General features: G+C 44.1%; 2 protein-coding genes and 1 long non-coding RNA gene across 7 annotated transcripts; 2 read left to right on the forward strand and 1 right to left on the reverse strand.

Annotated features, from left to right (window-relative positions):
* The first annotated feature begins 10,285 nt into the window (after positions 1-10,285).
* On the forward strand, positions 10,286-25,896 carry LOC135288961 (uncharacterized). 3 transcript variants are annotated; one of them, XM_064402302.1, is made up of 2 exons: positions 10,286-21,526; positions 22,766-25,896. In XM_064402302.1, the coding sequence occupies exon 1, from the start codon at positions 18,697-18,699 to the stop codon at positions 19,744-19,746; it is 1,050 nt and encodes a 349-aa protein (XP_064258372.1). In that variant the 5' UTR covers positions 10,286-18,696; the 3' UTR covers positions 19,747-21,526; positions 22,766-25,896. The 3 variants fall into 3 exon arrangements, with proteins under 3 accessions (XP_064258372.1, XP_064258374.1, XP_064258373.1); XM_064402304.1 differs by having other exon boundaries at positions 24,293-25,896; XM_064402303.1 differs by having other exon boundaries at positions 10,286-19,851; positions 21,366-25,896.
* On the reverse strand, positions 25,734-47,444 carry LOC135288960 (arrestin domain-containing protein 3-like). 2 transcript variants are annotated; one of them, XM_064402301.1, is made up of 8 exons: positions 46,877-47,443; positions 42,397-42,478; positions 37,783-37,930; positions 36,441-36,543; positions 35,723-35,979; positions 35,147-35,309; positions 34,174-34,328; positions 25,734-28,619 (listed from the first exon to the last, which is right to left on the reverse strand). In XM_064402301.1, the coding sequence occupies exons 1-8, from the start codon at positions 47,154-47,156 to the stop codon at positions 28,593-28,595; spliced, it is 1,215 nt and encodes a 404-aa protein (XP_064258371.1). In that variant the 5' UTR covers positions 47,157-47,443; the 3' UTR covers positions 25,734-28,592. The 2 variants fall into 2 exon arrangements, with proteins under 2 accessions (XP_064258371.1, XP_064258370.1); XM_064402300.1 differs by lacking the exon at positions 25,734-28,619 and adding an exon at positions 32,025-32,590 and having other exon boundaries at positions 46,877-47,444.
* On the forward strand, positions 44,670-52,099 carry LOC135288962 (uncharacterized). 2 transcript variants are annotated; one of them, XR_010351768.1, is made up of 4 exons: positions 44,670-44,958; positions 45,360-45,466; positions 45,833-45,996; positions 51,204-52,099. It is a non-coding gene; the product is annotated as an uncharacterized LOC135288962 (long non-coding RNA). The 2 variants fall into 2 exon arrangements; XR_010351767.1 differs by lacking the exon at positions 44,670-44,958 and having other exon boundaries at positions 45,326-45,466.
* The last annotated feature ends 19,397 nt before the right edge of the window (positions 52,100-71,496 follow it).

Genomic DNA, 71,496 nt, shown 5'->3' on the forward strand with positions numbered 1-71,496 from the left:
GAGACTGGTCTCATTTTTAACACTGCTCACAGTCCCCGCTTGGAAAATCCCACGCACGTGGTTCTCTCCAAGTGGCTTTCCCACCACTGGCACGGACCATACGCAACTGGGAAGACTCTGAACATGCAGCACCTTCTGAGTGGTGGTTTTGCTGCCGTTGCCGCTGCCTGTGCACAAACCGTGCTACATGCGGCTCCCTCCAAGTGGCAGTTTTCTCTGTCATCGGTGCCACCTCCGCGGAACTCGGTACCTTGCCACCAGGTCAGCCCTGCTGGGATCCACTGTTCAGTGTCCCTGAGTCACCACGGAAAGACGAGCCTGTGGCGTCAGAGCTTTACGGCCCTTTGCGCTACTGATTTGTTTACACAAATCTGCCTCCACTTGTGGTTTCTGCCACCAGTGATCCCGCCCACGGCTTTTTCCTACCCCTCTTTTGTTCTCACCTCACTAGCCATGGGTCTCCCGCCTCCCTCACCTGGGAGACCCCATACAGCCCCTTTGTCCACAGCCCCCCCCCGCCCAGGAAACACCTCATTGCTGGGCCAGAGCCAGACGCCCCTGAACTCAGCCCCCCCCCCAGTCGCCACTACCAGCGGCAGCACTCCCTCTTAGCTTGGGTTGCAAGCTCTGTGTTAAAATTTACCTTCTAGTCTCAGTAACTTGTGAATTGTGATTTTTAACAGGATTGTTACTAGAAAAATTCAAAGGTGTTTTTATAGAGGTGGTGTCTTCTTACATATTAGTAACATAGCAAAACTGCATAGTTCACTGAGAGTAATTAGATAAGTCATAAATTCAAGATTCATTAGCCCACATTCAAGACAAACGTTGAACTTTATCTGCAGTAGTTTTTTGAGACTTAACTATAATTAATATATAAACTCCACTGTCAGCTTTATTACGTGCTTGCTTTTTACTCCATAGTTCTAACAAGGTAATTGTATTGTAAATATTACAGTACAGTTGTTTACTTGCATGTTTTTTACTTTGGTGTTTAACTGTTATATGACAAATTACTGCCAGTTACTGCAGACCCTAAGTAATAGTACAATACTCAAGAAATTGATAATGCATTGTTTTAAATCAGCATTCTATTTTTCATGTACTACTAATTGTATGTATTATCTGATTTATTTTTACTTAATATAAGTTTATTGTTTTCTTACATATTGTTATGCTTTTATGATGCCTTCATGTTCATAACGAGAAACATACGTGTTACTAAAAAACAAAAAAGTAGGGGGGTGTAGCAGGCTCAAGGCCTGCAAGGCCTCCTTGGAGGTCAGAAGCCTGAGCTAGGAAATGCCAAGTCAGCATGACTGGACCTTAGCAGCCCTTCTCCTCCGCCTTTCGGACCCTGCTTATCTCTCTGTAAGCCTATAGGTCACTTTCCCCGACCCTTACTATTGGACAGTTTCCAAAACCCCTGTAGGTTATAAAAACCCCTGATTCTGCCTGGTTCGGCAGAAGAGCTGTCACTGGGAACCTTCGCGGAACACCCGAATAAAGAATCCTGTGGAACCTCATACAGCGCTTCTCCTCTCTCTCCCTGCGTCTGCTGCTGCGGCACCTAGCAAGCTAAAGGGCTGAAATCACTGAGAGATGATAATCACTAAGAGCTGAAAATCGCTATAGCTTGCTTAGGCTGCTTGAGCCTCCACTGAGTTATCTTGGCTCCGGCACCCTGCTGGGCATCAGCCCAGTTGGAAACTGCCATAATAGGGGGGAATATAGCCCCTCCAGAACTTTACACTAATATTTACACAGAAAATTTTTAAATCAAATCAAATCAAATTTGACCCTTTACTGTCATAAAACACCCTTGTAACTCCAAGAATTAGAGTCCCTGGGTTCTGTGAAAATGGATTTTTGTATTAATTTTAAATACACAAGAAGAAATCAGTCTAAAAGTTTTTAAATGTTTCTCCCTATCACCCTATGTATAAGAATCAAACCTGTGGAAGAGGCTAACAGCGGGCCTGTTAGCTAAAGGAGCAAGAAGAAGCTGAGAAGAAAGAAGAAGCTGCTAAGGAGCTCTCTCCAAGGCTGTAACCAAGGAGACCAAGAGAATTGAGGGACTGAAGAAAGATAAGAACTTCACAGCTGCATGAAGTATATTTAGAAAGTTAGTTAAGTCACTGTAACTCTTCACCAATGGTGTTATGTTGATTTATTGTATCCAATAGTTAGGGTAGAAGAAGCATAAACAATTAAAAAGTGTATAAAAGGTCAGCCATGTTCAATAATAAAGTGTTGCCATCTGAGACTGCTTGTGGTCTCTGCTTTGTGTCGTGACCGCCTCGACAACGACATTTGGTGATCCCTGACGTGGTACAAGACCCTTAACGAGATACTCGGGGTCCTAGCAATTGGCAACCGTGACCCACTGGGACGTAGTGGGGGAGGCGGCGTTGGTGTAGCTGAGAGTGGCCGGTGAAAGCCACAGGGAGGTCCGGACCTGATTTTCTCCTATCAAGACACCTGGAATTAGGTGAGCCACCAACTAGCAATAATGGGAAATAATTTATCTAAAGAGGAAGAAACTGTTTTGGCTACATGAAAAGTTTTGTTAAGAAATAAGGGAATCTTTACTTCAGACTATGCCCTTCAAAGTTTATTGCTGTGGGCTAAATCACAGGGTTTTGGCACTGACCCTGGTACAGCATTTAGTGTTAAGGCATGGAAAAAAGTCGGGGACAGACTGTGGAAAGTTATCCGAGCGGGAGATAAAAGTGTTGTCGATTTAGCTGTTACCTGGGGATCGCTCTTTGAGGCATTGAAACAATGGAAAACAGAGCAGAAACAAGCAGAGCGGGATGTGGATGAAGAATCGGGGTTGATAATAGAAACTGACGGGGGGGATGAGGCAGACAGGGCCTCTGATGGGGAACTTGCTGAAACTATCCTTGAAGAACGTGCAGGTGCTGTGGAAGTTGCCAGGCAGGCTACCAAAGCTTCCGGGAAAGCTGCCAGAGTTTCTAGGCCGGCTGCCAAAGCTTCCGGGAAAGCTGCCAGAGCTTCTGGGCTGGATGCCAAAGCTTCTGGGAAAGCTGCCAAAACTTCTGGGAAAGCTGCCAAAGCTTCTGGGAGAACTGCCAAAACTTCTGGGCAAACTGCCGTGGCGTCTCCTTATCAGACTCCTAAACCTCTGTATCTCACACCTGCGCAGCAGCTCGCGATGGTGCCTGTATACGATACACCGCTACGCCAGCTAGCTGAACTGTCTTTAGCAGAGAGAGAAACCCAGCCATCTGCCCCCCCGCTTCCCTCTGCTCTAGTCCAGCCATCTGCCCCCCCACTCCGCTTTCAACTGCATGAACAATCTGCAAGGTCGTATCCTCCGTTACCTAGCAGTGACAGCGAATCAAGTGACGAGTCACCCGCAGTAACACCTGAGTTGGGGCAAGGAGCTGTTGTCAGTTTACCTTTTAATAGCTCTAGCCCTACTGCCCCATGGACTTTGCCTCCATGTCAAGTAACTGTGCTTCCTCGACATCCTCAGGAGTTTTGGGAATTTGTTAGAAAAAAAGCAGTTGAAGAAAATAATTGGGACATAATAGAAAGATTAGGTCCTCCAAAAGTACCTCAGGAGAAGAGTGCTGATGCAACTGTTGCCTGTACTAACCCTATAGCTTTTCCAGTTTTTAAAGTAGCTCCTGGAACAAGGCAGGATAATAGTGATTATGTCTTTGCCTGGAGAGTTGTACAAGATCTCCAGTCGAAGGTAGCTCAATATAGTATTAATTCTTCTGAGGTAATGTAATTAATACGTGTAATCAATAGATACCTCTGTTGGTGTCCAATTGTTTATTTTGAAAGACCATGAAATACCATGTGGAATACTGTGTCAATGGAGTGATAATTGGGAAGATCAACTGCATATTTTGGAATGGATATTTTTGTCTTTCAGATCTCAGAAAACAGCCCCAGGACTTTATGAGCTTTTTGCAGATATTATCATCAAGGGCTACAGGCGTTGTCATGAAATTTTGGGACACGACCCTGTGACCATTGTGATACCTGTGCAACAGTGGTATTTTGAATGGTGCTTTCAAAATAATCATGAATTGCAGTCTGCCTTGTCTTCTTTTACAGGCCAAATAAAACACCATTTACCTTCTCATCCAATTTTAAAACTGACCAAGGAGATTCCTTTTGAAGGAAAACAAATTTGTTCTCCTGTTCCAGTGGAAGGTATAACGGTTTTTACAGATGGATCCGGGAAAACCGGAAAAGCAGCTGTAGCTTGGAAAAAGGATGACCACTGGGAATATGAGACAATGATTCAGCAGGGATCTCCTCAATTGGTTGAACTCTGTGCTGTTCTTTTGGCTTTCACTTTATTTCCTGATTCTCTAAATATAGTCACTGATTCTATCTATGTTGCCAATTTGGTTAAGCAGTTAGATCAAGCAGTGTTGTATAATATCCAAGAGAAACCATTGTTTACCATGTTAATGAAGTTATGGACAGTCATTGGTGCTCGAAAACATCCTTATTTTATCATGCATGTTCGCAGCCACACATCGTTACCAGGATTTTTTGTTGAAGGCAATGCCTATGTAGATTCTCTAGTAGCTGCTGCTGCAATCAAAACCATACCTAATGTGTTGCAGCAGGCAATTTTATCTCATCAATTTTTTCATCAAAGTGCTCGAGCTTTACAGCAGCAATTTAAATTGTCTCCTGGTGAAGCGAGATCAATTCTTTCTTCTTGTCCTGACTGTCACATGACTCATGTCACTCAATATTATGGTACCAACCCTAGGGGCCTTTCCGCTTTAGAGGAATGGCAGACGGATGTTACGAAAATGCCAGAATTTGGTCGCTTTAAGTATGTTCATGTTACGGTTGATACCTTTTCTCATGCAATGATTGCTTCAGCATTCACAGGAGAAAAAACTTGTGATGCTATTCGTCATTTTTATCATGCCTTTTCTGTTCTAGGTGTTCCGTGTCACATAAAAACAGATAATGGCCCAGCATATGTTTCGCAAAAAATGCAAGCATTCTTTCGTGCTTGGGGCATTGAACATTCAACAGGTATTCCACATGTCCCCACAGGCCAAGCAATTATTGAAAGAGCTCACGGTCTTCTTAAACGTCAGGTTCAAAAACAAAAAGGGGGAATGCAACAGGAGTCACCTCAAGTGAGATTAGATAAAGCTGTTTATGTGTTGAACTTCTTGCGTCCCCTACCTGGCTCACAGTTATCTCCAATTATTTACCATTTTTCTTCTTTGAATGCTAAGCAACCAGATCTCCGTAGAAATGTTAAGGTATGGGTCAAGGATTTAATTACTGGCATGTGGTCTGGCCCAGTGGAATTAATAACCTGGGGAAGAGGTTATGCTTGTGTTTTGACAGATAATGGTCCTCAATGGGTTCCTGCTCTCTGTGTCAAACCTTATCTGGAGCGAGGAGGCAGGGACAAGACGGATGGCTCCGCAGCTGAAGCAGAACGTGCGGATGACACTGGCTAAGGCTATATCTAGATATATAAATCAAGATATGTATTTCATTGCTCTTCATGTGCTTTCATAGTAATTAAAGGGTGTGGTTTTGGTTTAGGCTGACCGAGACAATGCAGGTTTTTGGAACCTTTGTTCTAGTATTCCTGCAGCTCCTTTTGAGCACTTTGGGGTGATTATAGTTCACGGCTTTATAGGATAAAGTAGTTACGAAATTTAAAAGCACCTATAGATGGATGAAAGACAGGAATGATTGTATTAAGAATGGGAATGTTGATTTTGTTGATGGTTGTGATTGTTGTTTTGTGTTTCCCCTGTCTGCTTGGATTTTTGCAAAGGGCCCTGCAAAAATCCATAGCAGCTGTGTTTAAAAACAAAAAGGGGGAATTGTGGAAGAGGCTAACAGCGGGCCTGTTAGCTAAAGGAGCAAGAAGAAGCTGAGAAGAAAGAAGAAGCTGCTAAGGAGCTCTCTCCAAGGCTGTAACCAAGGAGACCAAGAGAATTGAGGGACTGAAGAAAGATAAGAACTTCACAGCTGCATGAAGTATATTTAGAAAGTTAGTTAAGTCACTGTAACTCTTCACCAATGGTGTTATGTTGATTTATTGTATCCAATAGTTAGGGTAGAAGAAGCATAAACAATTAAAAAGTGTATAAAAGGTCAGCCATGTTCAATAATAAAGTGTTGCCATCTGAGACTGCTTGTGGTCTCTGCTTTGTGTCGTGACCGCCTCGACAACGACACAAACAATTTGGTACAATTATACTTCTGGCAGCCTTTCTAAATCCAGTAATGCTCCCCCTGCGGCTGCCATCAGGAATGTTTTTGGTTTGTAAAGATCAAGCCGGAGCCTTTTAGTGGCTGGAGTTTTTAGCTAACAGATTCTTTTTAAGATGGGTATGTATGTGATGATTTTGATAATAATTTTATTAATCATGATACTTTGCTCTTTTCAATGTGCACAGAGGTTAATTATTAAGGCCATTAAAGGAGTGGTTTTGGTTGAAAAGAGAAGGGGGAGATATGGGGATACACAAGACAGATGACGGACTTTGGACCTGGTTAGCATAAGAGATTTGATAACAGGATGCCTTGGCAAGAGCAAACAGAACTTTGAGGATTAAATCAAGATTGCAAGAAGATTCAATCAGACTGACTTACTGGAAAAAGAAAATTACATCAAGACTTCTGCAAGCAAGAGATGTTTAAAATGCATAAGTTTGTTTATGTGATTTTTAACCCAATCACTATAGTAGAACATTACTAGCCTCCCTAAAATAGTATATAAGCATTTGTATCCCACAATCAAATCAGATTCTTTGACCATCACATTCAGTCCCCGTCTTTCTGTCTTCACTGCCGATAGTGACTTTATTCTGAAAGAGGCATTTGTTGTCTAAATAGAACAGGAGGCGTATACATGGGAAAAAGTGTTTGTGACTGGACTTCATCTTTGGGTTTATCTGTTAGCAGAAGAAGGGGGAGTGTGTAGAAAATTAAATGACTCAAACTGCTGTTTGCAAATAGATGGCAATGGAAAGGTAAGGAAACAAATAACAAAGGGAACTGTGATGGCTAACAGTTGACCTCAAAGCCTCACAGGCACAAGTAATCGTGACCGTAACTCGATCAGCCTATACCTGTGATAGAAAGGAAACATCTTTGGGAGAGAGGGCACTGAGAGGCGGAGGGTCTTGGCTGCAGAGAATGGACGCCAGCCAATCCCTGACGAGCATGTACGCAGGTAGCTATTGGTCAGTGAACTGGGTGGCATCAAGATTCTAGCCAATCAGAGTCAACCATATAAAAGCAAGTGGTGAACAATAAAGTATTGTTATTGCCACATGAAACTCAGAGTGTTGTGTCGTGTCGTGTCATGCTGTGCCTGTCCCAACTGAGACAGGGAATAAGAAAGTTAGCTCATGTATCGGTCCAAATGTAGAAAGGATGGGAATGGGACATGTTTTTATGGTTACCTGGTGGACTATGGGTTAAACGGATGCTTTTTCCCTCGTATGTGCTGTAGCAACTCTCATCTTCTTACCATGCATGATCCCTTGCTTAGTGCAACTTATTCAATATGTAATCAAGGGGATGCAGGTAGTAGCCATGCCTATAGATCCAGAAATGGCTACAAAAGGACAGAAAATTATGTCACTGCAAATAATTGCAAAACCGAAAAGACCCAGGAATGGGAAATTAAGTCAATGATAATTAAAGTTTGTAAATACAATTATTGATAAAACAAAAAAGGAGGGATTGAAAGGAATGAGGGATTTGTCTTTACAAACAAACTGTGGGTCTGCTGATAAATAAAGTTAGATACAGAGAGATGAAAGAAACAATGGGAAGAACCATAAATTCCATAGGAATTCCACTGATTGACACAAGGAAAAGAAAAAGAGGGGGTGTATACATTAGAAGGGGGGACTTGGGCATTAGGCATTTTGAGAAGTCTGTACCTCTCAAGTACCTCAACCAATGGGGAAAGAGAGGAAAACGCGTCTGGGAAATTAGGACAAAAAGGAGGCTGCGTCCTCTAACAATGTGAGAGACCCCAGGGGAAATAACCCATGGCCTCTCCCTTTCTTTAAATAATGTTACAGGACTCCTGTTTCCTTTTTGGACATAACCTCTGGTGTTTGTGGATTAATTTTCCTGACAAAGGGATTATGGCAGCTTTGAGAATTCACTGGGAATGGACCTTCATACCCCCTGGCACCCTGAGAATTCAGGTCAAGTAGAAAGCATGAATGGAGAAATGAAGAAACGCTTTTTGAAGCTGATGACAGAAACTAAGATGCCACTGATAGGGAAGATGTCTTTAAAAAGAAATGGGTGAGGGTATGGGTGTTAACGTCTTTGAAATGGGTCTTAATGTCTCTACTAACTTCAAGCATCAGGTTTGTTACAGAGTCCAGACAGCCTGACTCCTGAAACAGTCAAGTGGGTCTGCACAAGCCTGAAGTTCTGAACTTCTGAGGTAAAATGACAGGTTCAGGGGAGGGATATGTGGTAGGTGGTTCTGGAAGGCTGCACCTTCATAGTACCTCAGCCAATAGGGAAAGGAAGAGGGCAGCATGTGGCCGGGAGCTTAGGATAAAAGGAGGCTGCGCCCTCCAAAACCTCAAGAGAGACAACCCTGCGGACATGTGGCCCAGTGGACTCTCTCCCTTTATTCAAAGTTGCAGAACTCCTCTGCCTCCTTTATGGACACTGGCTTTTCATAGTGTGATTTTCCATACAAGAGGAGGGCCACGAAGATGATGCATGGGGTTTTTATGACCCAATTGCAGGACCCAGCACTTGGTCTTGTTGAATTTAATATAATTGTCCTTGGCCCATCGATCCAGTCTGTCCAGATCCCTTTTGCAGAGCCTTCCTGCCTTCAAGCAGATTAACACTCCCGCCCAGATAGGTGTCATCTGAAAACTTACTGAGGGTGCACTCAATCCCCTCATCCAGATCCACGATAAAGATATTAAACAGAATTGGCCCCAATACTGAGCCCTGAGGAACACCATGTGCCACTGGCTACAACTCCATTCACCACAATTTTTTGGGCCCAGCCATCCAGCCAGCAGAGTACACCCATCCAAGCCACGAGCAGTTTCTCCAGGAGGATGCTGCAGGAGACAGTGTCGAAGGCTTTACTAAAGTCCAGATAGACAATATCCAAAGCCTTTCGCTCATCCACTAGGCAGGTCACCTGGTCATAGGAGGAGATCAGGTTAGCCAAGCAGGACTTGCTTTTCCTAAACCTATGCTGGCTCAGCCTCATTCCCTGGTTGTCCTGCATGTGCCGTGCAATTGCACTCGAGATGATCTGCTCCATAACCTTCCTCAGCACACTTTGATATGTTGTGGTGATCTGTTTTCTGAACTTAGCAATGTTACCCAATAAAAATGGACTGGTTAACCATACAGACTGATTTAGAATTGGCCCTAAAACTAGGATGTAAGTAATAAAAGATTAAAAAAGAAAAAAAATTACCCAGTTGTCCTGGTTTGGAATGAGAAGAAATTCAGAGAAGTGATGCAAAGCTTTTTGTGTAATTGACAGTCTGTAGAACTACTGAGAAGCTGGACACGCCTCTGTGAAACACACATGTTAAAGAAGAAAAACCCCAAGAACTCTCTCTTTCCTTTCAGGTCAGTAAGGAGGTGGCGGGTCCCAGCCCCGGTCCCATGTGTCCCGCCCCCCAGCCCTGTCTCGTCCAGCCTGGGCCAGGCATGGACCAGGCCCCTTCCCCCCTCCCAAGGCCGCCCACCGGCCCCCCCCCATCGGCTCCGGTCTGGCCGGGACGGGCTCCAGCAGCTACCAGGCAGGAAGGCAGGAGAGGCTGCAGAGCCAGAGAGCAAGTCTGGCTGCGGCTGTAAAGATCTTATCATCAAGTCCCCTTCTCCCAGCGCAGCTGAGACCTGAGACCTCTACAACCCATATAAAAAACCAAAAACCAACCATGAGGCTGATCTTGACACAAGCCAACCACAGCTCCCCGCCACAAGTTACCAGCAAGTCAGGTAGACCTCAAGTGTAATGTTAACCCTTTCAATACTTCAATCCTCCCTCTAGTGAGAGAAAAATACCAAGATGCAAATATGTAAAAGAACAACATGAAGACATCAAAGTCAGTGAAAAAAAAAAGTTAAGTCCCAGATGAGAGGGGTGAGGAGATGCCTTGTTTTTAGAGCTGAAATCCTCTTGTAAGCTATAGAGAAAAGACTCTTTTTCCTTATAACACATAAAACTATAGAGATAAAAGTGTTCAAATTAATATCGAGCAAAAGCCTCCATGCTAAAATAAGCAGATATTAAAATAGCTGTTATCCCATGAAAAGTTTAAACAGAGAGAGAGAGAGAGAGGAGTAGTCCTGTGCTTCCAGAACAAGAAAAAAATCTCTGTTCCCAGAGATAAAGATGAATTTAGAAACAGATAATGAAAACTTACCTTTAAACAACTCATCTTTAAAACCGTACTGTTGAGAGCTTTGTAACAAGCTGGCTCCAAGCTAAAGCTCACAGTGAGATTAATTTGACCAAGATAGAAAATGAGGGAGTTGCCATTCTAATTAAACTGTGTCCTTGGCCCACGGATGAAGTAATGCACAAGCACAGGTGGCGGACCGGCATAGCCTGGGAAAGTGTGATAGTTATACCAAAAACAGCACGTAGTTAGCTGATAGCTAGTTAGCCAATGGTGAGCTGGGATTTTGCACTATGCATGAGCTAATTAAAAGGTGTATAATAATCGGTGATTCGGGAATAAAGACGAGACTTGTCGATCATCATATGGTGAGCAAGTCTTCCTTCTCCATCAAATGGCTGACCCCGACGTCGACGACTACAGACGGACACGGCTGCCACGGATGGGGAAGTAGGAGCGGGTCCTTCTGAAGCAAGGGGGGGGACGGAAAACGAACCACTGCGTTCGCGGCCCTAGGAGCCATATAGTTGGTTATAGCCTACGTGCTGCCGAAGTCTGTAAGCCTTGCAACAGCGCTGATTAGAAATGGAAAGGCAAGCAGCATATGATTTATTTATTTGCTTTTTAAGAAAGCAGCAGATTAAGGACATAGACTTGCAGAAAGAGTTCCCACAGTTGTTGGCTTCCGGTTGTGCACAAGGACTTTCTCAAGATCCTTGTACACTACATGAGTTAACAGAGTGGCGTAAGTTCGGGACCAGGAGGGCGGTTACGCGCGCCGCGGGAGAGCCCGGGGCAGACGTGGCGGCGAAAACGCGTATGGTAGCGGCGGTGCCAGCGGTGCGGCGGCGGAGCGGACCGAGCGCTGCGGTGGCGGCGTGCTCGGTGCCGGCGGTGGTTACGCGCACCGCGGGTCCAGTGACACGCACGGTGACAAAAACTCGCACGGCAGCTGTCCGTGGGGAAAGCGCACAGATCGCGAGGGGGGTGCCGGCCAGGGCCAAGCCAGCCAAAGCGAGACGCGGCAGCCGAATACGCGGCAGCACTAAGCGCAGTGCCGGTGCTAGCGGCGGCGGACGCGCACCAGTAACGCAAAACCCGAAAGCTGGAGCTGGGAGGGCTTTTTCGCTTTTTGCAAGCGCACAAAAGCACCAGCGGTGTGGGACATGCTCCCGCTGGCTGCGGCTGTTGGCGCAGAGCCAGGGGGAACCAGCCCGAGCGAAAATCCAGGCAGAGCGGAGCCCAAAGGAGATCGGGGCTGCGCGGGTTCGGGCGAGAGCATTCCTTTCCACACCCCCGGGATAGCGCAGAATAAAGCGGTGCTGGAGCAGGCGGAGACGGGCGCGAGCAGACATTCCTCAAGCACCGCCCTGTCACAGCTGCCCGGCAACCAGCCCATCGCAACAATTCAAACAAGTGTCTGAGAAAAAACAGGTCAGGAATTTCCTTCAAGATCAGGATAGAAAACTTCTGAAAATTCACACAGTACTTCATCCAGATGTTATACGGGGCATTTCACCCAACTGTTCCACAGACTTTACAGTTTGTTTACCAGTTTTTTTTTGTAAATGTGTTTGCTTTTTGAAAAGTGATTGAGTATTTAGGTTTGATGGCTTTAAGTTTGATGACTTTATTACCTTTCCCTTGCCTGAGGCGAGAACAACCTTTTAGGGGGGCAGAGTCTAAGTAAACTTCCTAGTTTCTGTTTGGACTACATATGAGAAGATTTAAACTGTAATATTTCTGTATACTATGGGCTTTATAGTCTTTGCTCTCTTCTATTCATTAAGAGATGGCATTAGATAAATGGATGTAAATGTGCTAATTATTTTGTACTATCCTTATTTTAAGTGAAATTATTTGTGTTTAAAATTATCTGTCATCTTTCTCAGTTTTGTTTTAAAATATTTATCCAAGATTCAAAGTTTTAAGAATTATTTATATTAAGTTTATAATCTTTGTTATTTCCAGTTTTTGTAAGTAATGCTGATAAATGGTGATTGTTGGTAATACTAAATGAATACTTTGAAAAGGTTGTCTTAACCCCTTCAAGCACTTTTTGTTAGGGAGTTTTCAGATTTTTGTGGCGTTTGCAGCTAACTTTCATGTGTTTTTCTATTTTTTTGTGTGATCACCTGCAAGACACGTGTCTCTTTAAGATCCTGTCTTTTTATTTCCTAACTATTTAGATGTTTTTGAGGGTTTTTATCCAAATTGCCAGTTTTGTAGTTCTTTTAATTATTATTACAGGAATACTCCAGCAGAGAATTCAAGAAGTTTGCTGTGTTTGGAAAATCTCTGTCTTGACAGAAACTTCAGAAGGATTCAATTATTTGCTGGTTTGATTAGTTTGTAACCCTAAGGTTTCTTGTTTACAACAGTTGTTTTTAAAAGTCCTGTTTAAAAAGTATGTTAAGTGACACTCACCAATTAGAGTTTGAGCTCTGGCCAAGTTCTAACTCTATTTGGATGGAGTGACTGACAATCAACCCAGAAGTTTTCTGCATCAAAAAGTATTCAAGTCCTTTTGACTTGGCAATTTGACCATCTATGACGGCTGAGACATTTTCAGAGGTGATTTGGAGAAACATGAATCCGGACATGATTTCTCCAATTCTCTGTCATTTTAAAGTTTGTCAGCTGTCGCAGACTCTGGGATAAGAGTTCAGTGTTATAGTGTTTAGTAATTTTCTGATTTTGTATGTGTTGTTGATTGTGTGTATTATCTAAATTAATTCCTAATTACTCTTAACATTTCTTTATGTACCATTGCAAAATGAAACCAGGACCCATTCTTCACCTCCAGGATTTTGAGAAGATTCTTCAGTCCTGCAGGGATGTGGGATTTGTTTGTGTTTTAACAGGTGCCCTGTCTCAGCTTGAAAAGAAAACGGGGGAGCTCAGGGTATTGGAGTGGCTCTCTCCACCACTACAGCAACAGAGAACTGTGAGACTGAAAATTGAAATTATTGCATCCCTCATAAAGAAAGGACGTTTTAGGGCAATCCAAGTTACAGGAGCAGAGCCTTCCACAATACGATTGCCCATCAAAAAGGACACGCTTGACTGGTATTTGGTGAACTCTGGGGAGCTCCAGGAAGCCTTTTAGGAGCTGGAGCTGTCGTGGAGACTGGGAAACTGCATCCTAGTCCCCTCCAGTGGATGACAGAATGGGACTGGATAACAAAGCCCATTCGGAGTCTGTCACCATTAAGGGGGGCTATCACGGCCTTTACGGACGCTGGTAAAAAGTCCAGGAGAGCAGCTGTGACATGGAAAAAGCAAGGACAGTGGCGACAACATTTGTTGGATGCAGATGCCAGGGACAGTCTACAGACATTGGAACTTTTAGCTGTAGTATGGGCAATGATGAATTTAAAAGGTCCTTTGAATATTGTGACTGACTCCCTTTATGTAGCAGGAGTAGCTGCCAGGGTACTATACTGGGGGAGGGGATATCTTTGTGTTTCCTCTCCAACAGGACCCTTGTGGATCCCTGCGAAGTGGACTCGAGCTGATGTTGAGGACCGTCGCAGCCTTGTCGCCGGAGGACAAAGAGAGGGTGCACAACAAACTGACGCTGATATTGCGACCCTATTTGCAACGCCTCCAGCCCTACTCTAACGACGCGCGACGTGCCTGTGTTCATCTTCCTGACGATTGGATCGAGTGGTGTCAGGACCTTACGGTAGAAGTAAAAGCCCCTCAATCACAGCCATGCTTGGACTGTGGGGACAATAAATGCGCTGCATAGATCGCGCTAGACTGTAGAGGCTGTAATAAGGTGTTTTGGTTGGAGCAATCGACCGTTCGGCAAAACTGGTGCCCAAGCTGCCGATTCTCCTGGAACTTGCAGAACTCGTGGCAGCGAGCACTAAGGGATTTTACAGGGCTTGATTTGGGAGGATCGTTAGGCTTATATGAAGCCCCGGAGCAAATTATCTTGGCATATGTTACTTGGCAACTTAAGACCTTGTGTGAGCGAGTAGAAAAGCAAGCGCGTACTCACATAATAGCTTCGCGCTGTCGAAAGCTTGTGCCCCTCACACAGACATCCACTGTTGGACCGATTAAAAAAGACTGTGGGGTTGAGGAGGCACTAGATGACTGCATCAAGCAACTTAAGTCCTGTTCTCTTCACTCCCGAGGGACTGCCAAATAGGGCAACCCACATTCTGGAGCGAGCTGAAACAGGTAGTAGTAGCCACACTTTTACCTGGAGGGGCAGCTAATAAGGCCATGAATTTGGCCAAGCAATTAGGCTGCTGGGCCAAAGACGAACTGAACGCCACCTCCCAGGTATTGGACATGCTGTTTTAAGATGTACAAAGTGTAAATCATGCAGTATTGCAGAATAGAGCAGCAATCGATTTCTTATTATTAGCTCAAGGCCATGGTTGTGAAGAATTTGAGAGTATGTGTTGTATGAATTTATCAGATCATTCTGTATCAATATGCTATAGAAATATTGTGTGATAGTATTGCTAATGCTTGTATTACCATGCTTGCTTAATTGCATACAAAGAATGGTGAGTCAGATGATGGAAAGGGCTTGGAAAACAACACTTCTAGCCCAAAAAGAAAACAGGGGAAATGTTGAGAGCTTTGTAACAAGCTGGCTCCGAGCTAAAGCTCACAGTGAGATTAATTTGACCAAGATAGAAAATGAGGGAGTTGCCATTCTAATTAAACTGTGTCCTTGGCCCACGGATGAAGTAATGCACAAGCACAGGTGGCGGACCGGCATAGCCTGGGAAAGTGTGATAGTTATACCAAAAACAGCACGTAGTTAGCTGATAGCTAGTTAGCCAATGGTGAGCTGGGATTTTGCACTATGCATGAGCTAATTAAAAGGTGTATAATAATCGGTGATTCGGGAATAAAGACGAGACTTGTCGATCATCATATGGTGAGCAAGTCTTCCTTCTCCATCACCATACCCCATAAGTCAACATAGCCCATCAACAAGCTATAAGAAGGTTTGTAGAAATGGGAAAGATTTCACAATAGCAGAGTTCCCTGGGTGGCTGCTATTCATAATGAAATTGAGAACCACAAAAAAACTATTTTTCCTCTTGTGGAGAAGTCTCCATAACCTTAACAAAAAAGACTTCTCTCCCTCAATAAACTAAAAATAGACTATTTTAGAAGTAGTAAACTGACTAGAAATCTTAAGTGTAGTTTCTTTACATTGTCAGTGAGAAAGAAAGAAAAAGTTGTAGGGGGAAGAGAAGTGTTCTAGAAGGTTTGTTTGGATTCTTACTACTTTTTTTTCCTTCTACTTACTTTTAATAAAATCTTCTTTATACCCTTTAAAAGTTTTAAGCCTACTTTGCCTTTCTCTTAATCCTATCTCACAACAAAAAGTAAGTATATTAGTGATTAGCCAACACCAAACCCACCACACCAGTAAATGGTTTATATCTTCAGAGCTGAATGAAACATGGAAAAATCTATTATATTCTCTTTGCTGACTGATGGACAAGCATGACAAATTTGCCTTGAACATTAATATGACCAGCTCTAGTGGGAAGCTTAATTTGGATTCTAGGCAATTTGATGATGCTAAGGGATTGTTTATATTTAGATAATTGCATGACCTTTCAGATAAAAAAAAAATATTAGATTTTGTAGTGATTTTTCCTTCCTCTCATGTTTTCCCATTTTATTCAGTTGAAAACAAGTGCCATATCTCTTTTGAGAAAGATTGAATGACATGCCACTCATAAAATCATTTTAGACAAAACATTTATTAAATCAATGAACAGTTAACAGGTTCTGACTTCTCCCATTCCCAACATTTGTTGAAGAGCAGGCATGTCAAAGGCATACTTCAGAATAGCCTGATGCACAGAAACAAGAGGGGAATAATCTTTCACTTCATAATTCCCTCTGTTGTCCTTAGTGGGAACCTGTAGAGGGATTTCATGGCAGGCCTCAGTGCTGTCACGTGTGGTGATTCACCATCTTAGATTTTTGTTTTTCTTGTACAAGGGATCAGACTCTACTGCCAAAGAGGCAAACTTAATGCTTAATACCTGGTTTTGCACTTCAATATCAGTTCCTGGATATGAGTTTGAGGTTGGTTTGGTTTTTTGTGATTGTATATTTCTACCCCCTTAAAAATTGCATGCTCTCACCTTCCCTGTTGTAAGTTATTGTCTTTCATGCAAATGTGACAAACATTTATAGCAAGGTGCTTGAAACAAACTAAAAATACAATGTCCTTCTAAATTCCAAATATTTCATGTTATGAATTGGATTAAAGGTACACTATTCAACTTGTATGCCACAGCATCATCTAGCCTCTATTCAGAAGCTACCACTATGTCAGGAGATATGGAGACATAGCTCTAAAAAGAGCAAGCTGCAGCTGACAGGGAGTGAATGATTACATAGAGAACAAATAGATTACTTTTTTCCTATTTCGAGAATATCGTTCAGAGGGCAGTTGAAACACACCTAATGACATGTCTTTGTACATTGCTTTCACTAGGAAAAAAAAAATCCTTTTAAACTGTCATGCAAGTATAAGTCCTTGGCATCTCCTAAAGTTCTGAGGGTCTCTGAAGAAGATTCTGCTCAAAATTCATGGAATGTGGAAAGTCTGTGACTAGACTGAGTCAGGCTGGACTCTCCAGTCAAATCAAAATTCCTAGGAGCAGCTGTCATCTTGTAACAGAAGCCTACTGAAAAATCACATTGAACACTTGACTCTGCAGTTGCATATAGCCATATAATTTGATTCACAGGATTTGGTTCAAAGCAGCAGCCTTCACATTAGCAAAGAAGTGTCCCTGTAGAAAGTTCATTACTGGACAAAAGACAAGCTTACTCTATCTGTTCTGAAGAATGTTCTTTGATTCTGTAGCTGAACTTTTGTGAGTGCTGCTATTCTGCAAAAAACGAAGGTAGCTGTAGTTTATGGTAAATTACTGGCTGATTTCCCTAAAACATGAAATGCTTAAATATAAAAAGGGATTAATAAGTGTTATTTTAACTAGATAACTGAAAAAAAATTGATCAGTTTTGCAATGTTGCCTAATATCTCTCAGATATTGGAGTTTCATGATTCATCACCCTTTTATATTTTTATGGATAGCTGATATAAAAGAGTCATTAGTTTTATATCCTGGTATAGCACAGATTTGTACACATGCACAGGTATTTTAATATTCAGAAATACAAAACATTTGCAAATTTTTTTTTTAATGAACTCCCCATATCTCAAAGAATAAAACTGGTAATTTCCATTTTATAATTAATGCTAGTGTTGCCAGAATGATTTTTGCTTTTATAATTCCTTTTAGATTTGTATATATATATATATTCATAGCTCTGTAGGTTATTGTTGTACAGTTATATAGTTCCTAGCTCACTCCAGTACTTTTCCCTACCCCTATAGGCAGAAAGACAAAACACATTCCAGAGGCTCCAAATCCCCGGGGGGTCCAAGGCCCCTATCCTATCTTGGTTCTTCCTGGGAGCCACGGTTGAAACCAGCTCTTCAAGACACATTTCCATAAACAAAGTTTCGTTCCTATATAAAGGGGGGCTACAGAAGAGGTAGAACCAAAAGCGGGGAATTATTCATCACTTATGCTTCTAATTGGGGATTCTTGTCAATTATGCTAATCTGCCAAGCTTATAAAACTGTATTCACCTCATGTGGGTTGGGCATTGTGGATGCCATTGGAGAGAGAGAGAAACGGCAAGCGTTTCTCACAGTTGCTCGTGAGAACTTTTAGGGAGTTGTAAGGATGTAATAACTTGTTAAGTATAAACAATCTGCAGGTGGTGTTTTTCTACTTCATCTTTCTGTTCTTCTCAAGGACAGTGTGTGAGAAAGGTGTTTTTGTTAAGTAGCAAATCAAATAGAACGTATCGCATCACTCTATATAAACCGCACGGTTCTCTTGAATAAAGCCTTCTTTTACTCTTTCTACAATACTGCCTCTCGCCTGTTCCTGTGTCATTCTCAGCGCAAGAGTGACATCTGGTAACTCGACGTGTGTACTGCACCGCTCGTCCTTCGTGGAGTGCGGCGGATGCCCGGGACCCCCGCCAGACCTCTGCCGGGGCGTATGGCGCCCGCGCAGCTTGCCCGCGTTCGGACACCCTTTGTTTCACCATAGAGGTAACGCCCTTTCCCCGCGCCCTTCTCATTGGGCTTGGTCTGTGGGACCGCCCTGATAATTGGGACCTGCAGGCAGGGACGGACTCCTCAGAACGTGGACGTGGACAGTTTGTGAATTGCTGGGGCTGGGTGCCGGTGTTTCCATGATGGGGGATCGAGATGAGGAGGAGAACAGAGTTTTTTCTGTGTGGAGGCACCTCCTTTCCTTTGGGAGGTTTCTCGGTGTCTGATGCCTCGTTGATTGACCTGCTTGTATGGGCCAGGATTCATGAGTTCCCGATGGGCACGGCCACTGCTTTTGACCTGGGCCGGTGTCAGGAGCTGTGTGGTCTGCTTGCTGAGGAATTTTATAGAGGGGATGATGCTGTGCCCCCGCTCATGGCTATGTGCGACTACCTGTGGGCAGCCCTCCGGGACCGGGAGGGTGGTTCAGAGATTGGCAGTTTGAGGGGCGGGTCACGGCTCGCCATCTGTGCAGGGTTCAGCCCCCCCCCCGTCCCCGGTGGGTTGGCTCTCCCCCTCGTTGGGGGGTGGGGCTGGGGATTCGCTGCAACAGAAGTTACGTGTTTCCCCGCCCCTGCTGCCGAAGAACCGGGGTTCTCCCAGCCGACAGAAGCCCCGCCTTTCCCCACCCCCCCCGCCTTTTGGGGGTCAGCATTCTCCCAGACCACGGGGCTGCAGTTTCTGACCCAACAGCCCCCCGCCAAACTGCAAGAGGGGGTGGGGTCGGCTTCCGCCTCGGTGGTTGCGAAGACACCGCAGATTGCTCCACCAGCTTCCTCGTTGTCAGCCATGGAGCCTGTGCAGTTGCACTGGCCACGCCGATCGTCGATGCTAGTCGGCGGCAGCCCGCTCCAGCCAGTGTTGTGTTCCCAGCCAGTTTTCTCTTCCTTCTCTATGGCGCCTGCGCAGATGGCAACGGCTGTGACTGTGGCTCCGGCACCATCTCTCCGAATGGTAAATCATCCAGCAGAGGTAGTGCCTCTTCCTCATTCCAGCGCGGCGGCCACTTCGGGTGACTTAGTCTTTTACACCTCTGCCAGGGCAGCATGCGGTGGTGATGGTGCCATCGGCTGCAGCTGCGCCACTGGCTGCCCTGTCTCTGGCCACGGCAGTGCCGGTGGCTGGTCCGCCTGTGTCCCAGCCTGTGACTGTCCCTTCGGGTTCGCAGCTCACAGTTGGCTTTTCGGATCCGGACCCTTTTGTTAACGTGCCACCCCATCACCCGCTGGGCGCCCTCCCCATTCCTAGGTGGAGACTCGGACAGCAATGATGACCAGTGGCCAGTCCCCCGGCAAGGGCATGCCGTGGTGGGTGAGTGCCGGAAGCAGCAGGCGGATGCGACGTCTGCTCATCACCTCTGGACACTGACTCCCTGTAGGGTGACTGTGCGCCCTAACAATCCCAGCAGCTTTTGGGACACGGTTAAAGTGAGGGTTTCAGAGGCTGAGGATGAGGGTCTGTTGGGAGGGTGGGAAGGTCACGGTTGGCAGCCGGTGATGGCACGCCCGCCTTGACGGGAGAGGCTCTGGGGGCATGGGGGAGCCAGGTCCTGCCCCATGGCAGCGTGCAGGCTCATCCTGTGTTCAAGGCTATTCCGAATTCAGGACACACTGACAGGGTGATTGCCCGGTGGGTTATTCAGGAATTGTGGGGCGAGGTTGTGAAACATGGCCTTGGCTCAGAGGAGGTCGTGCAGACTCTCCAGGTGATAGCCACTGATCTGCTCTGTCAGTTTGACATCAGGCATCTTGCTCAGGCACTTTTCCAGCCTCTGCAATTTGCGATGTTCTTGATGTTCTGGTCAGAGGATGCTGTGAAGGTTGCAGCAAGCAACAGGCTTCTGCCTCCAGAGGATCCTAGGCATGGTGTGGGAGTGGATGCTCTCCTCAGGGAAGAGTACCTACTCCCATCCTGATTTTTCAGGCTACCTGGGATGTTGTTCTCGAGCAGTGTCAGAATTTGGGGTTTGCTGCATTGGTGAAGACCACTGAGGCAGCCTCCCCCAGGCCCATTTCACTGCAATAAGGCAGCAGCTGGGTGAGCCTTTCATGCCGTTTGTCGAGAGGCTTATTGCTGCCTTGGAGAAGCAGATGGAAGAGCCTGGACTCAGGGAGCCCCTTTTGAAATGCTTGGCTTGAAACAATTTGAACACTGAATGCCAGAGGATCATAAAGTCTCTTCCAGGGGATCCTTCAGTGGTGGACACAGCCAGGGCGTGTGCTAGGATGAGTGGGATGGATCTCGAGGTATCCGCTCTGGCAGTTACTGAGCAGTCAGGGGGCAGATACAAGAAGAAGAACAAGAATAAGGGCAAAAAACAGCAGGGTGCACCCAAGCCGGCAGATGCAGGTGCTGAATTCTTGTGCGCTAGGTGCCTTAAAGCAGGTCACCTTGCCAGCCAATGCAGGTCGAAATTTGGCACAAGTGGCCGGCCTTTGGCAGGCCCAGGAAACCGGAAGAAGAGGCCAAAGAGGAATTGTGCCCCAACAAAATTATTCCTCAGAGCCCGGCACCAACCCAGGTTTGCCCATCCGGCTCGGAGACATCACCCACGACTCCGCCGGCGTGGATGTATGTACCGCCGGCGCAGTCATCCTAGACTCCGGTAGTGAGCATAGGGTTCCCTTGAATGTCCTCAGACCTCTGGAATGAGGTCTGGGTGTGTTGCTGGTGGAGAGATCTAATGTCACCCACCAAGGGATCTTTGTTCACCCAGGAGTTGTTGACCCTGCCTTTGCAGGTCTGATTTATACCACTGTTTTCACGCCCTCTCCCCCGTTACTATTCTGGCAAGGACTCGGATTGCTCACCTTGTGTTTTTTCAGTTGTGTGTCCCCAGGACTGACCCACAGACTCGTGGGACTGGTGGCTTCAGATCCAAAGGACTGCCACGAGCCCTCTGGTCTGCGACCATTTCCGCTCAGCCACCGCAGATGGTGTACCCTGACCCTGCCGGATGCCTGCCTGCCGATGATTGATCTGCAAGGTTTGTTTGACACAGGGGCAGACGTGACTGTCATCTCCCTCTCTGTGTGGCCTTCTACGTGGCCTTTGGACCCCGTGGGATCACCCGTTGTAGGGGTGGGGGGATTCAGCATGTAGCATGATAAGTCAACGCTTTGTTCTCGTCGGCAACAAAAGTGGGCAGGTGGCTGTAGTCTGGCCCAATGTCGTTTCGGCCCCAGTCACTCTGTGGGGTCGGGATGTATTGGGTGCCTGGGGAATGCGGATTGGGGTGGATTTTTGGTAGGGGCCACTGCATCAAAAGGCAAAAGGTATCTGACACTGCCTTTATGGTGGCTGGTGGACAAACCCATTTGGGTTCATTAGTGGCCCCTGGCAGAGGAGAAATTGCTCGCCCTTTGTGAATTAGTTCAAGAACAATTGCAGCAGGGACACATTGAGCTTTCTATGAGTCCCTGGGATACTCCCGTTTTCATGATAAAGAAAAAATCTGGCAAGTGGAGGTTGTTACAGGACCTCCAAAAAGTCAATGCAGTGATGGAAGGCATGGGGGCATTGCAGCCTGGTATGCCCTCACCCACCATGATCCCTGCGAGATGGAAGATCTTGGTCATTGATTTGAAAGATTGTTTATGATCCCTTTGCATCCTGATGACAAGCCAAAGTTTGCTTTCACAGTGCCTTCAGTCAACAATGCTGAACCTGTGCAGAGGTATCAATGGAAGGTTTTGCCACAGGGCTGTCGCAACAGCCCAATTATTTGCCAGTGGTATGTGGCTCAGGCCTTGTCTGGTGTGTGCGATCAGTTTCCTGACGCATGTTGTTATCATTATATGGATGACATCCTGGTGGCAGCACCCAACTGGGATGAGTTGCTGAGGATATGGCCTCAGCTGTTTGCTGCCCTGCATGCTTACGGGCTGCGGGTGGCCCCGGAGAAGGTTCAACAGCACCCTGCTTGGAAGTATTTGGGGGTCAAAATTCTTGACCGAACCATTCAGCATCAGGAAGTGCAATTTTCAGATTCTATTCGGACCTCGAATGATGCCCAGAAGTTGGTTGCGTCGTTACTTGGGACTGACTGGAGAACAGTTGTCCCTGTTGTATGATACTTTGAAAGGGGACCCTGACCTGAGATCGCCTCGAGAATTGACCCCTGCAGCGTGATGGGCGCTGGAGGAGGTCCAGAGGGCTGTTTCTGCCCATCAGGTTCACCGAATAGTTCCTTCCATTGATGTTACTGTTTTCGTTATCGATCCAGATTTTCACCCTACGGGTACCATTGGCCAGTGGAGTGACAAGTGGTCTGATGCCTTGCATGTTTTGGAATGGGTCTTTTTGCCCCACCAGCTGAAGAAGACAGCGCCCTCATTATACGAGCTAATTGCTCATTTGATAATCAAATGCCGTCAGAGGTTTTTGCAACTGATGGCTGCCGATCCTGTGGCGATCATTCTTCCTGTGGAGCGGGAGGATTTTGAATGGACTCTTGCTATTAGCGCTTCTTTGCAAAGTGCACTGGAAAACTTTTCTGGGCAGATTGCTTATCATATGCCCAGTCATAAGTTGCTGCAGCTGGCAAAGAAAACGGGGTTGTCATTGCGGCCAAAGAGCAGCCAGGCGCCGGTGCAAGGGCCCACTGTCTTCACTGACGGCTCTGGAAAAACAGGGAAGGCCATCCTGGAAGGATGAATCTGGATGGCAAACACTGGAGGGCCATGTGTCAGGCTCAGCCCAACTAGTTGAACTGAAGGCCGTTGCCATGGCATTCCAGGAATTTTCCCAGGTGCCTCTGAATGTGGTGACTGATTCCGCCTATGTAGCAGACATGGCCAGGCATTTGGACTGTTCACTTCTGAGGGAAGTCAGTAATGCGGCTTCATTTCAGTTATTGAAAGCCTTGTGGAGTGCAATTCAGGCCCAGGTCCATCCATATTATGTCTTGCACATTCAGAGCCAAACCAATTTGCTGGGTTTCATAGCAGAAGGTAATGCCAGGGCTGACAGGTTGGCTAACCCTGTATGGGTAGCACCTCAGCCTGACGTGACTGCACAAGCCAAAGCGTCACGTGATTTTTTCAATCAAAGTGCACATACACTGCAGAAACAGTTTCATTTGACCCGACTGAGGCTCGTGACATTGTCAGCTCTTGTGCTGACTGCCATGGTTTCGCTGCGCCTTTGCCGGTGGGGGTGAACCCCAGAGGCTTAAAGGTTTTGCAGCTTTGGCAGACAGATGTCACTCACATTGCTGAATTTGTGCACGTGTCTATTGACACATTTTCCTCCACTATGTGGGCCTCTGCTCACACTGGGGAAAAGAGTCACGACATGATTGCCCATTGGAGGATGGCTTTTGCAGTCTTGGGGATACCTTCTTCTGTGAAAACGGACAATGGCCCTGCCTATGTGTCGCAGAAGACACAGCAATTCCTACACCTATGGGGAGTGTCACACAAGCTTGGTATCCCACACTCTCCGACGGGCCAGGCCATTGTCGAACGCACTCATGGTACCTTGAAGCATGTTCTGGGCAGGCAGAAAAGGGGAATGCCTGGAGAGACGCCACACAGTCGATTGGAAAAAGTGTTATATACAATCAACCATTTGACAGTGCCACAGAATTCAGAAAACCCTGTCATTCTGAATCACTTTCTTTCGTTGTGGTCCTCGGGTGAGGCGCACCTGCCTCGAGCAAAGGTCCATATACAGGATCTACCCACCAACAGGTGGGAAGGCCCGTATGACCTTATCACTTGGGGTCGTGGGTATGCATGTGTCTCCACAGATACCAGAGTGCAATGGGTACCTGCGAAGTGTGTCCACCCTGACTTGCAACATCAAAACCGGAACGTGGCCAACAGGCAACCTTTGAATGATGACCAAGATGACAACCAAGATGATGGCCAAGATGACAACCCTCAACCAGATGGCCCTTCCACAAGTGGGGACTGAATTTCATCCTTTTTTTTGAAAAGGACTGTTTTTAGAATTGATAGTCTATTTTATAAGAGACAATCACAAGACCCGATCTCTCTGGCCATTTCAATTGGCATCTGATGGAGGGACCTCTGGAGCCGTGTTTGTTCTCCTTTCTGCAAGGGGTCCCACAGAGGACTACAGACACCGCCTCCATCTTTAAACAAAAAAGGGGGACCTGTGGATGCCATGGGACAGAGAGAGAGAAATGGCAAGCGTTTCTCACAGTGGCTTGTGAGAACTTTTAGGGAGTTGTAAGGATGTGATAACTTGTTAAGTATAAACAATCTGCAGGTGGTGTTTTTCTACTTCATCTTTCTGTTCTTCTCAAGGACAGTGTGTGAGAAAGGTGTTTTTGTTAAGTAGCAAATCAAATAGAACGTATCGCATCACTCTATATAAACCGCACGGTTCTCTTGAATAAAGCCTTCTTTTACTCTTTCTACAATACTGCCTCTCGCCTGTTCCTGTGCCATTCTCAGCGCAAGAGCGACAGGCATTTTTCCATATCTGCCCCTGAAGCCCTCAAATAAAGACCAGCCCTTATATTACCTCCTATACTAATACTGTCTCAAAAGTGTGTTGTTTTATTTCTAGGTCTTTAAGGCATCACTAACAATAAACCTAATGGTAGAAAAAAAATAATGAGCAGTGACTGTGGCCTAAAAATGTAATTTCAAGAAAATGTTGCACAAAAATGCTCAAAGTGTCTGTCCCTTAGATGACACTGATGATAATTTAAATTCTGACATTGCCACATAGCATTAGAAATGTTAGTTATTAAAAAGGGTTGTGCTCTTATTAGAAAAAATATTCTAATAATTGTCACTCAGCTATAAAGGAGTTCTGAGTCTAATTTTTTTATATTTCCTATTGGTTTCAATCAAAACTCAAGCACAAATGATCCACAGTGGTATTAATGGGGAAAAAAACCCTAAAAGATCTTTCTGGATTCTCCCTAGTTGGCAGTTACAAATTCAAAATTAAATAAAAATGCTTTATTTGATACAATAATTCACGCATTTAGGAAGTCTACTGTTTGCATTATACAAGGAGTTAGATCCAATGTTTGGGTTGTCTATGTTAGTAGCATATACCATAAAACCTCCTGTAACAATACCATGATAATTTAGTGGTCTTCGGTACCTTCAACACCAACAGTCAGGAACAGTATTTACTGGACTCTTGAGTCCTGGCTGCTAGCCTAGTGAACCTTGCCTTAGGTCAAAAGACACTCTGATACCAAGCAATGATGATAGTCCATTTATTCAGAGGTGTGTGTATACTGTGTGCAGTATACAGAAACAAGATGCTATGGCAGTGCTTCATTTCTGGAATGTTGAGGAGCTGTATTAATATCTTGCAAAGCTCTACTGACCAAAACACAAATCACATAGATAGTGATTTTCAACATCTGGTAACATTAGACTTCTAAGTAAACAGCAAGACACACCTTATTGACCCCAGTTCAACAAACCAACCTTCAGATCCCAACTGCAAATCACTGAGTTATCTGGCTTTTAAAGTAATTCCCCTACCCCAGTTTCCTCCCACCCCTACAAAAATGTGCAGTCCCCGCCCCCACCATATGTACTGGAAAACACTAAATAACTTGATCAGAGGTCACGAGTTACAGTAATTTTTAAGCAGTGTCCTGAAAAAAACATTTATATCCTGTAAGTTATTGGTATTTTCTAAGTTTAGGAGATTGCATTATAGCTTCCCAGCTGAAACCTAGCTCTAAGAAACCATTGATATAAACAAGGCAAAGGAACTGAAGGTGCTGAAACTCAACTCTTGTACTAATCAGTGGTGTAGCTCCAGAAATAGTTTTTCCCTATGTAGTTGACACATAGCATATGCATTTCTGATACCAATTTGATCCCTATGGCTGTTATCTTACACAAAGACATATATTCAATGTTTAAGTCACAAACAATCTTACAGATTACAATTAAAGCATTTTAAAGCATTTAAACAAAATTTTAAAGTTTCTTTTTCACAAGGAAGAACAGTGGAAAAAAAATTGTTTTCCACATAGTTCTCTTGAAACAAAGTCCATAAAGACATATTCAGCACCAAAAGTTAATTTAAAAAAGAAACACAACCAAAAAAAAAACACCAAACAGAAAACCCCAAACAAAGCCCAGCCATAGAATAGAATCTATAAAGCAAACATTTAATATTGCACTTTGTTTCTCTAATGCTTGGATCTTACTTTTTCCTAATTCAGATCAAGATTCTATATCAAATATTGGGTTACAACGATGAACCTATAATGCCTCTGAACAACTAATAAAAAAGTTTAAGTGGGAAATCTTTATTTGATAAGGTTTTAGAATTTTTCACTCTGATCACAGCCTGTGATACAACATAAATTATGACAACATTGGTCAATTTTGCTTCGTATATAGTTTTTCCAATATACTGGGATAAGTGCTTCAGTGCTACATATATCAACAATTGTTCCCTAGTCTGTTAACAAAAACAAGAAAAAAAAAGTTAAATCATCAAATGCCCTTTTATGCCAACAATTTTAACTTGTAAAATTTTGTCTGGTTGGAAAGGATTGAAGGAAAGGACAGTCACAAAAATGGCAGCATAAGACATCACCCAATTTCCAATTCTTGCTTATCAAAGTCCAAACATTTGAACTGAATCACTTAAGACGTGACTCTCATTTAATCACCCTGTCATCATTTTTGGAACATAAAATATCTTTCATGTTCTCATAAAGGCCACTTATGGAAAAGCCTATTTTATTATATTTATGAAGCCTTAAAAATAAGGCATAACTTTGTAAGAATGAGCACAATACAGAAACATCAGCTTTCCCTCTCCTCCTTTCTGAGCTGTTTCACTGCACAAGGATTCACACGATTAATTAGTTTTTAAATAGTCAACATCAGACATGTCTCAGACAATAGTTTTTGCTGTTGGTTTTTGGTTTTGGGTGGGGTTTTTTGTTGTTGGTGGTTGGTTGGTTTTAATTTTTTTACATGATTTCTGAAAAGAAAACTTACATTTACAAATCTCTAGCATAAAAACACTGATCAGATCTAATAGCTCCATCATTAATTTCTTCTTTAGAATACGTTCAAAGAGTCAGTGCTTTTTCCATATAATTTTTCGCATTCTAGATGAATGTATGATTAAAGCCGTTGGATTTTTTGTTTGCTTCATAGAATCATAGAATATCTTGAGTTGGAAGGGACCCACAAGGATCATTGAAGTCCAACTCCTGGCCCTGCACAGGACAGTCCCAAGAATCCCACCCTGTTCCTGAGAGCATCATCCAAACACTTCTTGAGATCTGTCAGGCTTGGTGCTGTGACCACTTCCCTGGAGAGCCCGTTCCAGTGCCCAACTACCCTCTGGGTGAAGAACCTTTTCCTAATATCCAACCTAAACCTCCCCTGATACAACTTCAGGCCATTCCCTTGGGTCCTGTTACTGGTCACCAGAGAGAAGAGATCAGTATCAGTGCCTGCCCCTCCACTTGCCCTCATGAGGAAGCTGTAGACTGCAATGAGGTCTCCCTTCAGTCTCCTCTTCTCCAGGCTGAACAAACCAAGTGACCTCAGACACTCCTCATACAACTTCCCCTCTAGACCTTTCACTATCTTTGCAGCCCTCCTTTGGATGCTCTCTAATAGATTTATATCCTTCTTATATTGTGGCACCCAAAACTGCCCCCAGGACTAAAGGTGAGACCACACCAGTGCAGAGCAGAGTGGGACAAGCACCTCCCTTGACTGGTTGGCGATGCGGTGCCTGATGCACCCCAGGACATGGTTGGCCCTCCGGGCTGCCAGGGCACTGCTGACTCATATTTAACTTGGGATTGACCAGGACCCCCAGTTCCCTTTCTGCAGAGCTGCTCTCCAGCCTCTTGTTCCCCAGTCTGTCCATACATCCAGGGTTGCCCCATCCCAGGTGCAGAATCTGGCACTTGCCTTTGTTGAACTTCATACGGTTGGTGATTGCCCAGCCCTCTCATTTGTCAAGGTCTTTCTGCAGGGTCTCTGCCTTTGAGGGAGTCAACAGCTCTTCCCATTTTATTATTGTCAGCAAACTTAGTATAACTTCGAGTCCTGCATCCAAGTCATTTATGAAGATGTTGAAGAGAACTGGCCCTAAAATGGAAATTTTTTTGTTATAAATTGTTTGTTTTAAAGCTCTCAGGACTAGCCCAGGAGCAATCAGAGCAATTCTCAGCAAACTAATTTGAGTATGGTTGGTAACACTGATACTCTGGCTCAGTTTTATAATAGTTTTAGTCTACCAACCTCCAAACCAAGATGATAAGGCCAATGGAGCAATATTTGGGTCACTTAAACAAGCTTCAGGTCAACAGAACCTGGTTCTCATGGATGACTTCAACTGCCCAGACATTTGTTGGAAGAACAATACAGAAGCTCATATATATCAGCCATCAAGTTCCTGGAATACGTAGAGGACTGCTTCCTCATACAAACATTAGATGTGCCAAACAGAAATGAGCCACTGCTGGACTCGCTTCCCACAAACCAAGAAAATCTGCTTTGTAATATCTGTTAGTGATAACCTTGGCTGCAGCGATCACAATATTGTGGAATTGGGAGAGCCAGCTGAGCGCGCTAAAGGTTAGTATTAAGACAAAGGTTTTAGATTTTGGAAGAGCAAACTTCAGCTTGCTCAGAGCTCAGTTGGGAGGGATTCCATGGGAAGCTTCCACAGAGGATAAAGGTGCTAGTGAGGGCTGGGAGTTTTTCCAAGAATGCTTTCCTGGAAGCACAAAAGCAATTCATCGCCTTTAAAGGTAAAAGAAATAGGCAGAGCAAGAGACCCCCGGCTTAACTGCCAGCTTCCGAGTCTGCTCAAAACCAAGAGACACATACCAGAGATGGAAAAGCAGACAAATAGCTATTGAATACTACAAAGGCACTGCCAGGGCATGCAGAGAAGCAGTTAGAAAAGCAAAAGTTCAGCCCAAATTGAAATTGCCCAGAGATGTCAAAAATCCGAAGAAAGGGTTCTTTGTGTATGTAAACAGTAAGAAACAGAAGGAAAATATGGACCTGACATTAAACAGGAGAGATTAATTAGTCACCAACAATGCTGAAAAGGCTAGAGGTTCTCAACACTTTCTTTCTTCTCCTCTGTCTTCTTCACCCAGCACTGTTGGGCCCCAGGCCTTGGGAACAAAAATCCAGGTTGATGCAAACGCAGACCTACTGTCAATGAAGAAAGAGTTGGCATGTGAACTGTTACAGGAGCTTGACCCCAACAAATCAATGGACCCTAACACTGTCCACCCAAGAGTGTTAAGAGTTGGCTGACATCATTGCAAGGCTGCTTGCTCTCCATAACCTTTGAGAACTCACAGAGATCGGGGGACTGCCCAGGAGATTGGAAGAAGGCTAATATCATCCCCATCTACAAAAAAAGGATTAAAAGAGGATCACAGAGATTATAGGCCCATCAGTTTTATTCAGTCTCTGGGAAAGTTATTGAACAAATCTTCCTTGGAGCTATCAGAAGTCAAATGAAGCATGGGATTGGGAAAAGCCAGCATGAACTCACCATGGGCAAATTATGCTTAACAAACCTGATCACCTTCTATGACTAAGTAACTGGCTTGGTCATGTGGGGCAAGCAGTGGACACTGTCTACATGGATTTCTCCAAGGCTTTCGATGCTGTTTCCCACAGCCTCCTCCTACAGAGATTAATGTGTTATGGTCTAGACAAGTGGTCTGTGCAGTGGGTGAGGAACTGGCTGACAGGCGCACACCTAGAAGGTGATGGTAAATAGCTCCTTTTCAAACTGGAAATCTGTCACAAGTGGGGTCCCCCAGGGATTGATATTGGCCCCAATCCTGTTTAATATCTTCATAAGTAATCTGGATGATGGAATCAAGTGTACCCCAATGAAGTGTGCTGATGATACCAAGCTGAGTGGGGAAGCGGACACTTTGGAAGAAAGATCCACCCTGCAGGAAGACCTGGATAGGTTGGAAGAGTGGGCTAACAAGAACCTTGTGAAGTTCAACAAAGGCAAACATCTTGCACATGGAAAACATCATCCAGGAATGCAGCATAGGCTGGGATCTATCCTGATGGGGAGATGTTCTGTGGAAAGAGCCCTAGGGATCCTGGTGGACAACAAGCTGAATACGAGTGAACAGTGAGCTGCTATGGCAGAGAGCCGACAGGATGCTGGGTTGCACCAACAAGGGCACCACTGGCAGAGATAAAGAAGTCATTCTCCCACTCTACTCAGTGCCTTGTCAGGCCACACTTGGAATACTGTGTTCACTTTTGGTCCCTGATATACAAAAGAAGATGTGGGCAGGCTGGAGAGGGTCCAGAGAAGGGCCACAAAGATGATTCAAGGACTGGGAAGGTGCTATGTGAAGAAAGGCTGAGAGAACTGAGTTTGTTCAGCCTGGAGAAAAGAAGGCTAAGGGGAGACCTTATCACCATGTTCCAGTATTTAAAGGGTGGCTACAAAGAAGATGGAGACTTCCTTTTTACAAGGAGTCACATGGAAAAGACAGGGGGTAATAGGTACAAGTTACTCCTCAGGAGATTCCAATTGGACACGAGACAACAATTTTTCACAATGAGAACAATAAGCCATTGGAGTAATCTCCCCAGGGAAGTGGCAGATTCCCCAACACTGGACACTTTTCAGGTGTACTAGGGCATCTTGTCTAGACCATGCTTTTGCCAAGAAAGGTTGGACCTTGAGCTCCCTTCCAATCTGGTGTTCTATGATTCTGTGACAGAGTATCATAAACCCTGAAGATAATACCAAATGGGCAAACTGAGCTGCTGCTTAGTTGCCGTAGTTAATTTTTTTCTTGCAATCCGAAATACACTTTCTACTGGAGACTCATTTTATATATAATTTTGATGACATATTATTTAAATAAAACAAAACACAAACCAACCAACAAACCTTCTCCTTCCCATCCCTAATAGTTAAGATTATCACTGCCCATGAACCCTGGATGGCATATGATTATCCCCTTTTCACACTTTCTTTTCACACTTTGCTAGTGTCTGCTGGTGCTGATTTCACTTTGTACGTTTTGCGCGTGTCCCTGTTCAAAATGCCCCTCAAAGAACAAAACCAAAACACAAATATAAATAACAGTGTAACATAAAACAAATAGCATTCTAACAGTTTGGCAAGTGATGAATTCACCTGAGATTTAGTGATCTTTAGGCAGTCTGTAACAAAACATTGCTTTGCAATAAAAGCACAAAGGCAACAAATTATTTTAAGAAATCAAGAAGGTATACAATCTTGATTACGTCTCATTAGTTTCCTTCTGTTCTCCCTTCTCCCACCCATCTGTTGCTTGTCTACTACAGTTGGCTGCAAAACACACAGCAAGGATTGACTTTGAAGGCATGTAATGCTTGTAAATAAATCCACAATAGGATCCAAGCTGAAGAGGTGATACAGGATCAGCCTACTAGGACAATTCTGAGCATGTGCATATGCAGGCAAAGTCCGGGCTACATCAAATTAAAAGAAAAGAAAAAGTCGGGGCATTTGTCAGCCTTCATCCTTCATATATATATATATTTTTTTTTTTTTTGTAAAGCTGTCTTTTGTTCCTTGTTGTGCAGATCACAAACGGGGAGGGGTTGGCAACAACAGTCCATCACAAATGAGAATAAGTCGTAGTGACAACTGTATAACATAAGTAATGAGCATGTGCAAATTTCATGGACTCATAGAAAGCAGCCATTCCTCTCTTACAACATTACAACATGGTCTGAGTGTTTTGAAACACCTGACTGCACACTAATAAGGCTGCTCCTAGTATGTACCACTATTTAATGGAGGGGGACGCAGGTTTTCAAGCATGTGGAGCAGTCCTATGACGTGCTGTAGGTGTCAAAGCATGATCACAGGTTCTTTTAATTTATTCACCATACAGGCAAGAGCAATACCATTTCCTTTAAAAGCAAGTCTCCACTATGACACTTTGATCTTCAAGACAGAAGGTGTGATTCAAAACCCAAGTCAAGTCAGCTTTTTATGGATTCCTTCAATGAGAGGGGCAAGACGGTATCTCATCTGTGGGCTGATCTGGGTTTGGATCAATCTAACCAAAAGAAAAAGAAAAAAACCCAAAACAACAACCAAAAAAAACCACCACCAACCGAACAATTGAGCAAATAAACCCAGAACAAAAACAAAAAAACAAAAAAAAAAAGCCATGACAACTCGGTGGACTTCAGCATCAATTGTTAGGAATAAAAATCAAAATTCACAAGTTTAAGACAATTATAATGGTATGTGGAATTTACAGTCCAGGTGTTATTGAAATAACTGAAAAACTTCTAGTTAGACAAAAATTTGGATAAACAGTAATAGAAATATTAGATCCAGTGGAAGATTTTATACTGCAGGTTGATGGCAATCTAAGGATAAGCATGAATAACTGCTATAAAAAAAATTTTCTCCTTTACTTACACAGAAGTCTTTTGAATTATCTGATATATACAAAAAAGATGACTTGACATATCACTGGAAACATAATTTAAGAAATATTTACTTGAGAGAAGCGAAGAAGTTTTTCTTGAAATGGCATAAATTTATCAATAAAAAAATCATTCTACTTTTAAAGTAGTTAATACTCAAATATCCTGTGTTGTTTCAAAAAGTTCATGTGTTCTAAACTTTACCCCTTCTTCCTCTCTACAGGAGAAATAAAGGGTACAAGCCTGCTAACTAAGGTCTCAAAAAGTAGATGTAAGAATAGTTTACACGTACATTGCATCTTTTAGACATTGAATCAGAAAATGTCATACAGCCCTTTGTTTTTGCATTTCAAGCCAAGGGGGATGTCGTGCTACATAATGCTATTTTCCTAAAATGGATCAATTCACAAAAAATTTGGCCAGAGGACACTTTTTTTTTTCATTTGTCCCATATCATTTCTTTTTCTTGAAAAAGAAAAAAAGCAACACAAAAAGCTTTGAAATTTGCATCTCATTCATGGTTATTCGGTGGCTGCATTTTTAGTTCTGTGAAGGACAAAAGTGTTGAAGAACTGTGTACTTCAGAAAACTTAAGTCATAAATTAATACCAACACATCACTTTTCTACATGAAACTTCTGAAAGGCCTACCTTCACAGAATTTAAACACACATGCAGGCAAAACAGATTAGTGGTTGCTATAAAATGTTAGGAAGCGGCAGAGGTGAAAGAGCTGAAACCTTATTTTTAATAAACAAATTTTTAAAAATTATGTTTCTAAAATGGCAAACAACACTTTGAAAATTTCCAGAAAGTATTAGACTAGGGAAGAGTGCTGCCAAGAGGAATTACCTCCCCGGTCAGCAGCTCCAGGACATAGCATGATGGAGAAGCCAAGGCACCTCATAGAGCACCTTTTAAATTTAAGGTTGCAGAGTTCACATAAAAAAAAAAAATTAAAAAATTATAAAAAAGGTAACCCATGCTGTAAAACAGGCATGGAAAACTCATGATGCAATTCATCTGCATCTTGCAAACAAACAAAAATCCTCCTCAAAACCAGCTTATTCCATGTTCAGCATTTTAATTGTTTCCCCCAATTTTAGGAAGGAGAAACAGGTTTCTAAACTTATTCCATCAGACAAAAAAAAAAAAATCAGCCACACACAATATATAAATCATCATAGTCTGACAGATATACCTACTTCTGAATATAGGGGAGGAGGCAGAAAACGAAACTCCTGGATGTATGCAAATAATGGTCCTTGCAGTGCTCTCTGAAAATCATCAAAAGCAGCTACAGGTGCAAGGCCAGACTGTCTGTTTTCCTCTGTGACCACTTCTGCATAGCTAGGAGGTGCTGGAGGGAGAAGGTACATACAGTTCAAACAACAAGTTCTTATGCATGACAAAATATACAACATGATAAATATTAAACTTCAACCACTGAAAGATTCACCAGCAGATAATTACTTAAAAATTGTTAAACAAAAAGGGACACTATTTTGTTTTATTCTGATATTAAGCTTATGTTCAAAGACAGACTGACCACTGCCTATTGTGGCTGAATTATCCCCTTAAAATTTAAATCAGACCAAAGATAATTTATTCTCTGTACAGGTAGAAATGACAGAACACTGCAGTCCTCTGTACTCCAGAAGTCTCCAGGTCTGGGATTTGTACTTAAAAAAGCAAGATATTAGATATGCAAAAAGAGAAGGAAGGAAATACATAATTATTTCTTTGGCCATAAGAAATCTCCCATAGAAAAGAATATTATCTTTTCACAAAGCCTTAGCTACTAAGGCTGATGAGAAAGCCCAGAAACTGCTATCATGCGTTGCAATGCCTTATAACCAAGGATGCAATTGGGATACTGGAAGTAGAAGCAATGAAGTTATGCACAGATACAGTGGTATCCTGTGCTTTTATTTGTGCCACTTTCCAAAGAAGCTAGATTTCACTGCCTGTCCTAGAGACAGAAAGGCAGGGAGGGAAAAAAAAAAATCTCTTGCTCTACACAGAACAAGCAGGTGGCAAGAAAACATCCACAACTGATTTCCTGTGGGCTTTATTATAAAAGCATGTAATTTGACTCTGTTAACAAGACCGCAATGAATAAAGCAGACAAAAATCAGGAGAGTAGCAAATTGATTGGGATTTGTATTATCATGCTACCTTCTAGTCTTTCGGGCAGAGTCAGACCAAGCCAGTTCATGTTCATGCTACCCTGGCTGCTTACGCTTGATGTTCTGCTACCAAATGGATGTAGAGGGATGGTACCAATGACCAGTGGCAAGTTAAGGAACAAATCCACAGCTCCTGGAATATCAACATATACCTGAAGAAAAATGAAACAAGTATATGATTAAAATGTGGGGTTTTATCAGCATTTCGTAAGTATTAGTCTAAGTTATCTTTGTATGAAAGTTTTCATGAGGAGCTTGTTTCTAATAGCCCCTTTTAGGGTCCATGCCCTTATGGAGACGAGCTCTTCAAGTTAAGAAGAGTATTAACATGAGCCCTCACATGGAAATGCAGTCTACTCATTAAATGCTTGCTTAGTTGACAGACAGCTGCTTTGAGAACTTGCATGATTTAAACTAAATTTACTTAGCAGACCTCCTCTCATGATACTAATACCAGAACATGTATTTCTTTCATAACTAATCATCACAAAATGCTGTGCTAGAAATTTGTATGGCAGGTTGGAAGCTACTCATTCTCGCAAGTGAAACAGAATGCCCAACATACCATCAGTGAATACTCCACACGGATTATACTACAGTCAAGGATTGAAGGGGAAACAGGTGGAATTTTCAACTGTTTGCCATTCCAGGTTTCTGTTTTGCCAGATGACAAGGATTCCCCACGGAGGTTGGCAACAAGCTGTCTGACTTCCTTCATTTTCCCTTTGGCATAGAATGCCTGCGTTTGGTAAATGGTTGCTTTTGGCACTACCATCCGGGAAGAGCAATTCTCAATCTCAGCAAAGATCTGAATTGATTCACCTGAAACAAAAAGGAAACAAACAAACAAAAAAATATTAACAAAACAAACCAGAATTTCATATTCTCTTTACATTTACAAGGCAGCTTAAGCAAACTTTCACATTCTTTATACTGTTATAACAATGCTGCTATCATTGCTCTACCTGAAAAAAAAAAATCCACTGATGCTAATAGAAACAAGATCCCCATGAGCTGTTCTAAAAGGAAAAAGAAAACAACACATTCAAAAAAAAATACCAGTCTAACACCCAAAACATGCAAGTCTAACAAATGAGGTCATTGAACCATCTAGAGATACAAGTAGTGCTGTCTTAGTTAACAGGGTATGCAGAGAAGATTGCTAAAAGCAAATTGATGTGGTACAAATATCCTTAATGTTTCATTTATGTAAAAACAGTAGTACAGACTCCAGCTTTAAAAAGTAAGGAAAACCACACAGAATTGATTATAGGATTACATACCTGGGGTGTAGCCTTTTCTTTCAATTTTGGCACTTAAAGATATGGGGCCTGAGGTACAAAGCCAACAACACAGAGTTTTTTCTTTTGTGCCTGCTTGGGGCGACTGCAAGAAGAAGAAAAGTACTGTCCATCACATTAGGAGCTCCATCAATCTCATCGAGTATTTAAACCAACACAGGAAAATAATAGTTTTCATAATGTGCTTATTATTGCATATTTTGATAAACAAAGCTGCTTTCATAGGAAAAGTCTCAAGCAGTTTAAACATTATTATACAGATACAATGTTTGTCCTAATTCCACTGGTGTATTCATATTGCTTTTTCTGCGATCCTCCATACTACAGCCACAATTAAAACAATACTAAAAGAAAATACTGTATAGGTTAAAACAAAAGACTTCATAGCCTACACATCCCAACATAATGCTGCAGAGCTTTTCATTTAACTAACAGCAAATTAGAACATCTTCACACTTTCCATTATGCTGCATTTCCAAAGCAAAATAACTAAGCTAAACTACTGTAATCTTTACTCCCGCTATTTCCTCAGTTTCTGAATAATCCTGTTTCATCTATGTTAAAAAGACTTATTTTACACAACACCAGGATTTAGGGCTTGAACCAAAGGCCACTAAAGTCAAATGAGACCTTCGATTTTCATGGAGTTTTCACAAGGTCCCTTTGCAAGCTGATTTTTCACCCATACACACAAGAAATCTGTTTCAACAGTCTTCTGATTTTCTTTCCGCTCTAGATTAAAATTTGAGAAGGGGATTAAAAAAAAGGATTTTTAGGCCAGACTGAAATCAAATCCCCACTGAGAGCAGTTGTGATATGAAAATTATTGTAATAAAATGATATTTCAGAAAAGGATTATACAGAATTGCGATAATTTCCTCCCCATCAGTAGAAAACGATCCATATGGAAATTACCGATTATGCACTGCAGTACATTTTTTACTTTGCATTTTTAAGTTAGCAGTCCCTCACTAAAATATTAAGCATAGCATTGTTCCATCATAGATTAGTCTTTATTTATAATTTAAGAGGACCAGTTCACCAAATTTTCTTCCTTAATGAGTCTACAAGTTGGTAGTATCAGTTTAGACCAACAAATGCATTTTACGTCTTGTAAAGATCAAGCAACTCCAAGTACAGGATAACTTAGCCTTCAAAACACCAGCAGTTAAAAAGTTGTTAAACTGATATAATACTTAAAAGAAGAGTTGTACTTAAACTAGCAAATAAATATTAGGTAAAGTTACATGCTGACATTGTTTCAGTTATACTTCATTATTTTTATGCCAGGAGAATAGGAATGAGTAGTTCTGTCAGTTCTTACCAGTAACGAAGGAGTGTTGATATCTATATGTTCAAAGACTGTAAATTCCTTCTTTAATTTTGCTGGTAGAAGCCAAGGCCTATGCAATTCAGCTTTCACCCAATACCGCACACTGCCGTGTCTGCCTTCGAATGAGGTAGCAAGTGGTCTGTGCCGGACAAAGGTCAAAACTGAGTAAAGTTTTTCTCTCATTCCAGTGCAATTGATCAGATTTGGAATTAGTATGTTGTTGGGGTTTAGGATTTTTCTTTTTGTTTCTTTCTCTTAGGGAATTTTCTCCCATTTTGTTGCTAAGAAACAATAACGACAGGTACTTAAGAGAAACAAAGAAGTAACCACAGAGAAGGGGGAGGAGTTCAGCTGGCTTTACTATCGTAGCTGAGGGGGCATTGTCCTGGAAAGGGCAGAGATTTGGGCTGAGGGAAGGGGTTGGGTGCAGCTTCTAGCTCTCTCTTGCTCTCTAGGAGTCAGACAATTGATTGCTGCTCGCTGGGGGGGGGGAGGAAGGGGGAGGAGAATTCGCTGTTGCCGCTGCCGGAGCCCAGCCCTGTCCTGCTTCTTCTGCCGGGGGTGAGCCTTTGCTCGTGAGAGCAGCCACTGAACTGGGACCTTATTGTGATTGATGAGTAATGCGATGGTTGACTCTCACAATTAAAAGGCAAATATCATGTATATATGTTGGGAGAAGTTTTATAGACTTATGTTTTACCTGTTTTACCCCCCCTCCCCCCCTTGTGTTGTTATCGGGAGGTGGCCTGGGTTTGGGACATTTGGGAGGGTCGGCTTGTCACTATGGCAACAGCTGACCTCCAATCAAGAGTTAAGGAAGCAAACTCCACCACTGGACAGCGAAGAAGGAGTCGATGGACAGAACTTTGGGAGGGGCTAAAGGGTTAAAAGGCGAAACCTCCATTGTGTGGATGAGCACATGGAGGGAAAAATCCTTTGCTCTCAGCGCCGTAATATTTTCTCTATTCAGTCTTCTGTTGTAGTTTTGATAAGGTTTTAATAATCATTTAATTTTTTTAAGTGAGTATAATTTCTCACATTATTAACACCCTACCTCATTTATAAAAAGGACTCTCACCATCTGCTTGGGTACCCCGGGATCCCGAGCCCTTTCCCCCTCCCAGGGAGCCTCTCCGTGCCGTGTTCGGGAGCCGGGCTGCCACTGCCCAGCCCCCGCCGTTTCTTAGCCACTGCTCTGGGTTTTTTGCTACACTGTAGCCCGCACCCCCTGCCTGCTGGGACGCCCCGCGGTTCCAGCTACAGCTGCGGAGTTTTTGATACATCTCGTCTACCACTCCAGGGTTTTCTTCGTCCCTGTTGTTCCAGCTTGCTGCTTCCGAGGTCCCTGCTACAGCTCCTTTGGCTGTGCAGAGGGGCATCAGGATCGGCTGCCCCTGGGGGTTTGTAAAGGAAGCCCCTTTCCTATCCCTTCTGCCGGCTGTGCCCGCCATTGTCCACGTGCAGAGAGACGACCCATCTCGTGCCACAGCGCCCCCTGCAGCCGCGGGGAAATTGTCTCACCTGCCCTGCCCAGCTGGGGAGCCATCAGCACTCCTGCCGGCTGTGACCATAAGTACACCAAAGGGGAAGGTGCCTGACAGCTGAGAGAAGGCTGTTACTGGGTTTCAGGTTTTGTTTGTTGTTGCCGTTGTTGTTGTTTGTTTGCCTTGTTATACATACTAGTAAAGAACTGTTATTCCTTTTCCTATATCTTTGCCTGAAAGCCCCTTAATTTCATAGTTACTTGGAGGGAAGGGGGTCATATTCTCCATTCCAAGGGAGGTTCCTGCCACTTGTCTTTCAAACCAAGACATATGAAGAACTGTATTTTTAATGTATCATAATAAGCATAACTTATTTGCAACATTTCCGTATCTCAGAAAAACATAATGTTAAAGTTGGGGAAATATATCATCCCTAATTCATTCAACAGTAGTTTTGTAGAAGTTTTAAGAATCAATTAAAGAATTGTGCAAGAAAAGTGCCAGAAGAATACACATCTCCTTTAGAGGCCATTTTCAAGTGTAGAATAAAGCATGCCCTTTTAAGGTCAAATTAAGACCACCAAGAAAAATTAGCATTAGTACCACTCCATTATTATTTTGGACATTGTAATCTATAAATAACTGTGTATTATTTACTTGGCTGGTATCTCAGTGGTTTAACTATAACTAAATGCTTTTGTAGTTTGCTTTGCTTTAAGTACAATAGTTAAATATTTTAATGTACAGTTCTGAAGAGAGAGTTTTTGAGCATCGTCTAATTTTCTTTTACCCTGATGAGATCATCTTAATATATATACACACACATCTAATAAAGATAAAGACTATTCTGCTCTGAACACTGAATGACAAAGTCCTTTCAGGGAGTTGGAGAAGGAAAAAAAATTATGCTGATAGGGAGGTCAAACCTTCCAGCATTACCCTTTTATCCTCTTCCTCCTCCCACCCCCCCCCCCCCCATAAGATGGAGGACATAAAATTTTTATACTCCTTTCATGTCCTGTTAACTGTAACTTGTCTTTTCCTAACACTTTCATCCTTTAATCTCCAGGAAGAATTTTTATACTGCACTATGTTTGAAATGCATCATAATAAAATATAAGTTATGGGCAAAGCTTCCCTCCCTAAATTCTATATCAAATAATATTAGCTGTGATATTACTTTACTAGAAAGAATCATTCTGCTACAAGTTTGACATTTCTATTTGCACATTTGAAATGTTTACTTTTTTTCTTAATAATGCAGTGATGCAAATGAAAGGATTTTCTAATCAACCTTCAATGTTTCATCCTGCTGCAGTATCCTTTAAGAAAAAAACAAAAAAAAAACAAAAAAAAAAACCCAAAAAAACCCCAAAACAAACAAAACCAGTAAGGCCAGTCAGCATATTGGTTCTTTACACTATTGCTTTGCATTTGGTTGCACTGGGTCTGGCTGGGATGGAGATAACTTGCCTCATAATAGCCCATATAGTGGAGTGTCCACTACACATACTGAGGCCCTGCTTTTCAGGAAGTGGCTGGACATTTGCCTGCTGATGGGAAGTAGTGAATTAATTCTTATTTTTGCTTTGCTTCCACATACAGCGTTTGTTTTTTTCTTATTAAAACTGCCTTTATCTTGACCCACAAGCTTGTCCATCTTATTTTCTCTCCCTGGCCTGTTGATGCAGAAGAATGAGAGAGCAACTGCATGGAGGGCTGGCAGGCAACCAAGGTCAAACCACCACATTGGTTTTGTTTTAAATAAATTTTAGAAATATTCCATGGATACAAAATAGCAAGAAATGGTAAGGAGGCAGTGTCAAACTAGTGTTCTTCAGGCCTTTTACTACCAGCCTTCATTTTTTCCTGTATTATCAAAGATGGCTTCATAGTTATTCTTTCAAGTCACTTGACAAGACCTTTAGCGTTTTAATCAATTCTTGTGCTATTTTAGTGGCCATATTTGAACATTTCTTCCAACTCAAGGGAATATCAGTATCATCATCACTTCTTATAGAAGAGGTTTTCATCAGAACCTTAAATTGACTTCTAAAAGTTTCCATACATATGCATCTTCTTCAGCATTCTAATAATATTGACTGTAAAGCCCTGCGCTATTTGCGGAAACTGATCTGTAAAAGCATTTATCATCTGCACATTCTGTTAAAGCCAGTCCCTCTAATAAGCAGATGTTTTATTAGCTTTAAAATTAGGTATCAGTCTAATATTCTGCCTAATTTTTTTAACCTTAATGACTTTGGCACCTGGCTTTTACAGTAAAAGGTTCCTCCTACCTCCTTTCTTTCATCTATTTCCAGACTCTGTCTGTTCTTTCATATTTAATTTTTCTGCAACTTGTGTTTGAGCTAATTTCCCTGTTGGCAACTCCTCTATGTATAAATCTTCCCTTCACAATGTATACATGAGACACCTCAAACGTGTGTGTGTGTGTGTGTGTGTGTCTGTGTGTGGCAATTTAGTTTAAGACTTCTGCTATCACTCTTGCTTCACCTTTGCTTTCTGAGTCAAGTGGGATTAGGTATGGGAATGTTTCTTGCTTCATCCACCCATCCATTTGTTTTTTATCCATCCTGGCTCTTTTGTCTAGAGGTCAGCCTGAGTACATACATCCTATTTGAAGTAGAAAAAAAAAAAACAAGCAAACCATTATTTAGTTCAAATGCAGTTAAGCCTGCCACATCTGTTTCAGACTGAGCCGGAACAGTTAAGCTGTTATCACTAGGTTCTGATGGCTTGCATGGCTCCAGTAAAATCTTGTTTCATTTAGAAGATATTTCAGCCCCCTCTGCAGGACTCAAAAGACACCAGTTCCCCTCCCTTCTTCTGTGAAGGGGTCCAATCCTTCATAAGGAGCCAACATACCTCAGTCAAAAGAAAGAGTAACCAACTGGGCAACGAGCTCCTGTTTTGTGAACAACTCTTAACCAGTTTAAAAGCAACCTCTTCAGTCTAATGAGATTATGTCCTCTACTGCATGTCTGAGCACAACTCCTACTATCACTGAAAAGTTTTCCCTCCCCCCACAAGAATTTTTCTTAAGCAGGTATGTATCTTAGCCTTCTCTCACACAAGCTGTGTACTGCATGTAAGTACTTACATCTGTGGAAGCTCAAAGCTGAATGCATATTCATGCCTTCCTGAATGAATGGTGTGAAGGCCTTCTTCAGAATTGTCATCATCTAGGAGGGAAAAACTCAATATGCTATTCCACCTGTGAACATTTTACATAGCACAATATATTATATAGGTTTCTTTTCCAGAATAAGTGGGATTTATACATTCTTTAAGATACTAAGAACACAGTGTCTCAGAAACAAGTCTCTCCAGTTCATTTGTATTAACTGCTAGATGTATAGCTGCAGAATTTTTAAGATTAGGTGAGATTCCAAGACTCGTCTGACATAAAAGCAGAAGTTAACTTGTTTTAATTTATGATCTTATGAAAAGCAGAGTTCACTCCTTAGATTTTTTTAAAGTTTAATAATAATAGGATAAAGAAGGACAAAATTTCCAGCACTGGGGTGCTCCTGGCCAACAGCCAAAGAACACACCAGTACATACAAACAGTGTTATCTTTATACCTTTACATCTGGCTGAGGTGCATGCATATTCATGTGTTTCATACATTATTCAAACATTCTTGCCGAACTTTCTGATGTTTTAGGAACTTCTTTGTTTGGCTTCTTCACACTCCATGACATCCCGGGTGTCAGGTCAATATATTTTATTTCTTCTTGTGTCTCCATCCTGCTGTTTCACATCCTCTGATAAGGATTTAGTATGTCCTCTTTAAATTTAATATGGTATTCTCTAATTGTCCTCCGGTGCTCTGGTTTGTGTCATGGTTATCTTATCACTTGAACGGGTCAGTCAGTGGATGGCCTTACACTGTTCTTAGTTACAAAAAGCCCTTTTCACATCTTATGTTTTGCTAAGGTCTATAGTACAATACGTTGATCACAATACTATTTCTATAAGAGATACATAGATATTATATTCATTACACTACTACTTCTATGAACAATACAGGGCATACTTAAGCTAATTATATTAACAAACAGCTAAAAAGAATTATGATTTTTATTATATCTAAATACTTATAATCAATAACAACATGTAAAAGCTAATGCATAAATGTGAAAGCCAATATTATTTGGTCATTTTTAACAATCTTAAATCCAAGTACTGACATAACTGTAACCGCTGCCATTTCAAAGTCTGCCTGAAAGATCCATAATGGAAACTGTTTTCCGATATGACTTCTAGTTAAAACATAAAATGAAATAGAGCTCTCTAATAGTATTAAGCAATCTTAGTATTTTCTGCTACATTAATTGATTACATTTAGTAATTCAGCTTCCTTCTATCTCCTGCCTAGCAAGTGTCCAAAAATTGATTTTTTTAAAAAGTGTGCAAGCACCACCTAGAAAGTACCAAACAAATTCAGAGGCACAAGAAGTGGCAAGCTGTCCAATTAATGATGTTAAGAGTTAATGTATCAAAAATTCAAAGTTTAGCTTGATTTTGCTTGGATGGCAAAGACCCAAACATTTCCTAATTTCAACGAGAAAGCTGACCTTATTTTATAGTCATGATTTCTTGTATTGCTTTAAATTCCCCAATAAATTTGTGGTTTGTTCCGATATAATTACCATGAACCCAGAAAAAAACCCTGCTGATTCCAGCAGAATAGACAGTTATTTAGGTAGAACAATTGAGCATCTCATATACAAAAGGGTTGGCATAATAAAGGCACATATAGTTGGATTACACAAAAGACCCTTCCTGTTGTTAATAGTCTGAAGCATCATGAAGGAACACTGCTACATTTTAAGATTTTTTTAGTTCCCACTGTTCTACAAAAGTGCTGATGCTCCAGTTTCTTTAGTGCACCAGAAATACTGAAACAAACCTATGCAAAAATATAAAATATAAACCCCCTATTTACATAAATGCACCTGCAGCATGTAATGTCACAAAATAACAATCTTCAATACACTCAAAGAGCAAAGCAATGTGTATAATGCTTTGTTGTTGTTGTTGTTAAAAACAAAAAACGCTTGGAGGGCTTTGTTTGGTTTTAATTAAAAATAATAGCATTTTCCTTGCACATACATTTTTTCATCCCTTCTTCACTTCCTGTCAGATCAACAGTCCCACTGAGCCTGAAGAGCAGCAGTGGAATTATGGTAAGCAAGTACTGAGCTGTCAATCACAGACTAGGCTGGAGCAGGACTGGCCTAAACAGGCCCAAGCACATCCCCTGCCAACCACTCATGTACATACAGTATACATTACACCCCACTACATTTGCTCAGCAACTCTGCTCACAGTCTCGCCTAACACAGAGGTAAGGAGAGAGGGAGAGGGCATCACCCACGCCTCACCATCCGCTCTCCTCATACCACAGGGCCATGATGCCAGCTTGCCCCATGCAGACACCCCAATCCTGCACTTCTCTCAGGAGCAGGTGCTGACCATTACTGAAAAGCGATTACAGACAGTGTGGGCCAGGGGTGTGGGCCAGGAGAGATAACCAAGTGAGCGATGCAAGAGGCTCCGGGGCCGTGTGTCCCAACGGCTGCCCCTGCTCACAACTCCTTGCTGGCCCAGTGGATGTGTACAGCAGGAGCTTGAATACTTCTGTCTGTCCCCAGAGGTGGGCATTCCCAAGAAAGGCAATGCGCCCTCTGCAGCCACTTCGCTCCGTCCCCCAGCACACACTAGAGAGTGGGCAAAGGAACTTCCCTCACGTCCCAGGCTCCTACAATCAGCGGCTGGCATCACCTTAGCAACAGGCTAACAAGCCCCAGCAGACCAAGGACAAGGCAGGGACAGGGAGTGGTCTTCCAGACTATGGTAGGGTACAAGGCGTAGAGTTAAACTCCACTCTGTGCAGCAAGTGTTCACAGTCCTGCCCCTGCAGCCAAGGGAAGGACAGTGGTGTCCTGGGACAACTGCTTAACATTGTATGTGCTGCACATGCAGCAACAGTCCTGCTTCTGGTGTTGGAACGTGTCAGATCTGTCCCTTCCCTGCCACCTTTTGTTCCCTTTCCAGACAAAACCAAGCACCTACTATCGAGGTCAGCATTTGGATCTACAAGCCACATACAAAGTCATTGCTGCTGCTTAAGCTGACAGAAGCATAGGATCACCTTCTTACTCGTAAGTATACATCCTGCTATGAGTGACTCCTGCATGCTTGCATGTTTCTGTCATTTGCAAGCCAGAGATGAATGAATTTTTCACATGAGAGAATTCTTTTTCTAAGGCAGCAGTATAAAGAACATTTGAACTAGAAAGACATCTCATGAGTGACCCGAGCTTGCTTGCATCACAGAAACATAATTAAAATCGATAGCAACTGCTATTTGTAGAGGATCTCTGCAGTAAATATATTTCAAATAAAAAAACAAAACAAAAACACACACACACAAAAACCAACACCCTCCCACCCCCAACAAAGTCAAAACAACACACCAAAACAACCAAACAAATGATGTACTCAGTTTTAATATTTTCTCATTCTAGGAACTGAATCATCATCACCACCTGACGTGTGCAACCAATCTGCAGAGAGAAGGAATCCTCCCTCCCTTCTTCCCGGGACTGGCCCCAAACAGGATTGAACCGCTTCTAACAAAGCATGGAAACTTCAGAAATAACAAGCTCAGAGTCCCTTGTACTTTCACGAGGTAACTATGCAAACAATAGATTAGCAATTTAAGACCCACAATCTCACTCACAATGTAATACCCTATTTCCATACCCCAAAATAAGGGAATTTGCAGGGCACTTTCCATTTCCATAGGGGCTTAACAGACCCGGTTTTCATTGAATGCAGGTTCCAGAACTCCTCAACTCAGAAGCGATGCTCCATTCGTACAACCATGATCTCTTATTTGGCCTTTCAGACAGATTTTTACATCTGGGTCCCCCATAGAGGAGTTGAATAAAATAAATTAAAGTCATTTACAAGTATACTAGTTTAGAACAAAGGAAGAAATGGAAAATTATGTGTGCGGTGGTGATAGCATATCAAAGTAATCCACAGGAACACTATAGTATCTGCCAACAATGAATCAACCTCAAAAATAATTCTGCAAGTCAGACCTGCATCTGTTATGTGTCAAAACGTCTAATGGTACATCTTAATTACACTTATGATTTGATAGGGTGCTACCAAGAAAATAATTTACCACATATCTGGTTTTGACTCAACACCTATTTTCCCTATAGAGAAACAAATCACACTAATATCGCTAAAAAAAAAAGGCATTGTATATTACAAAACACATATTAAAAACCAATGCAAATCCTTATGAAAAGACTGTTAAAAGGCAGGTATTTTTTAAAAGTCCTGTTTTCAGGTACTTTGAAAATGCACTTCAACATGCTTTTAAGAAAACATTCAAATAATCAAAAATACAACCTAGGAATGTAACCAGCATTTCCTCATCTTTAGAAATAGTGAACACTCTGAGACTACATATTAAGGAGGGATAAACCAAGCAAAGGTGCATCTTTTTCTGGAAATATGTCTGCATGTAGTGAATGAATAAGCGAAAAGCTTACCTCTTGCATGCCCGACTAGAACGTCCTTATAGTTAAAATACTCTACTTCTTCGGTGTAATTTTGTGTATAGGCAGTGTTGGATCCAGCATTTCTAGATTCACTCCAACGTACTTTTGCATGTCCTCTTGCATGAATTTTAAGAGCTTTCACTCTAATTTCCCCAGTAACTTCCAAACTGATCCTTCCTGAGACTGTGTCCCCGCTAGAATACACGGGGATATTGCTGTTACTGGGACAGTCAAAGCTTATTGTCAAACTCTTCACCTTCCCCAGCACCATGATTTTTAACGAAGTGTATAAAAATATACTGCAAGGAAAAAAAAAAAGTCAAGGTCTCATACAAAACGCGACCTTCACTTTACACTGAACAAGGCCTCTGCTGCGTAGAGCCTGCCGACAAGATCAGCGTGTCCCCTACGAACGCTTCATCGGAATTACTGAGAAGACAAAGGCAGCCGCCCAACACTGCGATATCCGTACAAAGGCAGCTGGCCCGCACGCTTCCAGCTCACTTTAAGAACAGCTTTGTGAAAAACAATCACCCCCGCGCATGCGCGAAGCGAGTCGCGGCGGCCGTCCGCTTGCCTGTCTTTCCTGCCGTGTTCGTTTTTCTTGTGTTATTGCTTCCGTCTCATGCAGAGAGTCAGAGCACTCCCTGGTGGAGTCAGGGCTCTGCTACGAGTTCGCAGTATGGTATTGAAATACGTACTGAAGAACTGAGAGAAAAACGTCCGGGGACGGGGGGACGGGGGGGGGGGGGGGGGGAACGGGGGGGCGCGGGCGGGGAACGGGGGGGCGCAAGGGCTCCTTGTCCAGAGGGTCATCTCATCTCATGTCATCATCTCATCTCATCTCACTGCCTGGCACGGCCTGGGGATCCTGGCTGGCTGGTTGGGAGGTGTCTCGGAAGAAGCTGGCAGCTGAAATTGGGCAGCAAGTCGGTGGGCACCAGGCCCCAGATTCTGGTAGCAGACGGCACGGGTTCTCCCCCTCAGCCATGGGTTGCCTGCCTAACAGTAAAGATTGCCACGATTCTGTCGGGGAAATGCTCGGCACGTTGCTCAGTTACAGACCTTGCCCAAAGCTTTTGTTCATGAAGGGGCTAATCCTGGGCAAATTATAGGCAGGGCCTCGGCAGGTAAGCAGGGCATGGCTGCCTTTGCTGGCTTCCCACCCCCCTTTGCAGCACCCGCAGCATTAATTGAGGAGTGGGGTTACAAACGCATGGCATTATGCAAAAGTAAACATTAAAACCTCTATCAAGATGAAGTTTTCTGTTTTAATACTTTTAAATGTAATTAATATAAATCTTAGTTTGGGGTCTGGCTTGTTTGCTGCTGATGTTGGTTTTTGCCCCCTTTTTAGTGACGAACACCCCACGTGTGGAGACGCGAGCCTTGACTCCATGTTTCAGAAGGCTGGTTTATTATATTGTGATATATATTATATTAAAACACTACATTAAAACTATACTAAAAGAATAGAGAGAAATAGATTCATCAATAGGCTAGAAAGAACAAAAATGGAATGAAGAACAAAAATTGAATGAATAACAAAAACTCCTGACTCTCAGAGTCCGATGCAGCTGCATCTGTGATTGGCTATTAATTGGAAACAACCAATATGCACCAATCACAGCTGCACCTGTTGCATTCCACAGCAGCAGATAGTTATTGTTTACATTTCTCTCCTGTGGTTCCTCAGCTCCTCAGGAGGGAAAAATCCTAGCAAAGGATTTTTCATAAAATATCATGGCTAGACTTTTTTCCACTTCTTCCATTCATGGAGTTCGGACAGGAGGGCCACTGTCTCTGTCTCTCTGGGGGTGCCTCCCAGTGAACCCTGGCCAGCCCCGGGTCGGCAGACAACGGGGGGCAGCCCTGAAGCGGCTGACAGGGGCGGGGGGACACTCTCTGGTGCCCCGAGGGTACTGAGAGCAGCTAGGCTAGTCGCCTTTGCGTCGGAAGAGACACTGGAGACATCAGTAGAGGGTAAAAGGCCGACTCTCAGCAGGGGGCCAGTCCAAGGTTTATTCGGAGCTCCCGAGGGAGCCCCACACCTCAGTGTTGCGCCTTGCTTAGAGTACCACAAAAGGAATCTCAAGGTTACATTTAAGGGGGGGGGGGGGGGAGGAAACTGAAGGTAGATATGTTTGCTGACCAATAAAGACCCTTCAGGGATGAAACCTTAGGGATGGACATTTGGGATAGTGTATAAAATAATACTTGGGGGGCTGACCTCTGGCCTCGGACTAATCACTCGACGACTTGGACCGAAAGTTCTAGATAGAGGGGATGGGATGCTGAGTGACTGACAGCCAGGGTGGGGATTTGGGGATGATCTCAACACAGGAGAATAATTACACAGGTAGAGGAAGGGGGTACAAAAAGGGGTACACCATTTGGGAAAATAATGGGATACAAAACCAAAACTATTACAAAGTATTACAAGGTATAAAAGCACACTACAACAGGTCACAATTCCTGTCCTTCTGGTTCTGGGTTCATTGTCACCATGTACCTCTGTCAGTGTGGATCTGCACAGAATTTAAAGTGCATAGCAGTTACCTTTGATGCCTAGCTTTGGCAGGCCTTTGAAGATCTGCAGAGTTTAAAGACCCAAATCCTGCTAGCCAAGTGGATATTCATATGGATTTTTTTTTGTATATGTGTTGATAAGGAAGGGAATACTCTCACATAATTTGGATATGATTCTATAGTGTTTTCTCATTTATTTTTTTAATACAGATTATGTATTTTGTATACTTGCTAGGTTTGACTATTCCAGGCTTGTTGGAGTTGGAGAAAATATTTTGATTTGCTAGTGTAACATACACCCCCACCCCTGTGCATTATATATGAGCTACAGACAGCGTAGCCCTAACTTGCCTTCCTTTCTCAATAGAATTCCTGTCTCTTGCCAAGCCATTTTTGGACATACAACTTCAGAATAACATGGCGTGAGAGACGGTCTGAAATCCCTCTCATTTTGCCTCAGCACTGTCTCAAAGACAGACATCAGGACCATTGAAAATACCCTTGTTGGAATTCTGGCTTTGCTTGGGATGGTTGCTCTCCAAGATCCTGCGGCCTGAGCAGCACTTCTGGCTTGCCAAGCTATTGTTTGCAGGTGTGTTTGCTGCCATGAGACGCTGAACCTACTGAAAAGGAGAAGGGGCACTTTGCCCTTCTTCGCTTGCATCTGCTTTGCAACAATAGCCCTGGAATTTCCCCACCTCTTGGCTTGGCTGGACTTTTCCAGGATAACTTTTTGGTGGTCCCCATGGAAGACACTTCATCTGTTTTACAACAACCGTGATGGACAGACTGAGATGGGAGAAGCTTCTCCATCAAAGACTGAGATATGAAACCCCCATATGGAGGAGCTCCCCCTCCTCTCAAGGACTGAGACTGAAACCCCTAACCTGGGGGAGGTGAGCTGACCAAAGCGAGATGTTTGCCTACATGTGTGACCATTGGACCAAGAAGACAATGGTTTTCGCCTACTGCTGAGAATATGGACTGTTTGTAACCTTCCTCAATTCCTTCTTTCCCCTCAACAATTTCAATAGACTATTCTTTATTGCATCTGATTCGATTTCAAGACCTGTCCCCTTTCCCCACCAAAAAGGACTATAAAGAACCTTCAGTTTAACCAGTGTCTTTGAGATCTCCCCTGACGTGACCAGGCGAACTTCATCGACTGGACTTTGAAGGACTTCATCTTACTACGTTTGGTAGCTATATTCTCTCTCTCTCTCTGTTCCCTCTCTTTTCCCTATTCTTTCCCTTTTTTTCCCCAACCCCCCTTAATGCATTTGCTGTGGTTATTTCAATAAAGGTGCATTGGTTTTGATTGATACTCCAAATTCTCCTGTCCGTGTTGGTTTTTTGCACTCCGAGATCATTTAACGAACTGTCACAAATTCCGTTCGTATGAGTGGATTGTGACACATGACTGCTGTCATGATGTGGTATGTGTTCTAAGCATTTCATGCCAGCAGGTGTAGTAGCTTTACCTTGGCTGGATGGCAGGCGTCCACCAAAGCTGCTCTATCACCCCCTTTTATCAGCAGGGCTGGGGGGAGGTATATGGCTTGGCTAATTCTACTGAGAGAGGAAATATTTTATTCAACTCTGTCATGTGGAGTTCGTATGTCTGAGACTTAATACACAACAGACCTCCCATACTTCATCAGCCAAACAGCCTATTTTATTGTCCTGACCACCTTTTATAGGCAAATCAAAAATTCCCGGTGCTATACAGACATTGGTCTGATTTCTACACCCCCCCAGACTCTCAACTGGTCAAATTCTTGTATTTTAGGAGAGTTGTTCTTCGTTGGAACCACTGCCAGTCAGCCCAGAGGTTGGTTTATGGAGCTTGGCCGGATTTCTTACTTATAACTGGATTAATGCTAACCACAGATTACCTTATACTGCAACACAACTCCAACAAGCCTGGAATGGTCAAACCTAGCAAGTATACAAAATACATAATCTGTATTAAAAAAATAAATGAGAAAACACTATAGAACCATATCCAAATTATGTGAGAGTATTCCTGTGATGGGAATGTGCCCTTTTTGTTCACTAAAAACAGGAGAGAGCATAGGGTTGTGATGGGAATGTGACCTTCTTGTTCACTAAAAACAGGAGGAAACATAGTGTAAACAAGTAACCGCCAACTAGCATGTGATAACATATGAGACTAAACATTGCTGAGCTAATCAACTACAAGTTGTTCCAAGTCCCAGGTTCCCAGAGGGGGGGGCACCGAGGAAGAGTACCAGAGGCCTTCATCGACGACCACCAGGAGGCAGAAGGAGACCCTCTAGCAACCGGGCGGACATGCGCGGAGGAGCACCGGAAATGCGACGGGGTTAGAAAGCGGGAGGGTACAAAAGGGGGAACGGAACAACTTTCGGCGCGGCAGTTGGTGGAGCGAGGACTCCCCTGCCGCCCAGCGCTGCAATTTGCTTTCTCTTTTCTGTATTAATAAATTGGCTATATAATTGACCCGACTGGCCCATTGCGCTCATTTATAACAATTCCCTTCCTTATCAACACATATACAAAAAAAAATCCATATGAATATCCACTTGGCTAGCAGGATTTGGGTCTTTAAACTCTGCAGATCTTCAAAGGCCTGCCAAAGCTAGGCATCAAAGGTAACTGCTATGCACTTTAAATTCTGTGCAGATCCACACTGACAGAGGTACATGGTGACAATGAACCCAGAACCAGAAGGACAGGAATTGTGACCTGTTGTAGTGTGCTTTTATACCTTGTAATACTTTGTAATAGTTTTTGGTTTTGTATCCCATTATTTTCCCAAATGGTGTACCCCTTTTTGTACCCCCTTCCTCTACCTGTGTAATTATTCTCCTGTGTTGAGATCATCCCCAAATCCCCGCCCTGGCTGTCAGTCACTCAGCATCCCATCCCCTCTATCTAGAACTTTCGGTCCAAGTCGTCGAGTGATTAGTCCGAGGCCAGAGGTCAGCCCCCCAAGTATTATTTTATACACTATCCCAAATGTCCATCCCTAAGGTTTCATCCCTGAAGGGTCTTTATTGGTCAGCAAACATATCTACCTTCAGTTTCCTCCCCCCCCCCCCCCTTAAATGTAACCTTGAGATTCCTTTTGTGGTACTCTAAGCAAGGCGCAACACTGAGGTGTGGGGCTCCCTCGGGAGCTCCGAATAAACCTTGGACTGGCCCCCTGCTGAGAGTCGGCCTTTTACCCTCTACTGATGTCTCCAGTGTCTCTTCCGACGCAAAGGCGACTAGCCTAGCTGCTCTCAGTACCCTCGGGGCACCAGAGAGTGTCCCCCCGCCCCTGTCAGCCGCTTCAGGGCTGCCCCCCGTTGTCTGCCGACCCGGGGCTGGCCAGGGTTCACTGGGAGGCACCCCCAGAGAGACAGAGACAGTGGCCCTCCTGTCCGAACTCCATGAATGGAAGAAGTGGAAAAAAGTCTAGCCATGATATTTTATGAAAAATCCTTTGCTAGGCCCTCCTGAGGAGCTGAGGAACCACAGGAGAGAAATGTAAACAATAACTATCTGCTGCTGTGGAATGCAACAGGTGCAGCTGTGATTGGTGCATATTGGTTGTTTCCAATTAATAGCCAATCACAGATGCAGCTGCATCGGACTCTGAGAGTCAGGAGTTTTTGTTATTCATTCAATTTTTGTTCTTCATTCCATTTTTGTTCTTTCTAGCCTATTGATGAATCTATTTCTCTCTATTCTTTTAGTATAGTTTTAATGTAGTGTTTAAACCAGCCTTCTGAAACATGGAGTCAAGGCTCGCGTCTCCACACGTGGGGTGTTCGTCACTAAAAAGGGGGCAAAAACCAACATCAGCAGCAAACAAGCCAGACCCCAAACTAAGATTTATATTAATTACATTTAAAAGTATTAAAACAGAAAACTTCATCTTGATAGAGGTTTTAATGTTTACTTTTGCATAATGCCATGCGTTTGTAACCCACTCCTCAATTAATGCTGCGGGTGCTGCAAAGGGGGGTGAGAAGCCAGCAAAGGCAGCCATGCCCTGCTTACCTGCCGAGGCCCTGCCTATAATTTGCCCAGGATTAGCCCCTTCATGAACAAAAGCTTTGGGCAAGGTCTGTAACTGAGCAACGTGCCGAGCATTTCCCCGACAGAATCGTGGCAATCTTTACTGTTAGGCAGGCAACCCATGGCTGAGGGGGAGAACCCGTGCCGTCTGCTACCAGAATCTGGGGCCTGGTGCCCCACCGACTTGCTGCCCAATTTCAGCTGCCAGCTTCTTCCGAGACACCTCCCAACCAGCCAGCCAGGATCCCCAGGCCGTGCCAGGCAGTGAGATGAGATGAGATGATGACATGAGATGAGATGACCCTCTGGACAAGGAGCCCTTGCGCCCCCCCGTTCCCCGCCCCGCGCCCCCCCGTTCCCCCCCCCCCCCCCCCCCCCCCCCCCCCACCCCCCCCCCCCCCCCCCCCCCCCCCCGTCCCCCCGTCCCCGGACGTTTTTCTCTCAGTTCTTCAGTACGTATTTCAATACCGTACTGCGAACTCGTAGCAGAGCCCTGACTCCACCAGGGAGTGCTCTGACTCTCTGCATGAGACGGAAGCAATAACACAAGAAAAACGAACACGGCAGGAAAGACAGGCAAGCGGACGGCCGCCGCGACTCGCTTCGCGCATGCGCGGGGGGTGATTGTTTTTCACAAAGCTGTTCTTAAAGTGAGCTGGAAGCGTGCGGGCCAGCTGCCTTTGTACGGATATCGCAGTGTTGGGCGGCTGCCTTTGTCTTCTCAGTAATTCCGATGAAGCGTTCGTAGGGGACACGCTGATCTTGTCGGCAGGCTCTACGCAGCAGAGGCCTTGTTCAGTGTAAGTGAAGGTCGCGTTTTGTATGAGACCTTGACTTTTTTTTTTCCTTGCAGTATATTTTTATACACTTCGTTAAAAATCATGGTGCTGGGGAAGGTGAAGAGTTTGACAATAAGCTTTGACTGTCCCAGTAACAGCAATATCCCCGTGTATTCTAGCGGGGACACAGTCTCAGGAAGGATCAGTTTGGAAGTTACTGGGGAAATTAGAGTGAAAGCTCTTAAAATTCATGCAAGAGGACATGCAAAAGTACGTTGGAGTGAATCTAGAAATGCTGGATCCAACACTGCCTATACACAAAATTACACCGAAGAAGTAGAGTATTTTAACTATAAGGACGTTCTAGTCGGGCATGCAAGAGGTAAGCTTTTCGCTTATTCATTCACTACATGCAGACATATTTCCAGAAAAAGATGCACCTTTGCTTGGTTTATCCCTCCTTAATATGTAGTCTCAGAGTGTTCACTATTTCTAAAGATGAGAAATGCTGGTTACATTCCTAGGTTGTATTTTTGATTATTTGAATGTTTTCTTAAAAGCATGTTGAAGTGCATTTTCAAAGTACCTGAAAACAGGACTTTTAAAAAATACCTGCCTTTTAACAGTCTTTTCATAAGGATTTGCATTGGTTTTTAATATGTGTTTTGTAATATACAATGCCTTTTTTTTTTTAGCGATATTAGTGTGATTTGTTTCTCTATAGGGAAAATAGGTGTTGAGTCAAAACCAGATATGTGGTAAATTATTTTCTTGGTAGCACCCTATCAAATCATAAGTGTAATTAAGATGTACCATTAGACGTTTTGACACATAACAGATGCAGGTCTGACTTGCAGAATTATTTTTGAGGTTGATTCATTGTTGGCAGATACTATAGTGTTCCTGTGGATTACTTTGATATGCTATCACCACCGCACACATAATTTTCATTTCTTCCTTTGTTCTAAACTAGTATACTTGTAAATGACTTTAATTTATTTTATTCAACTCCTCTATGGGGGACCCAGATGTAAAAATCTGTCTGAAAGGCCAAATAAGAGATCATGGTTGTACGAATGGAGCATCGCTTCTGAGTTGAGGAGTTCTGGAACCTGCATTCAATGAAAACCGGGTCTGTTAAGCCCCTATGGAAATGGAAAGTGCCCTGCAAATTCCCTTATTTTGGGGTATGGAAATAGGGTATTACATTGTGAGTGAGATTGTGGGTCTTAAATTTGCTAATCTATTGTTTGCATAGTTATGTTGTCATGAAAAACATCTTCACTCTCCTGTGAAAATTTTAAAAGCTTAATCAAGGACAATAGGAGACAGGGACCATAGAGCAATGGGTATTATGGCTGGGTGCATCTTGGCACTCAGCCAAGACCGCATTGTTATCTTTGGGGATACCCCTTAAATACCTATTCCCTTACATCAGCCCGTTGCATATTCATCGACCCATAACCGTATCCATAAACTAGTTTACATATTCCAGGAACTATTTTGAATGGCCCTTCCTTGGGTCCACCTTTTGAGATCATGCGTGTTTCTTGACTGTGGTTTTGGCTCCTTCTCTTTATCACTTCCACTTTGGGCCTTGTTCCACACTGTCTTCAGATGGTAGGTGCTGATAGCTGGCCTCTCTGTAGCAGGTGTCCTCATCCTATGTTCACTGGATGTTATCCTATCCAAGCATGCATTTTAACACAAGCCTAGCTATTTCACTACTATGTCTAAGCTTAATTAACAACAGAAATAGAAACTATATCTTTATAACAAACTTACTTTAATATCACACATATAAAACCCATTTTAATATTTGCGACAAGCCAATATTATAATATATTGGAACCCTGGATGCTGAGAATTTTAAACTTTGTGGACTTAAAGGCACAGACCCACAAGAGAGCACTGCATTTGACCTGAGGCTGTGGAGAAGACTTTAAAAATTGATTCATAGCACTGGGATTACAGGTGTGTAGTTGGTTAGAAGTGTGTAATAACACAGGGTGGAAAACTTAAAGTTTGGGATTTTAGAATACACAAATAAATATGAAGCAAGATGGAGGTTTTAGGGTGGAGGCAGGCTGTTCTTCTTTACCTTCTTCTTCCTTCTTCTTCATGGGTTTGGGTGATGTTTTTTAATTGGACAGAAAAGTCCGCATTGTGGGCTTGCAGGGATCAGTTATTGGGTTAAAAGGGAAAATAATCTAGGTGTCAGTTCTTAATTGGATAGTTTAGTCTTAAAAGACCTTGTAACAAGACATTGTTAGCCATTTTGTGCCTTGCTAATGAAACGCTGCCGAACTCATTTTAGTGAGACTGTTTTACTGATAAGAAATAATAAACACCCGAGTCTGAACGTGAACTACCATCTCAAGTGCCTTCAATCCCCACCTCGAGAGACCAATAACTGGTGCCTCCATGTACAACTGGCAGCTCAGTAACAAGAAACTGTGCCAGGATCCCTTGATGAAAACCAGGACCCAGGAAAATTCCTTCCCAGATGAACATTTGGTGTTTGGACATTTGGAGAACCCGGTGGAAGGAGCCAATTCCCGTGACATGCAGGTCACAGGATGGACCAGACCTGAGAACGACAGGCCCATTAGGGTCCGGTAAGCTGTCAAGGAATCAGGATGGGGGGTAACTACTCAAAAACTGAATTGGATGTTGTTATGAATAGAAAGTTGTATTTTTTTTTGAGTTTCAGAGTTAGAAACAAGTCAGACCTCTTTGGTTTCGCTGCCGGAGAGGGGGTCCTTAAATGACCTGTTAATGGCCGGTGATTAACTATTGTTTCCCTGATGCTGGCCACTTGCCAAGAATACATCAGGACAGACCCTTCAAGGTAAAGAGAATAGGCAGTGACATCAGAGCCAGTATGCAGATGAGAAATGCATTGCGCCCTGAATTTTTACAGTTTTACAGTTTTTACAAGAAAACCCCCTAAAATCACGAGCCGACAAGTGACTTAAGTGACGTCTAAGGATGGGAGCATAGTCCCGTACCTGCTTGGACTTTTTTGTTTCTCACCCTAACCTGAAAAGATACTGATTAAAGGGACACGCCGGAGTGTTAAACAAACAAGCAGGAATCTACGACTCTCCCGTGAGGACAGAATCCCCAGCTCTGCCTGCAGACCAGCGGACAAAGCTGCATCATCCTCCTTCTCTGTGCCACGCCTGGGAGCAACGGCGGTGTGGGCGCAACCCGTCGATTTCTCCCCACCTGAGCTGATTCTTCTTAATAAAGGCATTAAAAAAGGAGAAAGATCTCCTGCCCATTTATTTCAGCTTGGGGGACTCATCTGGGATGACCACGCCTGAAGAGGACACCAGGACTGGGACGGCCGCCCACCCTGGACCTGCAGGACAGCTGGCTATCGGGACCAGAGAAGATCGGCTTGGGACAGTGACATGGAGCAGCGCCGGATTGGTAAGAATATCCGGCGGCGGGAGAGGGAGGCGAGCGAGTGTGTGTGAGTGAGACGAAGGCCGGCAGCTCGGCCCCTCGAAGCAAGTGAGGACCCCTCAGTACCCCGGTTCCGCCCCCCCGCGAGGGGGCCGGCCGGGAACAGGGGGAAGCGAGTGGAACTGGTGATTGAGGCGCCTCCAAAGGGGTAAAGAGGACCCCCCTCCGGGTGTGCGGAGGAAATAGCTGTGTGAGTGGCACGCACCCCAAAAGCCCTGATACAGGTCCTAACGAAGGAAGTTAGGATTTAGGATATCAGGCAGTTTGGCCCTGACAAAGGAGGTCGGGCACCTCAGAAGCCAGGGTTTCGAGGTTTGACTGTTTGAGCCTTGGCAACGGAAGCCGAGGTCTCTCTAAGTCCTGACGAAGGAGGTCAGGCGAACCTCAGAGGTCAAGACCTCGAGGATGTTTTTTTGTATTTTGGTTGTTTGTTGAGTCTTGGCAAGAGAAGGCCAAGGTCTCAACAAAGTCCTGAATACAAGGGTCAGAGAAATTGGAGTTTTGGCAGGAGGTCGAGACTTCTTAAATAAGATATATTTCCTTTAGAGAAAAAGGCATCTTTGTGATTTGTTTTGAGGCAGAAAAAATGGGAGGGTGCAGTAGTAAGAAAAGTGGCCAAAGACTGAAGAATATACCTCCCCACAGTCCCCTAGGTGAACTATTGGAGAAATGGGATTTTATAGAAGTTACAGAAGGATTAGATAAAGTTAAGATGATTCATTACTGTTCAGAAGTGTGGCCAGAATTAGAGGTGCAAGGAGGATGGCCGTGGTGTGGGACGAAAGACAAGTGGATGTGTCAACAGCTGAGTAACTATCTGACAGCTCAAGAAAATACTGATCCCGAGCAATTATTATATGTAGCTTGTTGGTTGAATGCTGTAAAGAATGAAGGAGTGCAAATTTGTAAAGTGCAGAGCAAGAAAGAAGGGAATGAAAGAGGAGATGCTGGAGTTAAAGAAATTGGTAAAAGGTGGGACCCCCTAGACTACTTGCCTCCTGATGCCCCTCCACCTTATAACCCTCTCCTTCGAGCACCTCAAATAGCAGATCCAGCCCTTCTCCCAGCTGCCATGGGGGCCATTCCTTCACCACCCCCTTCGACTCCTTCAGCTGCTTCTGCACCACCACTAATACCTACTCCACCTGCTGCATGCTCCACCCCTTCACCAGCTCCACCTAACACACACCCAAGCTCTTCTCCCCCTCCTACTGCTGTCCCTCCACCTCCTCCTAACTGGGACACAAATGCTTCCTTATCTAGTAACCTCTTATCACCAGGTACAGCCGTTGACCTACAGCAGGTCCAAGCTAATAGCTAATACCCCTCAAATGAATAATCTTGTGTCTTAAGATTGGCCATACTGAGGTACCCGATCCAAGACCTCCACAGTAGAGAGACTTTTTCCCCTTAGAGAAATTCCTATGGGAGGAGTAGCAGGAGGTGTTGGTTTTGTAAATGCTCCTCTAACTGCTTCTGAGGTGAGAGGATTCAAGAAGGAGTTAGGGAATTTAGTTGAAGACCCCGTGGGCATTGCTAACCAAGTGGATCAGTTCTTAGGTCCAAATTTCTACACTTGGGGGGAGATGAATTCCATTCTAAATATATTATTTTCCCCAGAAGAGTCCTGAATGATTAGGGCCGCAAGCATAAGAATTTGGGAAAAAGATAATCATCCAGGTCCCCAAGTGCCATCAGGTGAAGACAAATTGCCACTAGTGGATCCCAATTGGAACCCTAACCGGGAGGAAGGGAGGAAGGCCATGATGGAGTACAGGTCTTTGATAATTCGGGGGATCAGAGAATCAATTCCCAAAGGAACTAATACAAAACTGGCATTTGACGGTATACAGGAGAAAGATGAAACTCCTGCCACTTGGCTTAATCGCCTGAGGCGGAACTTTCAATTGTACTCCAGAACAGACCTGGATGGCAAAGAGGGTGAAATGCTACTAAAATTCCATTTTGTTACTAAATCTTGGCCTGATATACGGAGAAAACTAGAAAAGATTGAGGATTGGAAAGAAAAAGACATTAATGAGTTATTGAGGGAAGCATTGAAAGTGTATTTAAGGAGGGAAGAAGAAAAAGCAAAGGCCAAAGCTAAGATCATGGTCTCTATAGCCAGAGAAAGTATGGGGGCAAACAACTATTTCCTACAGTACAAGGCCACAAAAGAGTGGGGGGGTCTACCATCAGGGGCAAGAGGCATGGAGAGGCCTCGAGTCCCTTTGAGTGAAAGCTGCTGCTATTACTGTGGAGCAACTGGACCACCCCCCCCAGACTGTTTAGCCTAATGTTGTGAAACCTTTGCTAGCTGATCAAGATAGCAAAGGAAGCAGCTTTAAGACCAGAGGATCTGGTATGTTGCCAGGATTTTTAGTGAAAAAGCCTCTGCTAGGATTTTTCCTGTCCTGAGGAGCTGAGGGCCTCAGGAAAGAAATGTAAACAATAACTATCTGCTGCTGTGGAGTGCCACAGGTGAAGCTTCCATTGGTCCATGTGGATTGTTTTCAATCAGTGACCAATCACAGCCACCTGTGCCAAGGCTGTGAGCAGTCACAGGATTTTTGTTATTCATTCCTATTCTATTCTTGTCTTTGTAGCCTTCTGATCTTCTTCTCTCTGTTCTTTTAGTATAGTTGTTATGTAGCATTTTAGTATAATATATATCATAATAAATCAGCCTTCTGATCAACATGGATTCAAGCCTCGTGTCCTCGTCCAAGGGGTCCAAGTTTAAACAACAATTGGTGAACCCTGGACGTGTGAAACTGATGGTCACCCCAAGAGTGACCATGGAATCTAGCCTGGAGCTGAAGAAACGAGACCCTGAAGATGGGCAGAGATCATAGCCAAGGCGAACAGGAGAACCTGTTGGACTTTCCTGGAGATTGTGTCCAGAGACCGCAGAGCAGCAGAGCTGCACAGCTGGATCCACAAGGACACTGTCTAGAGGTACTGTTATTTTTTCCCTTCCTGAAGATCCTGCCATTCGCAAAAGGTGGGAGGAAAGTTGGAAAAGGGTACCTTCGGAAGCTCAGGTTCCGTTTACTGCGTCAGAGGAGGAAGTTATTAAACTCTGGTGCGAATGGGGACACACTTTGATTTTTAGGAAGGAAAGTTATTATCAGGCTTTCAGATGGGCAAAATTTCATAGATTTTTTACAAATGTGGCATACTCCCTCGATTTAGACCTTTGGGAGTTCATGCAGGCTGCGGTTGAATGGTCAGAGCACCAGGGTGTTAGACGCCCGATGATATATTTAGTGTTCCAAGGCCTCTTATTCTGTGTTTTGAAAAAAAAGAAGGCTGTGAGGGACATCGTGGCTCGGTGGCGCAGCCGAGCTCCGTACCCGCCAGCTTCAGCACGAAAGAAGCCTCTCAAAGAAGACGAACCGCGGGTTTGCAGCCCCCCCGCACAGCCCACAGCTGAGCAAAAGTTTTTCTCTGTTCCTTCGGAGCAAACATATCTGCCTTCCCCCCCCCGCTCCTTCTCTTGGGGGGGGATGGGGAGCCGAGCCCGCCACTTTCCGGGCCGGCCCCGCCCGCTCCACCGCGGAACTCTCCGCTTCCCCCACCCCGGAGGGGGCGGATCCGGCTCCGCCTCGGCCAGCCCCGCAGGAGGTGCCGGACCCCGCGGCTCCGCCTCTGCCAGCCCCGCAGGAGGCGCCGGAGCCGGAGGCTCCGCCTCAGCCGGCTCCGCAGCCGCCCGGGCCAGCTCCGCCGGCTCTGATGACTGCGCCTGCGCCGCGGCACCCGGAACCGCCTCCCGCCGATCCGCCCGTGTTGCCAGGCAACGCAATCAACAGTGATTCCCCGGCTGTGCTGCTGTCCCCGGGAGCTGCAGGAGCTGCCTCCGTGCCTTCTCTCTCTGCATCCCAGCCGGCAACTGAATTCGCAACGGTGCAGGCGGCGCCGGCGAGAGCCGACCCCGTTCCGAGCCCGCCGCCCCCGCCTGTCCCGCCGCTCCCTGCCGATTCAATTGCAGTACAAGAGCTTGCCGAGAATGGTGCTGAGCCCACGGATTCGACTCAAGAGTCGACACCAGCGCCCGTGCTGCCCGCACCGCCCACCCCAGTTGTCCCGCAGGTTTCCGAAGCTCTATCATTCGCATCACACCCTGCGAAGAGCCTGTCCTTCCGTGGAGGAGGCGTGGCCCTCCAGCTGACTGCAGGGGCAGTTCGGCTGGCTGTGTTCAAAATCAGTGTGGTTTCTGGGTCATTTCGTGTGTGGTCGGGGGCTTCTCCCTGGGGGTTGGGGGGCCTGCCTCCCCCCGAGCGCCCCAGCGGCGTGGGGGAGTTGGCTCCTGTGGCATCTGCCTCTGGTCCCCAGCCCAGTGGGGATGGGGGTGGTGCCCAGGGGCAGAATGCAGGAGAAGTGCCATTTGCCTTGCAGGAGCAAGAGATACAGAGCAAAGCAAGCATTGCTCGCTTGCTCTGGAGACAGGAAACCCTCAGATCTGGGATGACAATTCCTGAGAAAGCTTCTCTTCTCCAGATGCCGGTGTGCACTGGTGCTTCTGGGGGGAAGAAGCATTGGGTCATTTCTGCTCTGAAGACACTGGCAGCATGGTCCTGCCAGGTTCTGAGCATGCAGAGCCCGCCTCACAGGCCGGTTCTGGGCCGTTTGGCTCATTTCTCTGGGCCGGGGCCACTGCCCCGTCCAGTGCTGGGTTTGGGGACTTTGCTTTCCCCACAGGGACCTGGGCCACCATTCTGTGAGCCAGGTCTGGGTTCTCTGGTCCGACCACCAGGACCAGGGCCACCCAAGGGTCCTAGAGACCCTCAGCTGCTGCTACTCTTCTTCTTTAAAAAAAAAAAAAAAAAAATTATAAAGAAAAGTGGAAAGAGCTAGCAGCTCAAAAGCATTGAAAAGCTAAAAATTAGCCTCAGCCCAAGTGGTTCAATGAAGGGCTGTGGCCAGGGCATTCCAGAAATTTTCTCTGAATTGTTTCATGACTGTCAATGAATTTTGCATAATTCTTGTTTTCTTTAGCAGTTCTTTGTTTCAGAATTCTGCAAGCTTGTTTCAGGACCAAAGGGGACTTCCAGAGATGTCAAAGAAGAGCATCTTCAGTCCATGGACTCTGTTCTGAAATTCAGCTGTTTGGACTTGAAACAATGAACTTTCTCTGCATGTGTTTTTGCATTTTCTTATATTTTAGGATTGTTTTAGTGGTATGATATAATTAGATGTTTGATACCTGAAGAATTTCCCTGACCATTCCACATCAGCAGATGATTGAGATTTTGATTGGCAACAGATGAACCTCAAGAGGTGTTGTTCTCTCTTCTGCAAAGCCCTAGTAGAAGAGATTGCAAACATTTCTTTTTCTATTTAATTTAATAATTTAAAAGAGTGAGATGTTGCCAGGATTTTTAGTGAAAAAGCCTCTGCTAGGATTTTTCCTGTCCTGAGGAGCTGAGGGCCTCAGGAAAGAAATGTAAACAATAACTATCTGCTGCTGTGGAGTGCCACAGGTGAATCTTCCATTGGTCCATGTGGATTGTTTTCAATCAGTGACCAATCACAGCCACCTGTGCCAAGGCTGTGAGCAGTCACAGGATTTTTGTTATTCATTCCTATTCTATTCTTGTCTTTGTAGCCTTCTGATCTTCTTCTCTCTGTTCTTTTAGTATAGTTGTTATGTAGCATTTTAGTATAATATATATCATAATAAATCAGCCTTCTGATCAACATGGATTCAAGCCTCGTGTCCTCGTCCAAGGGGTCCAAGTTTAAACAACACTGGTAAAAGTTTTTTTAAGCAGAAAGCATACGCGAGTGTCCTGGTTTAGGGCAAGTTTGGGAGATAACCCCCAAAGGGGCTTCTCTACAAAAGCAGATTCAATTGCCCCTCCCCCCTCCAACCGGTTCGGGAGAAAATATCTCCTTGGAGAAAAGTGGAAAGAAACCTGTTTATTAAACAATAGAAACCAAACAATATTAACAATAAAACTTCTCACTGCTCCAAAGAAAGCAAACTCAGAACAGTCCCCTCCCCAGGTTGCAGCTCGGCTCACTCAGTCTCTGATCAGTCTCTCTGGTGCTGGAAACGCCGTGGCCCAGGCCCGGCCAGGGGGGCCACAGGTGGAGCTGCCGGTGCTCTTCTGGGTGTTCAGTCCAGAGCGGGCTTGAACAGGTCCAAGAAAAAAGGAAAAAAATCACAATGCAGAGAACTTCTTTGCCTCAGCTAGCTAAAACTAACTAAAAGCAAGAAAAAGGGAAAAAAGGAGCTCTGTCCGGCTATCTGTCCATCCGCAGACAACACAGTCCAGGAGCAGGAATGTGGAGGAGTGAGAGCAGTCTGAAAACAAACTGCGCACTTCTTCCCTCCCCTCCTCACTGTCTGGAAGAGAGTCTTAAAGGTGTAAAACTTATTATTCAGTATAAACAGAACAAGACGATTGGGGATAAAAGCATCATATAGTCAACCCAGGACATTCCACCCCTTATCCCCATATCGTCACCTTACTACTAAAACTAATATATATATTCTAACTCTACAAACACATACATTATACATCTAATATACAGCTATACACAGACAATGGTGGCAACATTCAGCAAACAGTGATATTTATACATGGTTCTCACCCAACAATCAGATCTCCCTGAGGTACACATCGTGTTCTTCCATCTTTTTGCATTATCCACCATGTGCAACCTGGTCCCTGAGCAAAAACAACCCCGCGAATGGGTTTGTCTGTACTTGAGGCAGGATTGATCCAAACTGTCTTCCCTAACAAACCCCTGACATGTACCACTGGGACTTTGTCTCCATCTACTCTATGCAAAGGCTCTGATTGGGCAGGGCCCGCTCGGTTAGTAGAGCCTCGGGTATTAACTAACCAGGTGGCCTTTGCCAGATGCTGCTCCCAATTTTTGAAAGATCCCCCACCTAAGGCTTTTAAGGTGGTTTTTAGCAGCCCATTGTACCTTTCTACTTTTCCCGCAGCTGGTGCATGGTAGGGGATATGGTACACCCACTCAATGCCATGTTCTCTGGCCCAGGTTCTGATAAGGCTGTTCTTGAAATGAGTCCCGTTGTCTGACTCAATCCTCTCCGGGGTACCATGTCTCCACAGGACTTGCTTTTCAAGGCCCAGGATGGTGTTACGGGCAGTAGCATGAGGCACAGGATAGGTCTCCAACCACCCTGTGGTGGCTTCTACCATTGTGAGCACGTAGCGCTTGCCTTGGCGTGTCTGGGGCAGTGTGATGTAGTCAATCTGCCAGGCCTCCCCATACTTGTACTTGGACCACCGCCCACCATACCATAGGGGCTTCACCCTCTTGGCCTGTTTGATGGCAGCACACGTCTCACAGTCGTGGATAACCTGAGAAATACTGTCCATGGTTAAATCCACCCCTCGGTCTCGTGCCCACTTATAGGTGGCATCTCTACCCTGATGGCCTGAGGCATCATGGGCCCATCGAGCTAGGAATAACTCTCCCTTGTGCTCCCAATCTAGGTCTATCTTGGACACCCCTATCTTTGCAGCCTGGTCTACCTGCTCATTGTTTTGGTGCTCCTCATTGGCTCTACTCTTGGGCACATGGGCATCTACATGGCGGACCTTCACAGGTAGCCTCCCTACCCTGGTAGCGATGTCTTTCCACTCTTCAACAGCCCAAATTGGTTTTCCTCTACGCTGCCAATTAGCCTCTTTCCACCTCTCCAGCCATCCCCACAGAGCGTTGGCTACCATCCATGAATCAGTATAGAGGTAGAGCTTTGGCCACCTCTCTCTTTCAGCAATGTCCAAGGCCAGTTGAACAGCTTTGAGTTCGGCAAGTTGGCTTGATCCACCTTCTCCTTCAGTGGCCTCTGCAACCTGTCGTGTGGGGCTCCATACAGCTGCTTTCCACTTCCGATTCATTCCTACCATGCGACAGGAACCATCAGTAAAAAGAGCATAGCGTGTTTCTTCCGCTGGCAGTTGGTTATATGGAGGAGCTTCTTCAGCACGTGTCACTTCTTGTTCCTCTTCATCAGTGAGACTGAAGTTTTCACCTTCTGGCCAGTTTGTAATTATTTCCAGAATCCCAGGGCGATTCAGCTTTCCAATACGGGCGCGCTGTGTTATGAGAGCAATCCACTTACTCCATGTAGCACTGGTGGCATGGTGGGTAGAGGGAATCTTTGCTTTGAACATCCACCCCAGTACTGGTAGTCGGGGTGCCAGGAGGAGTTGTGCTTCGGTGCCTATTACCTCTGAGGCGGCTTGGACTCCTTCATAGGCTGCTAAAATTTCCTTCTCTGTTGGAGTATAGTTGGCTTCAGACCCTCTGTAGCTTCGACTCCAAAATCCCAGTGGTCGGCCTCGAGTCTCCCCAGGCACCTTCTGCCACAGGCTCCAGGACAAACCATGGTTCCCGGCTGCAGAATAGAGCACATTCTTCACATCTGGTCCTGTCCTGACTGGGCCAAGGGCTACCGCATGAGCGATCTCCTGCTTAATCTGGACGAAGGCTTGTTGCTGTTCAGGGCCCCAGTGGAAAGTGTTCTTCTTACGGGTGACTAGATAGAGAGGGCTCACGATCTGGCTGTACTCAGGAATATGCATTCTCCAGAAACCTATGGCACCCAGGAAAGCTTGTGTTTCCTTCTTGTTGGATGGTGGAGACATTGCTGTTATCTTGTTGATGACATCAGTGGGAATCTGACGCCGTCCATCTTGCCACTTCACTCCCAGAAACTGGATCTCTTGAGCAGGTCCCTTGACTTTGCTCTTCTTGATGGCAAAGCCGGCTTTCAGGAGAATCTGGATAATTTTCTCTCCTTAGGGTCATCATGATATTTCTCTTTCAGATATTTCCCCACCTCAGCTGGGTTCTGAATTTGTTCATGGGGAAAGTCCCAGACTATAGGGTCAGAGAATTCTTTCAGGATTTGGCCCATATTTTCCCATTTTCCACCCCACTCAGGATTCTCCACACGTGGGTCTACTTCTGGGTCAGGGGTCTCATCAGCTCTTCTAGACATCTCGGCCCTCATTCTAGAGAAGCTGCAGACCATATAGAGGAAGCCTACCAGATTAAATACCAGAAAGATGGTCTCTTTAACATTCAGGGGAAACTGAACATTCTCCAAAAGTGACATAACAGATTCAAAGGAGAAGAAGGAAAGGAAAGGCTGGAAAGCCTCATTCCCTGCTCCTCCTCTAACTAGCTGGGTGTAATTACTAATAAATTCCCAAAACATACTGCTAGAACTGGGATGCAGGGTAGGACGAAGAAACCATAAACCATACATATCGTAAACAGACGCCAGTATCTTTGTAAACGCCCTATAAATCATTATCACCAAGGCCAGCACAATAGCTAATCCAATCCGTGCCCCTTTACCGCAAAAACTACGTGATAGGGACAATAATCCTAGTGACCAGAAAGGTATTGAAACCTCAAAAAGGTCTAGAGACCAGAGCCACATAAAAGCCTCCCCAAGAGACATTACAAATTCAAATAACATGGCTACTGGGTACTTTAACCTACTGCACAGCAAGCACAACCAATCGGCAATCAATAAAGGGTTTTTTTCCACTTTCTCAAGCCCCACGTTGGGCGCCACTAACTGTATTTGTCCTGGTTTAGGGCAAGTTTGGGAGATAACCCCCAAAGGGGCTTCTCTACAAAAGCAGATTCAATTGCCCCTCCCCCCTCCAACCGGTTCGGGAGAAAATATCTCCTTGGAGAAAAGTGGAAAGAAACCTGTTTATTAAACAATAGAAACCAAACAATATTAACAATAAAACTTCTCACTGCTCCAAAGAAAGCAAACTCAGAACAGTCCCCTCCCCAGGTTGCAGCTCGGCTCACTCAGTCTCTGATCAGTCTCTCTGGTGCTGGAAACGCCGTGGCCCAGGCCCGGCCAGGGGGGCCACAGGTGGAGCTGCCGGTGCTCTTCTGGGTGTTCAGTCCAGAGCGGGCTTGAACAGGTCCAAGAAAAAAGGAAAAAAATCACAATGCAGAGAACTTCTTTGCCTCAGCTAGCTAAAACTAACTAAAAGCAAGAAAAAGGGAAAAAAGGAGCTCTGTCCGGCTATCTGTCCATCCGCAGACAACACAGTCCAGGAGCAGGAATGTGGAGGAGTGAGAGCAGTCTGAAAACAAACTGCGCGCTTCTTCCCTCCCCTCCTCACTGTCTGGAAGAGAGTCTTAAAGGTGTAAAACTTATTATTCAGTATAAACAGAACAAGACGATTGGGGATAAAAGCATCATATAGTCAACCCAGGACAGCGAGTAGAGAAAAAGAAAAAAGAACTCATATTTTGTGAAATTTAAAGTTACATCAAGGGATATGGGGGAGTGGTTAGCATCAGACAGACGGGTGTTGCTAAACAAAGCACTTGCTGGGATAGTGCTAACAGAACTACAGAAATTAACCCACTAGGGAGTCCAAGGACTATGTGATTGTTTCCTAAGAAATAACCTGTGCATAAGCCTATACGACCTAGCAAAAACAATTAGAACAGAGTGTTTAACTTGCCAAAAAGTGAACCAGAATGGAATGGTGAATACCATAGACTCAGACCGAGGTCCACATTTTGTGGCCCAAACATTGCAAATTATAATTTAAGCTTTAGGAATAAAACGGAGATTGCGTACTCCATGGCACCCCCAGAGTTCTGGGAGGGTGGAACAAATGAACAAAACTCTCAAAAATGTATTGACTAAATTGATCGAAGAAACAAAAATGAATTGGCTAAAGTGTTTACCCCTAGCGCTCTTGCGCATCAGAACAAGACCCCGGTCTGATATAGGGATTTCACCCTATGAAATAATGTTTAGACTGCCACTCTTGTTAACACCCTATAGCACAGGACACTATCTGGAAGGAGAAGAAGCTACAAGGAAATATTTAGAAGTAATTGGAAGAACCCTAGAAGGACTTAGAAAAAGAGGATACCTCCCCCAAACCTCCCCTCTTGATACAAAAGCACACAACATCAACCCAGGAGATTGGGTTTTAATAAAATCCTGGAATTATAGACCATTAATGCCAAAATTTGAAGGCCCCTTTCAGGTACTCCTCATCGCTAATTCTGCTGTGCGAACCAGAGAAAAAGGTTGGACCCACATCACGAGAATTAAAGGACCAGTCCCACCCCCGAGCATTGGACAAGATTTGTCAGTGTCTCCCTCTGGTATTGGACCAGATTCCACACCACTCCCACCCCCGGCCATTGGACAAGATTTGTCAGTGTCTCCCTCTGGTATTGGACCAGATTCCACACCACTCTCACACTCTAACTCAAGACAGGATTCAACTGCATCAGGAGTTAATTCAGCTGAGTATACTATTATAAAAGGACCAAATGACTTAAAATTTACATTCAAAAAGACTGATGAACTGCATAAGAAAAAAGTTTAGAATCATACCATGTCTTGAAGTGTTTTAAGAAATTTGTAAAAGTTAAAAATTGTTAATAAGTAATTCTGGTTAAGTCGTCCCAACTTGGTACCAAAGACCCCAGGTTAATCTTCTCCAGAGTGCTCCCCTAGGAGAGACCAAATTAGCAGGGACAGATCAAGAGAGGTTTAACCCGAGGAGCAAGAGACTCTAAAGAGCCTGGAGACTTCTTCACAGTAAAATCCTCAAGAGGCAAGACTGGGTGGGCAGGCTGTGCAAGATGACCCATACCGGACTCTTGGGAAGGGTAGTAGTGATGGCTCTGATTGCTGGTAATGCTCTGGAGAGCCCAGGAGAGCTGTGCAATGAGTACTACCAATCTCTCTATGCGAAAGAAGTAAGTTCCTTGCTGAGAGTCCACAATAATTGTGTTAACCTCTCCCAATTGATCTTTTATCAAGAAAATAAGAAAATATATTGTATGGCCCGGAACACCGCCACCTTTAGGCAGCCACTCCTGGGAGAGCACCCTGTAGGAGAAACCTGGTGGTGCTTTGAACATGATGCTACTGAAGCAAGCCTGGTAAATCTGGTAAAAGGAAAAAGTATTTCTAAATATTGGGAGGGCACGACAAAAACTAATATCTTTCAGGAAACCCCTAAACACCTGTTTTGGGTCAATGGTACCACAGCATCCACTGAATTGTCAAGAGACTGGTCTAGTGGTGGCATCATTAGAATTATAAAACAAACTGTCTTTATAATACACAAAGAATCTGGATCAAGTTTAAGAGTTCCTATATATGAGGATTTAAGAAAAACAAAACTGAAGAAGCAATATATGTTAAACAAAATTTTGAAACTACAATCAGAATTAGAAGTAATATCTAATCAGACTGCATTAGCTCTTAATCATATTAATGACCAACTCAACCAAACCAAAACAGTAATTTATCAAATCAAATTAATTGTAGCAGTCATTAGAAACACTTTTAACGAAATAAGAAAACTAGCATATTTAAGAAATCAAAGGACTCCTACACTTGATTCCAGTTGGTGGGATAATCTATGGACTTTCAAAAAAAGTGGGAAAACTATAACCTTCACTGAGTGTACACTTGTTAGTCTGTTCTTATTTCCCTGTTTAACATAAATAGTTACTTCTGCTGTACAGAATAACCTAGGGATCTCTAAAGAAATTAACCTGAAAAAACCAAAAAAGGTAATGAAGTTTGGTAAATATGATCACCAGAGTGCTGAGGAAATGTATAATCAATACAAAAAATATAGGAAATTCTATGTTAATGAGCCAAAAATTATAAGTTGATGCAAGCTTACGCTTAAGCCTGATCAAAGAAAAAGAGGGGGGAACTGTTATGAATAGAAAGTTGTATATTTTTTTTGAGTTTCAGAGTTAGAAAGAAGTCAGACCTCTTTGGTTTCGCTGCCAGAGAGGGGCTCCTTAAATTACCTGTTAATGGCCGGTGATTAACTATTGTTTCCCTGATGCTGGCCGCTTGCCAAGAAGACACCAAGACAGACCCTCCAAGGTAAAGAGAATAGGCAGTGACATCAGAGCCAGTATGCAGATGAGAAATGCATTGCGCCCTGAATTTTTAGTTTTACAGTTTTTACAAGAAAACCCCTAAAATCATGAGCCAACAAGTGACTTAAGTGATGTCTAAGGATGGGAGCATAGTCCCGTACCTGCTTGGACCCTTTTGTTTCTCACCCTAACCTGAAAAGATACTGATTAAAGGGACACCCCGGGTTTTTAAACAAACAAGCTAGGAATCTACGACTCTCCCGTGAGGACAGAATCCCCAGCTCTGCCTGCAGACCAGTGGACAAAGCTGCATCATCCTCCTTCTCCGTGCCGCGCCTGGGAGCAATGGCGGTGTGGGCGCAACCCGTCGATTTCTCCCCACCTGAGCTGATTCTTCTTAATAAAGGCATTAAAAAAGGAGAAAGATCTCCTGCCCATTTATTTCAGATGTTGTAAATAATCTAGAAATATTGATGAAATAGCATCCAATTCGAGTCTCAAGACAGAAACTGGAACTTTTGCTATCCTGGGTGAGGGAGATGTGCCTAAATAATGACTTATTTGACCCAAATCTGTGGGAAGATGTAAATACTAAGCTTTACCGCGCGGCTACGTGTAAAGGCAAATAATGCTGCGAGACTGCTTTTTGTTGGTAGAGTTGTGCATGAAGTTTTACATGCGGCAAAATGCAAAAAACCCTTTGCAGAGACTGCTTTGCAAACATCTCAGCAGCTGCAGGGCGTTTCCTCGCAGGCAGGAGACCAGGGACCTGCGGCCCCCACAGGGGGAGAGACTGCCCCCCTTGTCCCCCGCGAATTACAAGAGGGAGGTCTTATTCCTGTAAATGCTGGTGTTGTGTCCTCTCCTGGTCCGGGA

The sequence above is a fragment of the Passer domesticus genome, chromosome W, assembly GCF_036417665.1.
Source record: "Passer domesticus isolate bPasDom1 chromosome W, bPasDom1.hap1, whole genome shotgun sequence".
In the NCBI taxonomy this organism is placed as follows: Eukaryota; Metazoa; Chordata; class Aves; order Passeriformes; family Passeridae; genus Passer; species Passer domesticus.

Bases quoted from the DNA above. Each gene is read 5' to 3' on its own strand.
- LOC135288960 (XM_064402300.1), bottom strand. From the start codon at position 47,156: ATGGTGCTGGGGAAGGTGAAGAGTTTGACAATAAGCTTTGACTGTCCC. The intron at 35,980-36,440 runs GTATGTAATCCT...TTTTTGTTTCAG, and splicing joins AAGAAAAGGCTACACCCCAG to GTGAATCAATTCAGATCTTT. The intron at 34,329-35,146 runs GTAGCATGATAA...TTCTCCCTCCAG, and splicing joins TCTGCCCGAAAGACTAGAAG to CACCTCCTAGCTATGCAGAA.
- LOC135288961 (XM_064402302.1), top strand. From the start codon at position 18,697: ATGAGGAGGAGAACAGAGTTTTTTCTGTGTGGAGGCACCTCCTTTCCT.